Raw genomic sequence first — 72,089 nt, forward strand, 5'->3', positions numbered from 1 at the left:
TGTTAAAACGTTTTCTAGAATTTTTTTTTATAATAACTAGCTACCGTTGGCTTTTCAACCAAATGAAACTAATAAAAAAGATTATGTGTTTTAAGTCTATTATATAAGTAGAAGGGCATCAAAACAAGCACAATAAAACTTAGTAATAAATTTAGACATTTGACTATATCTTAAAGTATTGTCTAAGTTTATTCTTCATCTTCAGACTTCGACGAGCTTGTTTTAATATAATAGAACAATATTTCACGCTTTAATATTTTTCAATGTGTATACTTATTAAATGATGAATTTTTAGTGTACTTATGACGTATGTAATATTTTCCCGCTTAAAAAATATATTTTCTTTATAAACGAACAAGTTAACATCAGATTGTTATGTGTAAGGTTTGTAATTATTTAAGTCGCTTCACTTTAATTAAAGCTAAAAAAAACTTAAAGGGTTTTCTCTTTGATCATAAAATTTAGTTTCCGGATTTTGCTAAATTATTCGTATAAAGTACTTCTAAAGTCGAAACTTTTACAAAATATTATTAAAATATTACGAATATTAAGTAAATTAAACAATAATTGATTATTAAAGAAATTAAATATTTATCTAAAACAACTTATATTCAAAGTTAGTTTCTATTTGTTTTTCTATTGAACACACAGTTTTTTAACATTTCTTCAATTTTTGAAATAGTTTTTCATTTGTAAGCGCACTAAAAATAATTATTTAATAAAGTAAAAATATTAACCTTTAAACTTATCATTCCGAATTTATTTAATTTCGTTGTTAATTCATTTCTTTTCGAGTACAGATAAGAAATCATGTTTGCAAACTGTTTTACTTGATTTAAGAGAAGTTAATACAATTTAATAAAAAAAACCCTTATAATTTGTAGAATTAGACATAAGCTTAGATTAAAAAATAAAGTCAAACATAGTATTTTTATTTTTATTTTAACCATATAAAGTATAAATAGTCTTTTTCAAGTTGTATGTTGTTAGAATAATCTTTTGTGAGAATAACGAAGAATTATTACTTTATGTTAGAAATTTAATTTGTTAAATTGTTGTACCTTGCTAGCTAGTTTTGAGGTGATCTTTTTTTTTGTTGCGATTTTTTTTTGCAAAAACAATAAATATAATTTTATGTAAACCGGAAAAAAATATTGAGTTGAGTTTTTAAAACTTATGGGTACGGTTTTTTCGACGATAATTTTGTACTTAGTATTTTACTTTTTTACATATCTTGATTTCGCAAGAAACTTTAAAACTTTATGCTTTAAGTATATATACATAACGATAAAAATAGATATAAAACTAAAACGTTTTTTAACGCCTTGTGACGTCATTCATACATACCCGCAACAACAAGCTTCAAATAATGATATAAATACACAGCTCTTTTCTATTGCACTTTTTTTTTGTGCTTGTGTTCTTTTTATTTTTTGAACAGCTCTTAGGAGCTGTCAACTAAATTGTCAGTTTAGGTGAGTGTGACAATATCACAGCAATGATAATGCCACAATGATGACCAGATGTCAAAATGACCTTTTGTGCCAATGTAAATCTATGTTGATCTCGCTTCTAGTAGTCGCAATTAAGAATTGGATTTTTTATACAACTGTCCTCATTTGAAAATATTTTTATTTTGTTCTTTATTAACAATGAAAAGTCTGAAACAAAAATAATTATGAACTAACGCATTTAATATAATTATTGATTTATAGAAAAATTAGCTGCAATTCAATCATTCTACAGTAGTAAATTTGCAAAGTTTATTTTTTTTTAGCATGTTGGCAGCTGGTAATTAGCTATTCACAATTGAAAAGTTACAATTTCCACTGTCGTATACTTTGAAAACTAACTTAGTCACAGTGTTGTGCCTTATAAAGTATTATGTTACTGAGCGTGATAAAGATTGGCAAAATTACTTATATTTGTATAGAAATTTATGTTAGTTTTATTCTAAAATAAATTATATACGTCATAGACAGCTTCTGAGTTAAAAATAACTGTAAAACTTAATAAACCTTCATTTTGAAAATACAAGTATAAAGATTTTAAGAAATTGTTGTGTTTTATAAAACAGCTTTTTAAATTCTGTTAAATTTGTTTTAAAAACTATATTCAACTATTTTCTATACTAGAACTTAAAATTAACAGTAAACTTTATCTACCAAAATTAATCCAAATTCCATTTCAATCATATTTTACAGTTTGCTTATATATTTCCTCATCTACATTTAAAATTAAGCATTTAGTAAATATGTTTTAATTAACTCTCTAATTTTATATGATGTCTGATAATGTGAGAATAATTTTTATTTATCAAAATATTAAGTGTAGTTTACATAAACAAAAATAATTAAAAGTTAAGTTACTGTTCGAACATTTATAAAACTTTCACAATAAGTTTATAAAAAGAAATTATTTCTAAATGTTAATGTGATACGTTTAGAATAATTACTTGTTTACTTACTTGTTTAAACTTACTTGTTTAAATAATTATAAGGTAGATTATGCATTTTGCTATATTTTTATGAAAATTTTATTTAAAAAAACTGGTTTATTAAGATACATCTGTTTCAAACAGTATGTAAAACAGTTTTGAGTATCAACAGAAATAGGATCTAAAACAATAAAATCTTAAGTTTTGTAAAAATTGTTAATTTAGAAAGCATGTTTATTGAAATGTGGCTCCGGTAGGTATTAAACTATTAACAATTAAAAAACTATAGTTTTAATATTTTTGTTTTTTTCAACCAATGTTTTAGTCATAGTTTTATGACTTAAAATCGTTTTTTTTTTATAGTCATTAGTAAGTTTTATGAAACCTACTAGTATTTAATAAAAATTAATGTAGTTTCTTACACAAAAACAAACACGAACGTCACAATATTTGTTTTATTAAAGTATCAAATACATTAATAACATATATATACTCTAAAACAGTAGTAAAAAAAGCATAAAAAATAAAGTCGTTTATTTAAACACATTTGTAAAAATCGATGAAAATGTTTAAATACTATTTTTATTTCCTTTTAAATCATAGCTTAAAGTAAAACACTTAAAGTTACATAACGTTATAAACAAAATAATGTTTATTAGGATTAAATTTAGTTCCAGTTTAATCAAACCTTTTTAAAAGTTGTAATAAAAGTATTGTGATTCTTTATCTAAACTTAAATAAAGACAAGTTTTACTTTAAGCCTCTTACACTAAATAAAATTTATTAACATAAAAACAGCTTATGTTAATTATTAAGTCTTTAATGTAATGAAAAAGAACAAAAATAATCATAGTTAAAGTTTTTTTTATTTTTTAGTTCAAAATTTTAATACGTTTTATCCTAATTACTTGAATAAAATGTGCAAAACTGTTTTTTTATAATATCTGTCAAATATACTAAACATGCTCTTGGTATTTTATGTTAAGTTTTTGATTCTTTTTCTTCAAATAAAAATTGTTTAAAGTTTAAAAATATACATTTTTATTAAGAGTAAATATAATGAAGAACAAGCTTAAAAGCTTGCTTATAAGATTAAGTTTATTACGTTAGTATTTACGCTAATTGTTAATAAAACAAACTACATTTTTTAAGCAAAGGCAAAAAAAAAAAGAAAGATTTTCTTGAAAATAAAGTAGATTTAAGAGCTTTTTTCAAAGTAATTTTTTTCTTTATTACAATATAACTAAATCTATATATCTACACTCTTTTTATTTATGAAAAATTTAAGTTTGAAATAAACTAGACAATTTAAAAAACACTCATTTGAAATATCATACAACAATTCATTAATGAAAGTATATTCCAAATAACGATATTTTAACTTTGAATAAGCAACCAATTTGAAAAAAAATATTAAAGGTGGTATTAAAACTTCGGAAATAAAATAGATTTACGTTAAGTTATATTTACAGTTAGAAAACCAATTACATATCCTTTTAAGTTTTATTTTTCTAAGGATAACTACAAACTTAAGTGTACCCAATAACTTTTTTGAAATAAAATTCAAAATTAGATCTACAATTTTCAATTAAAATCATGTATAAAAACTGTACTATTAAAATGACATCTAATCAACTACCTAAAATATAAAAGGTACAACTTTCACCGTTTTAATTATTAAACATTGACTTAGCCACAGTTTCGTTGCTTACAAAAGTTAGTAAATTTGAAGAACATAAATCTTTATTACTGACTATATTATATAGAAAATTTATAAGTATTTTACATGGGAATAAACTACATTACGTCATAAATAAATTCAAAGAAATTTCACTTTTACTTACTAATTCAGTTTAAATTTACTTTAATTGATAAAATTTTGTCTTGCTAAGATTTAATACAAAATAGTACAAAATTTTTCAGTTTATTTAAAACATATTAAAAAAACTACTCATGTTTTAGAATTATGTTATAAGTTTTAAATTTTTTTTTGTATTGATTAAAATAGTTTAGAGTTTTAAGAAAAACATGTTTACTGAAAGTAAATAAAGTTCCTTTAGAGGTAAGCTATACATCTAATTTATAAAACTAGAATTTTTCAAAGATACGTGTTAAATGTAAAACAAAAAATGTTTAAAATTGTTCTTAATTTATTAAAGTATTTTGCACACGATGTTAAGTTATTAAACCTTTGTATACTAAAAAAACTTTAAACTCAAAAGTACGTAAAGTAAGTAAGGTTCTAAAAGGAAAAAATTCACATGCTTATTTTATTCTTCTTTTTATTGTGTTGAAAAACAAACAACATCAAAAAGTAAGTAGTATCTCAGTGCTATATTTAAACAGATTTTATTTTATTACCACAAAACTAAAGCATTAACTTTTTTTAAATTTTTGTGAGTTCTGTAATATTTAAAAACCTTATTTCCTAGCATAATATGTTAAGTTTTTAAATACTTTTTTTATAAGTAAATATAGTTTAAATTCTAATACTATACACATTTTCACGGGAAGTAAATTAAGTTCCATTAAAAACTTGCTTTTAAAACTTGTATTAAATATACAAGTGTGTCAATAAAAATTCCTTTTCGAATAAAGATATCTTATACAAAAATTCTGTTTACAAAGTATTTTATCAATATGGCTTGTGCTAGTAATTAAATATCAAAGACTTTAAAAATATAACTTAACTTTTGACATTGATTTAGTCACGTAATTGTGACATCCAAAAACTTTACTGAAAACAGAGCTAAAATGTGAAATAGTTACTAGTTTACATATAAAATAGTTTGTAATTTTTACACATGAAAATAAATACATACGTCAAAAATAACTTTAAACTGAAAGTATTTAAAAAAATTTCAAATATATAAGTTTCAAATATTTGATATAAAAAGTTTGTAAAAATTGATCTAACTCTTTTAATAACTATGTATTTAAAACTAGAACAAGAGCTTAAAGTTATTTCTTTTTGGCTAAATGAAGTTTTGAATAAAAAATTATATTCTGCTAAAATAATTCTTATCTACACTTAAAGAGACATTTTTTGTAAGTATGTTTATTTAAGCCTCTTATTCTGAATAAAAACTTGTATTGTAAAGTTAAATTCTATTAATTACTAAATGTTATGTGTAAATAATACAAAATGACCAAAATGTGAAGTTTGAACTTCTATTGAAAGTTTAAAAAAAATTTAAGTTTTACAATATAACTAAACTTGATTTTTTATTACAAAATGTTAGTGTAAAAAACGTTTAAAACTGTTCTGTTTTATAAAAACATATTAAGTACACTATGTTGTTATTATTTTTTTAGGTATATAATTAAATAAACTAAAAAAAATAAACGTTAACACTTAAACATGCTCATTAAAAGTAACTAAGAGTATGTTAAAAACAAGCTTGCAACAAAATTTTCATTGAATTTTAAATGAAGCTACATTTTGTAAAGCAAAGCCGTAGGAAGTGATTAGTTTTGAGAAAGTATTTTAGTTATGTATGCATTGTTTATTTATTTTTCCTTTATTTTGTTTATAAACTAAAACTGTAACTCTAAATTTTTGACTTTTTTGTGACATTTAAATGTATAAACAATCTGGATTTTAAAGATACACCCTTTTATAATAACATATAAAACAGTTCAAGTATTTTAATAAAAAAAAAATATTTTATTTTATTATGTAAAAATATTGAGTTTGATTTTTTTGTTCAATATGACTAAATCTAGTATTACTACTTAAAATATTAATTTAAGTGTTTGTTAACAAAAGATCCTATCGAAACAAGCTCACTTGAATATAATAAAAACAAAGTATACAGTAATCTTCAATTATTGTACCAACATTAACAACGTTAACACACAGAAACATATGATAGTACAATAAAGAAAGATTACTATATAATTGGTTTTATTTTTAAAATCTGGTATTATAGTTTTTGCAGTAATTGATTTACGTTAAGTAACATTTATAATTCGCACAACACTGCTTTGTTTATTGAGGTTTATACGCAACTAGAAAATTGTTTGAAACGAACGAGAGAGCAAGAACTTTAAATTAAAGGTATTTCTAAAAAAAATATTGTTGAAAACTTTGTTCGTGTTAAGCACAAAAGCTATTAAAGTCTTTAATCGAGCTAGATTAATATTTTAAAATTTACAACTAGATCAACAGCTTAGGTTGACACCAAAGAGCATCAGAGGTTCCGTGTTTTCACGGCTGATCACTAAGAAGATTTGAATTTTAGAAAAATAAGACGCTTCACTTTTGATGGTCGGCATAATATGTCTGATATAAAGTATAATAATACTCCAAACCTGTTGATTAAACTATTTAGAAACAAGTACAGTACATACCAGCTTTATTTTAATGATGCTTTTTATTAATACTTTTTAATTCTTCTCTACAACTGAAATTAATATAAGCTTGCTTAGAAATTTTTTCCTGTTTATTTCACAAAATCATAGAAATAATTTAATTTGTTTTTATACATTTGTTTAATAAAAATATAATATTTAAAGAAATTAAAAACATATAAATGTAGTTCGTACAAGTTAAAGTTTTAGGTAATAAGTTATTATAAAAATAAAACTTTATATTGATTTTTAAGTTTTAATTAGCAAACATTTGGGGCTTTTTTAAATAAAAAAGATATAGTGCATGTAAAGAACTTAAATAATTGTATAAATATAATTATACAAAATCGAATTACAAATATTAACTTATTGTAAATTTAGATAAAACTTATTTAGCTGGAGTATTATTTATAATGTTATAATAGTATTTTGCAAAATTTTTAAGTTTAAAGAGTATTTAATGTTATTTATTTAACTAAAGGTGGTAGTAAATTATTTATGATTAAAAACTTTAGATTTAATAATTTTATAAAATCATTTTAATCAAGTTCTTGTGACTTATAAACTATTTAGTGTACTTAAAAGGTAATTTTTGGCTAGTTTACATGTTTATATAGAAAATTTATAATATTTTTAAACGAGAATAAACTACATTACGTCACGAGAAGATAACGAGTTAATTCAAAATATTATAAAATTTTTTACTGAAAATAAGCACAAAATTGTTCGGTTTTTCTAAAACTATCTTTTTAAAACCAATAGATGTAATGCTATTTGAATTATATCGTTTTTTAGAGAACGTAAATTTGTTTTATAGCGCAATTTACATTAGAGCTTGGCTAAATTTAGTCATCGTTCTAGCTTTAACAACCATGAACCTATAGTCACTAAACTTGCTACTCGCGTAACGACTTGGTATGTTTAAGTTAGGCTGTTAAGGTATTTTGTTTCGTTGTAGTTTGTTTAACTAACTATTTGTTATTATTACGTGAAATAAATATTGTTACTTTCTGTTTACAATTATTCATTGTAAAATACACTTTTCACTTACAGACTCGATTACAGTTTAATAATATTAGAAGTTAATTAAACATTTTATAGACGTAATAGATAACAAAAGTAGTTTCAAAATTAATTTTGAATTGCGCATTATGTATCAAGCAGCATCGAAAATAACCGCTAAGCCCGCGTTACACACATAACCAAGCACATACTCTCGTAATTTTTTTTGAAATGTTTTAAGTTATTTTTAATTGTTTTATTTAAATCAGAGCTGAAAATTGAATGCTTAAGAATGAAATAGATTTTACTTACTGAAGTTTAATCAAATTTCATTTGAATTAAACATTACAGTTTGACTGTATTATTTGTTATTTATACTTAAAACAAAATTGTTTGTAAAAACATAGATGTTTAAGCATCTGGCACTAGACCAAATTTAAATATGTAAAAATGCTTTTGAAATGCTTTTGAAATGAAAATGCAAAAAAAAGTGAAGTTTTTAATTATTTTACTAATTTAAAATTTTAAAAAATTGTCAATCGAAGATTTATAAAAATTTTTGTATTGTTAAATTAAGTGAAAAAATTGGCAAAATAGTTCTGTTTCGTTTTAAAAAGTTTATCAAGAACACTACACATTTTCTGAGTGATACATTAATCTTTTACATTCTTGTATATTAAAAAATCATCATTTAATTTTATAACAAAATACAAAAGTCATATATATATTAAAGTGCAAACATTTTGAGACTTAATAAAAATTTAATGGTTAAATGTTATTATATAATGTAAAATAAATAGTTGTGTGTTTTATTAAAGAAGCGTTAGACATATTCTCAATACTACATTTTACTTTTTTTTTCATCGAAGCTTAAAGTTAAACGACTTAAGTTGAACGTAAACTTTCTATACTTAGTAAATAAAGTTGTATTTTAATCAAACAATACAATTTGATAATACATTTATGATTATAAATTTGAAAAAGATTAAAAAAATAGTTAAATATAGCAAAAATTAACTACATGTTTTCGATTACAAGGTTACAAATTCCACTCTCATACACTTCAGTTGCTTTAATTATATCATATTAATTTATTAACTGTATTATGGTTTATAAACTTATATATTTACGTGCTTCATTCTATCAGGTCATTCACTTATTCATATACAGAAATTTATGTAATTTATAATTTTTACTAAAATACGTACGTCATTAATAGCTCCTAAGTAAAGTTTTTAAAATTTAATATTGCAAAAATAATTGTATAAAGAGTATAAGAAATTTTTGTCTAACTAAAATAACTTTTTTTTTTAGAACTTAAATTAAAACGTTTAAAGCTAAAAGTAACTTTTGTTCAATCAAATAAAGTTAAATTTTATTAAAACGAAATATAACGGTTTTCAAAATTATTCCTTATCTACTTTGTTTAGGAAACTTTTGTAAATATGTCTTATTTTAGGACTCCTCTACTAATTAAATTTGAAAACATTAAACAGATTATGCTTATTACTAAACGTTTTGTGTAACAAAAAGAAATCAAAACTTATCATTTCTAAATAATTTTTTAGTTCAAAAGTTGTTAAGTTTTTTTCCTAAATACCTGTATAAAATGTACTAGACTGTTTTTTTCATTTAAACATTGTCAAATACACTATACATCTTATTGGTTTTTAATCTTAAGTTTTTTACTCTTTCTATATTACATTAAAATCATATAAAATTTAAAGAACCACATACTTACTAAAAGCATAATAAAGTATACTTTTCACATGAGAATATCTTTTCAAAGTTTAGATTAACAATAAAATATTAAAGCTAATAAACTTGTTTTACGCTTGCTTATTTTAAAATCCTTTAGTTTTCAATCATATGCAAAATTCGTTTAAATAATATTATTTATTTAACTAGTTTTTAATACTTTTTATCAGTTGCGTTTAATGTTAAATTAAGAGTTATCTAAAGATTCTTTCGAAAATATAAAAAATAAATACAACTAAGTAATTTATAAATTACATACATACAGTAATTAAGGACCTTTTTAAAAAAAACTTCATTTAACAACTAACTTTGGAAATTTTAAACTTCTCTAGTTTTGAGATAAACTATTAAACTTCGTGTAGTTTGTTTTAGTATTCTATAAACTTAGTCTATTTCTATAAAAAGTAAAAGTGGGGAAGTAAAATATTCCTTTCAACTCTATTTATAACTATTAATACTAATATTTTTGCTGTATTGCAAAGATGAAAATAGTAAATCACTTTATTTCTTGAAAAAGACGTTTTTTATTGAATCAAAATTTTTATTGCAGTTTTAAACATCATATTTATGAGAATCCTAAACTAAAACAAAACTTTTTCAAAGAAATTTTCAACTTAAATAAAGTTTTGATAAAACTGTAAAACTTTAAAATGAAGTAAAAACAAAATATTTTTGATAAGAAGTTAACATTTAATCAACAAATACCTTCTCGGTTTGTATAATGCGTTGTAACATAATGTGACATTTATTTTGTTTTATAATTAAATAGTTGAATGAAATGCGAATGTTAAAAAAAAAACCTTAATTACATCACGTAATTTTTTATTTGTAGTTGATTATCTACAATTTATTTGTTATATATCAGCTATACATCTTGTCAATTAGCTTTCTTAATTTAAAACCCCCTTTAATGTAACATGTCACACGAATGTAACAGGACAATTTCGAGCACCCAATATCGTTCTATAAACAAAGCAGATTAAATACTTTTACTAAAGCAACTTTATTCAAATTTAAAAACCATCTAATGACGTCACTAGCTAATGCTTAACACAACAACTAGCTTCACAAAATTTTACATAAACAAACCGAAAATTGAATAAATGTTGTAAGTTAATCTTTTCAATTTAAAACAGCTGGTTCATGCTGTAACATTACTTTCATTAAAAATGTTGATATAGTACAAGACAAGTTGTTTCAAACTTTAGTATTTCAAAAAACGAACGTTTACATTTATACAATGCTTTTGTATAACGCTTACTTTCAGAAAGAGATTGCTTAAGAAAAAAGTGTATCCTACTTTATAAAGTATTTTTTTTTTCATACTTTATTACAATCAATAAAAATTAGAAATGAATAAAAAGTGAAATTAAAGCAATGTTTTTTTTTGTTTAATAGAAAAAGTACTTTATCTTTGACTTTATAATTTGAAAATTTAACTTAAATATATTTTTTTTAACTATAATTGTTAGAAACAACCTAGTTGTTTTGTTTGAAAAATACTTTACATTTTGAAACTTTACATTTTGAAACACGCTTTCAATTTGGTATTTAGTTCACGATAGTACTTTCAGATCACAAAAATACCTAACTATTTTATTACAATTTTGCTCGAGTTTTTAATTTTCTTATATGTTAGTTTTTTAAATTACGCAGCCCGCAAGTACATGATTTTAGCTAGTCAAAACTAGAAAGGATTTTTTTATTAAATCTGACTTGCTGACTAAAAAAGTTGTCTACCACTAACCTAAGGGTTCATTAGTTTCAAAACATTTCATATTTAAACAGAATTGATTACAGATACATAAGGTTGTTTGATAAAAAAATATTTTGATACACTTTACTGTGCTTATAAAAAAAAAGCTGTAAATTATTTCCTTAAGCCCTGTAATTTACTTTAGACACAGCCCAAAACTGCGTGCATAGGAAGTACCAGACTAGACTACACTTCGAACACATTTTTTTGGCTTAAAAGTGCGTACTAGAATCAAAAATCACTTTATATAATGCTGAGGGGCGATTTTTTTTCAAACTTCCGAAAAGGGGCGATTTAGTAAATGAGTTTTGGAAACCCTGCTCTGGGAGCATCTATGTTTTAAAGCCATTTAAGACACTGATAACAAAATTTAAACTGAAGATGGTTATTACATAAACACAGTACTTATTTGGTTACATAAAACGAGAACTAATTTCAAAATTAAAAAGACTACGTTGGGTAATCGTGTAGCATAGATTATTATACATCTCATTAATTTCTATTTCTGCTCATTTTGTTCTTCACAGAAATAATCCTAAAAATCTTAGAATTATAAACTCATTAAAATATTAGTGTAAACTCAATTTTGTTGGTTCTCTTTATTATTTTTTTAATTATTTTAATAATTATTTCAATAATTATTTAAAAAAAAACTACTTTACACTTAGGTAAATTATTTTTTAATGTTTATAGTGGTAAAGTATAAAAAACACTAACATCTATTTCAAGACTTTCTTAAATGTCGTTTTGATTTAATTTAGTGTTTGTCTTCTATACACAGTCTTGTTTTAAGCAAAGTAGTTTTTGTTTTTTTTTATGTAAATAATATTTATCATTAATTTGCTGTATTTTATTTTTAATTTTTAAATTTCAAAGTTAAAAATAAAGTACTAAATAGAACTTTACTTAACATATTATAGATATAAACTTGATTTTTGTATATTAAAGTAATTTTGACGGGTTTCTTACTAATAATTTTTTCTACATTAACATATTTAATCTTTAGTTGTGAAATAAATTAATTTAAATGTTAGCATAGAAGTTTATCAAAAGTTAAACTAAAACTTAAACAAATATTAATCTTAGAATAGGTGAATAATAAGCAACATCTTGTAGTCTTTTTATAAGTTTAAAATGTTTATTTATTTATTCTAAAGTAAAAATTTAAAACGGCAAAATAACTTTATTCTAAGTAATCAAATAACCAAGCAGCAAACTTTTAAATTGAATAATAATAAATAAAGATTATAAAAGTAATCTAATAATATTTTTGCGATATGAATTACTATCGGTTTTGAACAGCAAATTCTTTCTCGCTTTTATAAGCGTTAAATGACGTAATATAATTTTTAAAATGCGTCTAGTTTCCAATTACAGTTAAAAGTATAGTTTTATTTTTTACTCAAAAGATGTTACTTAAATTTTTACTTATTTTTTTTTCTGATATATCCAAATAAAACTTAACTATCTTTTAACTTTATATAATAATTAATTGATTAAGTTTTAACCAATGGTACTAAATGAGTTTTTATATCTTTATGCTGATCAAATTGGTTTATGAAGTTTATTAGGAAATATTAAAAATAAGTCCAAAAAAAAATCAAATTATCTGTATTTATTTTACAATTATTACCCTTAAAGAACAAACAGACTCAATGAATATTTATTGTTTAAACTAGTAAAAAGAAAAAACTACAAAACGAATAAAAACTTATAAAGTGATACTTAAACTCGCTATGTGTTACTGCTAGATAGCAAATTTTGTTTAAAATCTTTATATATAGGAAATAAAATGTTAAACCAAAAAATAATAATAAACTTAAAATAAAAATGTAAAACTTTTGTTTTTGTAGAATGGTTCTAAGGTAAATAAAATTTAACATTTTCTTTATTTACCACCAACTGCTCTAAATAAAGTTTGTAGTTAGTATATGAAAAAAAAAATTAAACATGTACCGTAATATTTATTTATGTTCAAAAATGATATATTATATATTAGTTATAAATCTTATTTTCTTCTTTAACACTATAGTACTTTTTTATGCCAATTAATGCTTTTATTGCATTATGACCAGAAATTACTTTATTTTAACGAATAATTTATACAAATCCAACTTGTATATAAATTTTTAAGCAATTTTTTGAAAAAAGTTGTTTAAAACTATAACGTGTTATATTATTAATCTAAACAGTTTGCTAGCTAATTTCTAAGTTATTATGTTCTTATTTTTGTCAAAAAAATTATCCTAATACATTACTTTATTATTATTAAAACATTAACCCATAAAATGAAAATTTTAGTCGAGTTTTTAAAACCAATATGTATTGCGATTTAAAATTATGTTTTATTTATTTTTTATATTGATACACCTGTAACTCAAGAAACTTGTTGCAGTCTGTGCTCATATTATTAAAAAAAAAACGAAAAATTAATAAAATAACTACTTAAACATTATTGCTCGTTGTGACGTCATTAATACTTACCCAAACAACAGGCTTCAAAATATATGTTTTAATTTTTAGGTGTAAAAACTGTTAGTAAGATATTTATCAATTTTGTTGTTGTTGAAACTATTCCTTCTTATTTTTGAACAGTTTTTAGGAGCTGTAATTATTTATCAACAACATAACATCGAGAAGCTTCCTTAAATATAGCAACAATTACGGTCGCAAAATATTTTTACAACTAATTGTCTCTTGTATGGTATTTCAGAGCTAATGATTATATGTCGTAACTAAGATTATGTTGGTCTACTAAAGTTTAGAAGATTTTTCAGAACTCATAAATTGCTTATCAAAATGAAAATTAGAAACATATTTAAAACTACAACAGACATTGCTTGTAATAAAGTTTTAGATCTCTAAGTGTATACTGAAAAATACTCTACTCAATAACGTAGTTCTTGATTTTTCACTTTATTCACTTAAACATGTTTTTAGTATCCTATACAAACTTAATAATTCATTGAAAATAAATACAACAACTATTTTTAAGTCTCAAAATATGAACCGCTGTCATTAAATTTTCATAATTTTAAGATAAATTAGGTAAATTAGATTTATTAAACAATATATTTATAAATTAAATTATTAATTAAACAAAAAGATAATTAACTTTCGTATTATTTACTAAGTTTCAACGTTAAACACGTATCATCAGAACAATATAAAGCAAATAGCAAAATTTTAAAGGAATCACAAAAAAATCACATTACGACGTTTCCAATAAAAACGATTAATTTTAGTTAGCTTACCTTGAAAAAAACGTATGTACAAGTTATAACTTTAAATAAATATTTCCATTAAAAAATAAAACTGAGTAAATTTAAATATATAAATTTTTAACGCATTATCTACTTTATACTCTTGTGACGTCAGCAAAAACTACTCACAACATGATGAACAACGCAACTATTTATTAAAACCAGTGTTTTAAAAAGAATAACTTACAGCGACTATTAAGTTTTCTTTTATTTAAAACAGCTTCAAAAGCTGTCATATAATGTCTTAAGAGAATTATTTAACTTTTAATATAGATAAAATACATTGAGATTGTTTTAATAAAAAATTTTTAAAGAGCTTCACAATTAAGGAGCCTTTATACAATTATGACAAAAGTTAAATTGTTAAAAAGTTTATTACTTGACAGTTGTTTCACGCTAGTGCGATGATCACAAGTAAAAGTAAACAAACTATTAAGTTGCAACAGACAAACATTTTATATAGTTTTAGATAAGTAGTTAGTTGATTAGGTGATTGGTTAAATAATTGAATTTTAGTAATATTCAGCAAGATAAATTATAATTAACGTAAATACAATTATAACAAAATTCAAACGACAAAACAAAACTATATAGTGAAAACAAAGGTAGATTAAACTTAAATCTAGCAAATTAAGACTTTAAATGAAATTTTGTAAAATGTCAACATTCTCCCACCAGTTCTGATTTCAAGTTTAAAAGTTTGTTTTTATTTGCAAATGCGATTTTCGATTGCCAAGTTACATAGGGTGCAAATTTTACTGGGCTTATTTTGCTTATTGCGATGAATAATTTCCCATTTTATCATTTTTCTCCAATCAGGGTTGCAATTTTTTATTTTGTGAATGAATCTACTTAATCTTGTGCTTTCTTTCTTCTTTACAATATTAAAGGATTGTATATGTTCGTAAAATCTACTTTTAAATTGTCTCCCAGTTGAACCAATGTAAATATGTTCTTTTTTGTTATACATGACTGTTGCTTTATAAATGACTCCTTTAGTAAAAAATTCACCTTTAACTGGACAATTATTTTTTGATCTACAATTGCATAATTTGCGGTTTTCTTCAGTTGTATCATTTGAGTTTTGAAGTAATTTCTGATTGTGATTGGACAATTCTTTTTCCAAATTGGACATGCAAGAATATGAAATCTTAATTGTATTTCTATTATATATAGAACCATGTCTGGATACTAATTTTAGGAGTTCTTTCTCAATTATTGTCTTTATAGATTTACTGAACGGAGAATTGAAGTAAAAAACTTTCTTTTTCCTTAATTTTCTTCTACTTTTTCCAATAGGAATACTGTGAACATATGATAGTTTTGTTTTTAAGGCACTATTCTCTAAGGTTTTTTCATACGGATCTTTTATCTTGTTAAATATGTCTTTAGTTTTGGATAGTGATGATAAACTTTTTTGTATCATTGATGGAATTTCTTTTTTATTGGGTATGAGTGATTTGAATTAAAGTTCATATAAATATTCTTAGCATTTTCTTTCATTTTTTTTGGACATAACTATGGACCTGGAGAAAGACGAGTACCTTCCATTTAGAAAAGAAAATGCTAAGAACATTAATATGACTTTTAATTCAAATCACCCATTCCCAATAAAAAAAGAAATTCCATTAATGATACAAAAAAGGTTATCATCACTATCCAAAACTAAAGACATATTTGACAAGATAAAAGATCCGTATGAAAAAACCTTAGAGAATAGTGGCTTCAAAACAAATTTATCATATGTTCACAGTATTCCTATTGGAATAAGTAGAAGAAAATTAAGGAAAAAGAAAGTTTTTTACTTCAATCCTTTCAATTCAGTTAAAAATATTAAGAATATTTTCGAACCCTTAAATTTTAGTTTTCAATCTGTCTTCACTAAGATAAATAATTTTTTTAATCAAGTATTCTACAGAAATGCATATTAAAAAAAGTAATTGTTCTTAGATAAGCAATTACTTGGAAAATTAAAAGTTTTTACAATTACATTAAGATTCTTAACGGATTTAACAAACTTCAAAACTAACAATATAATTTTATTAATAATTAAAATTTGAGAAAATAAATAGGATTTTAAAATTTATTTGAACATTTTTATTTTGTTTAAAACACTTTAAGTAAATTGCAATTGTAAATTAAACTTCTAGTAACATTTTAATATGAAAAAAAAAACTAATTTTAAAGAACAAATTATGAGCTTTTATAATGTTGCAGCAGAATAGATTAAATGTTAAACAATTTTTCAAATGATAAAAAGCAAATAACAAAGTTTTTGCTACTAAAACCAGTGGTTTTAGTATTTTTTAGCTCATTTCGAAACTTTACTACAAAGTTTATGTTTACCATACAGCTCATTGCGATCTTATTTGTTTATATTTATTTTTAAACTTATTATTTATTTTATGGTGTTCAAAAACATGCTTAAGACATCTCTTAACAATTATTGAAATAAAATTATGTTAGAAATTTTAATTTCAAAATTAATTTTAATTTTTATATTTAAAATTTTATCAGTATATTTCACAAGTAAAGCTTTTGTAATCACAATAAATGTTATTAAATAAGTTAGTTATAAGAAGTAAGTAAACTTGTAGTATGTTTACAGTTAATTTGTTAAATTGAGTTTTTTTTCTAACCTTTTTCTTTTAAAAAATCATGCAAGTTAAAAAAAAACAGTTTAGTTTTTAATTAAACATCTTTTGTCATAAAACTTAATAAAAACAATTTAACATATTCAAAAGGTTTTTAAATAATAATTTTATAAATGTTTGTTTGCAATTTATATTTGTTTTTTTTTTGACACCAAAGCTTGCTAACTTGTTTTGATCACTTAATTGTATATTTAAGAGTATACCTTATAAATAAAACGAGATCTTCTCAATCTATTTCATTATTTAGCTAAAGACCTCAGAATTATTAAGTATGCAGTATAAGTCGTAATACTAAAGCACCAAAAACAAGAAAGCGCAGTACAGCGAAGGGATTAATTAAATAACAAATGAGATTTATTCGTAGAATTAGAAACTAACTTAAAAAAGTAATAACTGAAAATAACAATAGTGACGCAGAATTGTTACGTCGAAATAAGAAAAAACAAAATCACAAAAAAAAAAAAAAGATAATTCTATGGATAAGATAATCACTTGTTAAAATACTTCACGAGCAAAAGAAACCGGGGTTCGAAGCTGATTACAAAAGCTTTATGAGTCTCCAATCAAGCTAGATTAATTTCAAACGATTTGAAACAACAAATCAATCAACATCGAAAATTGTCTCTAAGATAATTGATCAGATATTTTTTATTTTTATAGCTGATCAATCGCATACATTAGAGAAGCATTTGTATGGATGATGTCAATAGAAGAATGAGACGCTGTACTTGCAATGTCTAACATGCTATTTTCAGGAATGTATTGAATGATGGTTTGCTGACCACAACACATGCCCTCTATGCAGACATGTACTTTGAATATAGTTAATTAGATATAAAATTCACAAAAAGTTATAGTTGTATGAAACGTTTATAATTAAAAAAAGTAAAACTTTATTTAATGGTTTACTATAGTATTGGCAAGGATTAGTTACTATATAAATACTTTGCTGATACTAATAGTAAGTTACGTTTTACTTATAGTTCAAGATAATCTGAATTTATCAAAGATTATAGCGTAAATATAAATTTTACTTTCATTATAAGTTTCATACGTCTTAAAAAGTTTCACAATGCAAATATTTCACAATTTGATAAGCTTACATTTTGCGAAAGTATTGTAACACAATAATTTACACTTTAGGGCATTATTTTTACAAAGGTTTTATAAGCTTTATAACAATAAGCCCAAAACGATAATTCTACATCTGAATGCATTTCAATAAATTTATATGAATTAAATAGAGGTGTGCAAGTTAAATATTTTAAGTTAAATAATTTCGGAGAAAAAAAATTGCGACCTCTTCAAATAAAATTGTAACTTCTAGATATTATTTTACTTAAGAGGTCGAATTTTTTGTCACTGAAATCTGGTTGTAAATAAATTATTTAATTTGCACACCTCTATTTAAATATGCTCTTTAAACTCAGTAAATTGAGCATTCTTTATTATTTAAGAAAAATATGAAATTATAGGAAAAACATTTACACCTCATTTAAAATATAATACAATAAAGTCAAGTATACAAGTATATCAATTATAAAGATTTGACAACAATGATTTCTTACACTTTGTCAAATACCCAGTTTAAAAGGAAGTTTATTTAAAAATTCCCAAAGCGGGTATAAGAGTATTCACGGTTACAAAGGTAAAACCACCAGCGCTGTACATTTTCACTTGATATACTTTTGGTTAAGTCACAGCTTTATGATTTATAAAAAAACAAATATTGACATGATTTATAAAGTTTAAATATCTTACTCATCAGCTATTAGCTAGCGTATTATGTTATAAAAACTAAAATAGATTTTTACATATAAAAATGAAACGTCTTAAACTGTAGTAGAAATCTTTTATCAGCACTGTATTTAAAGATAGTTTGCTTACCACAGAATATGTCCGTTAAGCTGGCAAAAAACATTAAGTGTAAAAAATTATAAATTTATATAAGTATCTAAGATAATTTATGGATTTTTAAATTTTTTTTAGTGCTTTATATTGAATGCTTTTAATGGAACTTTTAGAAAGGACTAATTAATATACAAAAAGCTTTATTTTAATAATAAATTGTCGTTCGTATACAGTGTAACAATAAAAAGCTATAGCTTCACCTTTTTTTAACTAAAAAAAATTAAAAATAAACAAATGTAAAATAACTTTTAAAAATAAGTTCTCGTCAATATCATTTGCTGTTTTTTTACAAAGTATAAAATTACTCGCTTTTAAAGCTTTTATATTTTCATTTTCACAGAGCTAAAACAAATAATCTAGATAGTATTGTACATTGTAAAATTTATATAAAAAATAAGCAAGTTCAATAATAAACACTAGCTTTTGCTTAAGTTTATCACAACATTAAGAAAAAAGTTCAATTGCATTTTCAGTTTATTCAAAAGTAAAACATTTTGAAAAAATTTAATAATGTAAAAAAAAGATTATTAGTAAAAAGATACTGCTATCCCAAGTACTGATATATAATTTGTAAAAATATCCTACTTAAAGCTGTTTGTTTTCGTATGGTTAAGGGTGAAAAAAAGATTTGGCAATTAAAATAAACTAACATTTAGTATCATCAACATTTAGTAAATCAACGGTATTTACTGTTAATGTTTAAATACAACTAGAAGCTTTTACAATTTGTATCAAATTAAGCTATACATCGATAATTTTTAATTGAAAATACAGACTTGAAAAAAAATACTATAACTTTATTTACAAGTTTTTTTAATTTACAGAAATTTAAAATAACATCCTGTAAAACCAATCTCTTTATATTTATTCACAATTAAAAGTAGGAACCGCTTTCACTTTTACAAATTTAATATACTTTTTAAGTCACAGTCTTGTGACTAAAAATATTCCAACAATCAAGTTGCTATAATAAATTACCCTTACTAGTTTAAATGAATAATGTGTTAAGTTTTTCGGATGAAATAAACTATATACGTCATAAACAGCTTAAAAATTAAAAAAAAATACTTATTGCGAAATACAAGTATAAAGATTGTAAAATCGAGTCTGTTATCGATTTCAAAGTTTAACTTTGCTAATTTTAATGCTTTACAAATTAAATATGACAAAATGTATTTTATAATCTTTAGTAGACATTTAAAACATAGTTGTATTTATTAGAAAAGCTAAAATTTTTAATTTTTTTTATAAAAGCAAACTTTACTCAGCTAAATTATTACTTATATTGTTATAATGCTACTTTGTAAGAGCTTCAAGTTTAGAAAAAATTTTATATAAATTTTTTGTCTAAATCTGGTAATTATTTATTCACAATTGAAAATATTCAATACTAGTTATACTCTAATATTTTTTATGTATCCATCTATAAAATGTTAATTTTCAAGAATGCAAAATATTAAGGAGTTTTTTAGAAAAAAACTAAAACAAGATCTCGATAAACTAATCTCATGGCATTCAATTAACGAACAAAACCTAAAACTATAATAGTTATAAATTTGTCACATTGTTTTAGTCACCGTTTAGTGACTTATAAATTTGAACTTTTTAGATAATGAAAATAGGCAAACTTCATAATTCAACTAATAAGTTTGTTTAACTTAACCAAAAATAAACTACACACGTCTTATATAGTTTAAAGAGTACAAAAATTACAACATATAATAATTTAACAAATTGCAAAACATTAATATGAAGAGTTAAAATAATATTGTTTTGATGTTTTTCAGAGACTAAATTGAAAAAGCAATTTATGAAAGCAAGTTGAAAATTGTTGTTTTTCAGAAAATGAAAGTTTATGAAAATTAAAAGTTTTCATTTAACTTACTATTTTGAAAACTTGTAAAATAATTAAGTATGCATTTTAAGTGTTAGTATAAAAAAGTTTAAAACTGTCCTGTTTTTTGATAAAAGACCATCAAATATTTCACATATGTTTACAATTCTTAGTCAGATGTCTTAAGTTAATATAATTTTTAAAATGAATAAAAAATATTTAAGTTCAAGGATACACATGCAAACCAAAAATATAAGGTTTTAACAGAAAAAAGCTTACAGCTTGCTTATACAACGATTTTTATTGCGTTGTAAAAGAAATTACAACGCTTTTGCGAAGCAAAGCTGAGGAATGAAAAGATTCCTAGAAAACTGAAAGAGATTTTAATTCTATGTTTAAACAGAATTTTGTTTATTATTACAAAATAATGCAACAGTTTTACATAAAAAAATTTGTAATTGTATGAAAAACTAACACAGCTAATTAAATCATAGTGTAAAACAGACTTCAATAAAATTACTTCTCTTAAAATGATTCTTTTTATTTTCTACCAAAAGCCAATTTACAAAGTAGTTTATCTAAAATGGCTTAGCTGGTTGTGAAATATGTTGATTTAAAAGATATATCTTAAACTTTTTACATTGATTTAGTCGCGTAATTGTGACACTTAACTATTTTGTTAGACCATAGATAGCATATTAATAATTTGCTAGTTTAAAAAAAAAATTTTGAAGTTTTACACGAAAAACATACTACATGCATCATAAGTAGCTTTAAAAAGCAAATATTAAAATTTTTTATAAAGTTTTATTAAAAAAATGTAAAAACCGATTTGTTTCCTTAGATTAAGAAAATCAAAAACACTCAAGATGTTTTTAATGTTATATCTTAGGTTATTTTGTTTATTGTAATTAAAACTTTTGCAAATTTGAAGATAAAGTTTATTACTGAAAGTAAAATCTAAGACTTATTAAAATTACTATATTTAATTTCTTATTTTAAAGCTTGAATTAATTGCTTAAAGGTCAAAGTATATTGTATACATCATTAGTAAATAACTTTTCATCTGAAATAAACATATCAGTTTGCCTGTATAATTTCTAACCTACATTTAAATAAAATATTGTCTTATGCATGACTCTGAAAATAAAGAATTAACTAATGTAAGTAAAGTTTCTGTTTTAGAATAAAAATAACGTTTAGTGTTTAAAAAAACTTATAAAATGTGAAGATAATTTGAAAACTTGTAAATTTTATAAGCAAACATGCTAAGAATTAGCAAAAAAATGTTCAAAATTGTTCTGTTTTAATAAAAAAAGTTTTGTTTTATCAAGTGCTTTACACATGTTCTTAGTAATATATCATAAGTTATTAACTTTTTTTTGTACTAAATTAACATTACTTCAAGTTAAAAGATACACATGCTCACTGAAATAAAGTTAATTTAACGTGAAACAGTGAAACAAGCTTTAAAACTTGCTTATATAATTCGTTTTATTTCGTTGGAAAAGAAATAGCTGTTTGCGAAGTGCATATTTCTAAAAAAGTAAATAGATTTTAAATTTTGATACTTTGTTTAATCAAGAATTTTCTTTTTAGTATCACAAGACTAAAGTAATAATTTTACATTTTTTACCCTTTGTAATATTTACAATAAAAAAATAACTAAATGCAGCTACTTAAAACATTGTATAAAACAGATAAGTGTATCAATAAAAGTTACTTCTCTAATAAAGATATCTTATATTTTGTACAAATAGCCAATTTACAAAGTAGTTTATTTCAAAATTGCTAAAGCTGGTAACAAAATAATTATGATTTAAGACGTATAACTTCACGTTTTTGATGTAGTTTTAATCACGTTATTGTGACATCAAAATATCTTACGTTATAAAGAGCTAAAAAAATTTTAATTCACTAGATTAAATATATAATTGTTTATAATTTTTACACAAAAATAAACCACAATACGTCATAAATAGCTTCAAAATGCAAATGTTTTAAAAGTTTACAAATTTTTAGTTGCAATTTTTAGGTATAAAAAGTAAGTAAAAATTGATCCACTTGTTTTATAATCTACGTTTACCTTTTTTCCAATTAAAGTTAGAAATGAATTTTATTTCTTTTCTCCAGAATTTAATTTAAAATAAAACTAAAAATTTTGCCTGGATGACTCCTATCTATACTTAAGAAGAGACTTTTTGAACATATAGCTGATTTAAGCCTCTAACTAATTTATTAATTTAAGAAAAATTATTGTTTAGTGTTTAACGATACAAAAACATTTTAAATTTAAGCCTTTCATTTGTTTTACTAATTTAAAAGTTTGTAAAATGCTAAGTTTTACTATATTTTTTTTAAATGCTCTGTTTGATTGAAACAAAATTATTAAGTATTTTACTCAAGCTCTTAGTAATAAACTTTAAATTATCAGTTTTCTTTATACTAAATAAAAACAACTTTAAGTTTAAAGGTACACATGTTTAATGAAATAAGTTAAGTTGAATAAGAAACAAGCTTTACAGCTTGCGTTTTTAGTTATTTTTAATCCGTTTAAAAATAACTTTCATTTTGTAAAGAAAATCCGAGGAAAGCGAAGAATTCTAAAGAAATGAATAAGATGTTAATGCTGAGTTTAAACAGAAGTTTTTTATAATGTTACAAAAGAAAGCAATCATTTTATATTTAATCAAATTTTTGTGAAATTTATAAGAAAAACAAACTTAGTACAGCTATTTAAGTCATGGTATAATTCAGACAAATATGTCTATGAAAATTACTTTCTAAAAATGATATCTTATACTTTCTACAAATAGCTAATTTACAGAATGATTTTTATTCAGTATGGTTAAAGCTTGTAATAAAATATTAACGATTTATAAGGTAAAACTTTAAATCTTAGTATTGATTTAGTCACGTTATTGTGACATTAAAATATTTACCTTAGAAGTAAGCCATAATGTTTTAAAATTACTATTTTAATTCGAAGTTTTATGAATTTTTTACTCAATAACAAATTACAATACGTTTTAAATAGCTTTTTTACTGCAAATGTTTCAACAGTTTATAAAACTACTTTATTTTATTAAGTACTTATAATTTTTTCTTTAAATAAAAGCAGAGCTTGTATTTTTTTGCTGAAAATAGTTTAAAATGAATCATTACAGTTTGCTTTTATGATTCTTATCTACATTAGAAAAAAGACTTTTTATTGAAACTTCTTATTTAAGCTTTAACACTAAATAAAGTTTGTTAAAATTAGAAAAATTTTCTCTCAAAAATTAAAATTTTTGTTAATGTTAAGCTTTCATTTAATTTACTTACTTTAAAATGTAGAAAAATGTTAAACATAAGTGCTAAGTATTAATATAAAAATGTTTAAAATTGTTCTGTTTTATTAAAGTAAGACAAATAAGGTTTTAGTGTTATATCTTAAGTTATTTTTTTATCCTAAATAAAAATCACTTTAATTTAACTTACTGAAAGAAAGTTAAGTTCAATAGGAAAAAAAAAATTGCCATTTTATTCTATTAATCGCGTTGGAAAATATTTGCAAAGCAAAACCGAAGGAAATGAAGATTTATAAAAAATTAAATAGTATTTCAATGCTATGAATAAACAGAAGTTTTTTTTTTTACAATAAAACTAAAGCTATAATTTTACATTTTATCAAATGTTTTTTAGTTTTAAAAGTAAAACAAACTGAATATATTTGATTAAATCATTGTATAAAACAGACAAGTATGTAAAATAAAAATTAATTCTCTAAGAATGATACTTTATATGTAGTACAAATAGCGAATTTACAAAGTAGTTAATTCCAATATAGCTAATCCTGGTAATAAAATATTTACAATTTAAAAAGTATAATTTCAATTATTTTAATCACGTTGTTGTGACATTAAAGTGTTTTACTTAGAAGCAACGTAAAACTTATGTAAATTACTAGTTTAAATAGAAAACTTATAAACGTTTTACATAAAAATAAACTACATTACGTCATGTGTAGCTTCATATTTCTAAAGTATTTTTAAAATTTACAAACTTTATTTATATAGCATTAATAAAATTGATACTTAAGTACAAATGAAAATACCTGTTTTATTAAAACAAACTTGTAAAAGCATAAACTATATTTAGTTTTATTTAACTAAGGTTTTAAGTTGAAAGTAAATTTTGAGTGCTAAAAATAAATTAATTTTCAGTTCAATTAAACATATAAGTTTACAGTCATGATTCCTTAACTACACTTTAAAAGAGACTTTTTTTTAATAAACCGCTTAAACTAGAAAAATATTATAATATAAACTTATAAAAATTTTTATTATTCAGAGTCTTTTTCTTATTCATTATACTAATATTTTAATATTTGCTTTTATTAAAATGTTTAAATATTTGCTCCTTTAAAGCAAGTTATGACGTACATAAATTACTTTTGTGTTAAACTGGATAATTTTAATACCTGATTTAGCCAAAAACCGTTTTCCAGATTGGCTATTTGTACAAAATAAGATTATTTTAAAGACTATTAGACTAAATTTTTGAGTTTTAATGACAGTCGACTAAAAACAAAAGAAATATTTAACAAACAACTTACAATTAAAATCGTTTTGCCGGTGTTAAAAAAAAATATTTGTAAGTAAGCCTAACATAAGTTTATTAGCTTTAAAAATGATTGTAAGCCTAATCAGTGAAAATTTTCACTGATCAAGTGGAAAAAAAATGAAAAGTAAAACTGTAAGTGGGTGTACCTTCATAATTAAAAAACCATAAAAAAATGTGAAGCTTCGTGTTTATATACAAATGTTTATTTTAATAGTTTAAAGTTATTGGTATCAATATACAACTGTAACTTTCAATTTTCATAATAAACTTGTTTAATTTCACAAATTGTAAATTTCTATGAATAATTGATTTTTGAGGTAGATGTTTCCAGTACTGTATAAAAATTGTTCGAATTTTCTAATAACATTAATTAGGCACACAAAAAAACTTTAAATGCTATGTATGTTGTCTCGCGCAGCATAATTAAAATAAATAAATTAAAACTTAATTTTGTCACGTAAGAAATCGAAATAATAGTTTAATGTAAATAAAAATTTTCTATTTCGTTAACAAGTTTTTAACACTATTTTATTTAACATTTACAAACTAGAATTCCCTTTATTTTGGCATGATTTGCAAAAATTGTACATTTTGGATTTTAATTCATACTTAGATATGGCTTGTGTTTTGTTTAGTAACACAATTTATAAATACATAATGTTAGAAGTACAGTATATTAGTAAACTTTTGCTTTGAACAACTGTTTCAGCGCTTTAAATGGTTGATTTTAAATTAGTTAAACTTAAAGTAACTTAAATGTTACTATAATACGATTAAAAATAGAAACAACTTTTTCACTAGATTTTAAAAAGCTTATTAGTGACTAAGCTAGAAAAAACTAAAATTTGCATAGAGTTAAATTTTTGTTTAAACTGTCAACTTATCACTTAAAGAGTTCCACCGTCCTTCTCAAAGATAGAAACCATACTATCGATTTCATATATATGAAGCAACTTGAAAATCTAGGCATTGTTTACACATCTACACTAAACTGTTTAATGTTGCATCAAAATTTCATAAAACAAAATGAGTTAGCAAGTTCATAAAATGTATGGATCATGCATTAAGTTTTCAGAGATTATTGTTACATCGTTTAGTAAAAACCTTAATTTTTGTTTTTTGCTTGTAAACAGAAGCTTTCAACACGCGACATTATGCTTGATACAAGCTAATTTATAATTAAAATATCCTTAGTTAGTAACTTTGAAATCCTATTGACTACAGTTTAGTTTAAAACGCTGTAAACTCAAAACTTTAAAACAAAACTAATACCCGTTTATTTATTCAATCCCTATTTTAAATAAAATCTATATTTCAATTACTGAATTATTATGTACTGAAAGGCTCATATAAAGTTGAAGTAAAATCTTTAGATTTATGTTTAGTTTTTAAAAGTTTGTAAGCAAATTTTGAACAACTTTTATTTTAACTAAATTTTTTATCACACACCCATAGTTTAATATCATTTAAAATAAAAATTATTAAAGGATTTTTTTTTATTTGAATGTAGTAAAATAAGTATATTAAAGAGAAATGTTTATTCAATCAAATCTTATTCAGTTTAAGTAATATTTAATGACAAATACTTTTATTTGCAACTTAAATATGACATACTTTAAGGCAAGTTGTAAAGCATTTCTTAATGGAAATTAGTTTGTTTTTAGTAAACATGTATATCTTTAAACTTTAAATTATTTTAGTTATTTAAAAAATTGCAATATTAATAATTTGGTTAGTAAGAACTTAAATAGCTGTTAGTTATAGACTTGTTTCAATAAAAAAGGTCGTTTGTATAGTAGTATTTAGCAATAAAAATGTTTGAATCATTTTTGTGCGAACTTTCAATTCAGAACTATTTAGTAAATTTCAAAATTTTCAAAAGTTCTAAATGACGTATTATAGTTTAAGTATGTGTGAAAAATACTTAAAATATCTATATAATCTACTAAACTAAAGAAATAATTATTATTACTACTATATAACTATTTATAAGTCACAAAGCTGTGACTGAATTAAAATTAACAACTACAATGGTAGAGTTGCAACTTTCAAATTAAAAACATTCTATTACCAGTTGTATAAATAATAAAACAAACAGCTTTGTAAATTGACAACATATTAAATTTATTTACATAATCATTTTAAATAACGTTATGAAAGAGTATATCTTGTTTACATATCTTGTTTAACACATACACTTTACAAACATGTAACAAGATGTAGAATTATTGTTTAAAACCAATAATAAGTTTTAAAATCTAAAATTTACCATCACTAGTTATATTTTTTTATGGTGGATTGTATTTAGTAAAATAATTAAAAAATATTTTATCTAAACATACTTATTTAAAAACATAATGTTTTCTAAGCTTAAATCGTAAATAAAAAGTACCATACAAATTTTCCATCTAAAAGTATTTATTCTCAACAATAGTTTAACACTATATATACCTTAGTCAGTGCTTTAAAGATAGACAATTAGAATTGCTTAAATCTTTAGTACATACATTAGTACAATTATAGTTTAATTAGTTTAGTTTTTAGTTATCGTCTAACTAAACTGTTTTAAACAATTAACTAAGTTTTGAATAAACATAAAAACACCGGAAAACAATTACTTATAAATTATAATGAAAAAAAAAAAGTTTAACTATTCGTAACTTTCGTTAACATGTAAGTATGTAAAATCGTACAACATTAAGATTTTTGAAATCGTTATCAAAATTGAATTATCATTAAGTTTATTAAATAAAAAAGTGTAAACAATAATTCACTACCTAGAAATGTTATTTACAACTTATTTTTTCTAAACAATTACACAAAACATATTCAAAAAAACAAAAAATATTTCGACGCAAATTTGGAACATAGTAGAGTAAATATAAAAAACTTTTTGAATAAAAAACTATCGGTTTTAAGTTTTCATGTGAAATTTTGAATAATAAATACTTTTTTTTATTAAAGTAGTAAAAACTTAACCACAACGAACAGATTAAAAAGTTTGTAAATAAACAAAGTCAAACTTTCTACACTTTATAGTTACAATATGCTTTATAGTAACAATTAAAAGATTTATGCTTTCCTTTTTACACAGACTGTCAAATCTGTGGAAATATGTAAAAACTATATTTTCAAAGTAACTCTAGTAGTTGCTTTATTATTTTAAAGCAATTGCAAAATAGTAAGATGCATTTTTACACTTGCATTTTTTGTGATGTAACTAGTACTTGATCACAATAACTGGCACGAAAGGTTCTATAAACACGAATTAAGTTTAAGAACTAAAGGTTATTTGCAGGTGATAAAATTATTTATATCTTGCTTTTTTTTTATAAAAAATTTATAAAAGCTGTTAAATTATGTAAACATTATATTTGCAAAGAAACTCTAGTAGTTGTTTTTTCATTTTAAAACAATCACATTAAGCAAATTTAGTAACAAATAGTAACTAATACCTCATACCAAATAAATTTATTAGTATAAAAATATCACATTGCAATAACTTTAATAACTATACTAAAAATAAAAATGTTAATTAGTTTTTTGCTATCATACAGCACTTTAAGAATTTTTTTTCCAGCAAATTTATACTTTATCTCTAATAAATTATTAGAATATAAGAATGAATTAGAAGATAAGATTTCTAGAGTGATTCAATAACTTTTCGTTGTTAAATCAAAAACAGGTGTTACTCTGCAAATAAATTCTATACTAAATTATTTTTTTAGTGTTATTAACTTAAAGTTGAAGAAATAATTTTGGAATTATTAAAAATAACTTTAAACATTCGAAATTAGAAAGACTAAAATATTTTGAAGTAAATTTTACTTTCATTTTCAAACTTTAAAAGCTAATAATGACAAAAGTAAAATAAAAAACTATGTATAGTAGAACAACAACAAAATTGATTTTAAATATACTTAAGAATTAAATTATAACTAACACCTGAAAATTATCTATACAAGTTTTTAAAATATTTAGTTGCAGTCAAAACAAACAAAGACAAAGAAACGATTGTTAATGCTCTCTGTAAATGTCTTTTTGTTGAATATCGCACCAACTAACCAATTAAATTTAATATTAACAAAACAGCCAAATTTTTCAATTTAAAACTTGTTAAAAATTTGAAACAGCGTATGAGCTGTGAATGTATAACCATTATAAAGCTATTTTAAAACTTAGCAAACTTCGTCACATGCTGTTTCTGTTTTTTTAATACTTTTTAATAACTATTTTTAATATTTTTTTATTTATCTTTAGTATAAGTTTAACAGTAGTCTCATGGTAAAAGTTAGTTACTTTAACTAAATTTTACATTAACAAAACATCAGCAATATTTAATGTTTTGTTTAAACGTAATAGGTGCTCTAAGATTTAAAAAAAAAAATTACACAAGCCGCAATGACCAGGTCATTTTAGGTTTAGACTCTATTTAGTGACTGTATAGTTATACCTTTCTGAAAAACTTTAGTAAAACTTTATAAACTAGTAGATAAACTACTGGCAAATTCTTTTTAAAATCTAACTGCAATAATTAAGTAAGATTATAGCAGCATATTATTTTAAAAAAAGCATAAACAATTGTATTTGGCTTTATAATAAAAAAATTCTAACTATGAAAAATATGTCAAAAATATAAAATACAAGTACAACAATTTTATTTTAGTTACTTTTGATAATATTAAACGAATTGTTTACATTATCATCATCTTTGGAATAAATTTTTATCAGCAGTCTTAAAAAATATTATTTAAAGTTATTTCATTGTTTTTTATATTAAAGATATTGTTTCAACTTAGCTAGTGCACTTTTAACATGGTTTCAGATACAATTTTAAAATTTTAAAAATAGTTTGTAAGAAAAAAAATGAAATTAAACTTTATCTTATTATATTTTATTTGTAAAGAAGTTAATAAGATTTCGAAGCTGTGTTTAAGCAGAAGTTTTATTTTATTATCACAAAACTTAAGCAATAATTTTAATATTATTAAATTTAGAAAAAAACAAACAAAATGCAGCTATTTAAATCATGGTATATTACAGACAAGTATGTCGATAAAAAAAACTTCTTCTATAATAAAATCTTATATTTTTTACAAATAGCAAATTTACAAAGTATTTTATTTCAATATTTCTGAAGCTGTAATTAAAAAAATTACGATTTAATAAATATAATTTATTGTTTTACATTAATATAGTCACTTTATTGTGACATTATAATATTTCATTTTAATAATTGCTCATTAATAGTAAACTAGCTATTTAAAAATGAAAATTATAAAATTTCTAAACTATAATTAACTACAATACGCCATAAATAGCTTAAAATTGTAAATATTTTAAAATTTTGCAAACGTTTATGTCAAAAATTTTAAGTATAATTAGTTAGTAAACCTGATTAATTTCTTTTTTTTATTCGATTAAACGATTTTTTTATAATTAAAATCAAAGATTAAAGTTATTTCTTTTTTTAGTGATGTAGTTTTGAATAAAACATTACAGTTTTAAAAATATGATTTCTAATTAACATTCAAATGAAATTTTTCGTAAAATGCTTTAATTAAGTATCTGACACTTAAATATGTTTAATAATTCAAAAAAAATTTATGTTATAAAATAAAATAAAGTTTCGTGTTTAAAAAAACAAAAACCTTTACAATGTTTAGCTTTCATTTAGCTTACTAGTTTAGGAATTAGTATAATGTTTAAATATACATGCTAAGACTTGTTATCGAAAAAAGACTATCAATCACACTACACATTTTCTAAATAATATATCCTAAGTTATTAATTCTTTCATGATAAATAAAAATCTTTTTAAGTTTAAAGGTACACATGCTTACTAAAAGAATGTTTTACTAGAAACAAGCTTTAAACTTGCTTATTCAATTCTTTTTATTGCGTTGGAAAAATTATAGCAATTCGCAAAGCAAAGCCATGGAAAGCAAAGATTTCTAAAAAAGTAAATAAGATTCTTCAATGGTTTATGATATGTTTAAACAGAAGTTTTTCTTTTAATATTACAAAACTAAAGTAATAACTTTACATTTTATAACATTTTTGTGAAATCTATTATTGAAATCAAACTAAATACAGCTATTTAAATTATTTTATAAAACAGACAAGTATGTCAACAAAAATTATTTCTCGAAAAAAAAAAACTTATATTTTGCACAAATATCGAATTTACAAAGTAAGTAGTTTCTTTCATCATGGCTTATACTGGTAGTAAAATATTTACGATATAAAAGGTATGACTTCAATTTTTTGGCTTGGTCACGTAATTGTGACATTAAAATTTTACTTTATTAAGAACTAGAATAATAAATAACTTGCAAATTTATAAACAAAATTTATCGAATTTTCACAAAAAACAAACTACATACGTCAAAAATAGCTTCAAAGTGCAAATTATTAAAAATTTTACTAATTTCTATGTTTCAAAATCTTGTTATAAGTTTTTCTAAAAATTGATTTACTTACTTTATTAACCATATTTAACTTTTGTTTTCAAATCATAGTTAGAGCTGAAAGTTATTTCTTTTTAACTGAAAATAATTTTGACTCAAACTTAACAGTCTGTTTATTTAATTCCTTATCTACAGTTGAAAAGATTACTTTAGTAAATATTTTTTATTAAAGCCTCTTATTCTAAAATAAACTTATATTATAAAATTAACTTTTACTAGCTAATAACTTTAAAAGTACATAATGCGAAATAATCACAATGTGAAGTTTAAATTTAAAATATTAATTCGAAAATTTGTAAATTTTCTAGAAAAGAATTATACTAAATATTGTATTGCAAAATTATGTGAAAAAATACGTTAAAAACTGATATGTTTTACCAAAACAAATATATAAAAGCCCTATCTTATTATTATTTCAATATACTTTAGTTTTGTCTAATGTAAACTAGAAATAATTTAACGTATAAAAACACATATTTTTATTAAAATTAATTTGTATTATATTAAAACAAACTTGCTTACAAAATTTATTTGTTGTATTTGAAAACAAATTAAATTTTGTGAAGCAAACCCGTAAATAATTAGTAACTAAAGATATATCAGTATGAACATGTGCAATATATTTGTTGGCCTTTTTTCAAGAAAACAGAACAATTTTAAACATTTTTATACTAGTACTTAGCATTTGTGATAAAATATTTACAAATTTTCAATTTAGTAAGTTAAATGTATGATTCGCATCGCAAGAATTTTTTTTATTTAAACAATATAAACGCTAAAAAGTGGGCTCCTAGTTTTGAAATATTTGTACTTGAAAGCTATGTTTGACGACTTAGTTTATTTTGGTGTTTAAATTTTTAACATAATATTTTTGATTTAAAAAGAAAAAATAAACTTTTATAGCTTAAAAAAACAGAATTATTTTATACTTCACAGGTCTATGATTAAATCAGTATATTCTAAAGTAGATCAGAGGAGATTTAGAGTTTAAATGTAAATATTTTTCCGACTTTTTTTTTATAACATTATAGGTAAAACTTTGCAAAAAAACATTAATTGTTTAAACTTTTAAAAGGATTTTTTTAACGAACTTAACAGTGCTTAAAAAAATTATTTCAATTATAATTAATTTAATGTCTTCTTATGCAATAAGTCTTCTACTCAATTAAAACAGTATCAAAAAAGTTCTTTAGAGGAAAGATTAATTCAGAAAGTTATAACGCTAATATATATTACTAACAACCTGTGTAAAACACTTGATGGCCTTTTTTAACAAAATAGAATAGTTTTAAACATTTTCATACTAATACTACCATGTACTTTTTTGTATTTTTCAAATTTTTAAACTAGTAAGTTTAATGGAAGATTCACATTGTGACAACTTTGGTTTTTCACACACTTAACATCAATCAAAACTTTAACATTGTTAAACTTTGTTTAATGCGATTTTAAGTCGATAACTACTTTTGAAATCTAAACAAGTAATCATATATCAAACCGTTATGTTTGACCAAAATGGAACTTAAACTAATTGCTTAAATAAAATCCTGTTAACTTTGAATTCTAATTAAAAAATAACTAAAATGTTGTGTTTATAATAAGTGTATATGCTTAAACAAACTAGTTTATAAGATAGTAAAATTAAAGTAAAGCAATTTATTTTACTCTTTATACTATAATTCGCAACGTTTTATTTTTAATTTTAGATTTATTTGCACTTTGAAGCTATTTGTAACGTATGTAATTTATTTTCTTGTTAAACAATATAATTTTTATGTATAAGTAATTAGATTATTAAATGTTTGTAAGGCTCTAGAAAATTTAATATTTATAAGTCACTAAACGGTGACTAAAAAATATAGTTATAGAAGTTGCACTTTTTTATTCGTAAACTTGTTTAGCCATAATTAAATAAACTGTCTTTTTAATTGGCTATTAGTATAAGATATAAGATATACTTTTTAGAGAAACATAATACAATGATATACTTGACTAGTTTTTATAATAATCTAATGTGTATATTTTATTAATCTAGTAGGTTTGGTATATAAATTTTATTGAAAAGTTACAAAAAGTAGAGTTATTGTTTCACTTTTGTTTTAATTAATATAAAAAAAACCATCTTTTTAAACAGAGCTTTCAAAAATTGCTGAAAAGCTTTGCTTTCTTTGTTTTTGATTCGTAAAACATAGTTTTTGTAAAAAAGTAATTTTATACTCAAATTTTAAAGCTTTTTTTAATAAAATTAGATTTAATTTTAGTAACTTTGAACTTTAAGTAATATGATTAATTATATAAATAGTTGAAATTTAAAGATTGAATACCTAGAACACATGCACGTGTAGGTATACTTAATAGACTTGAATCAATAAAAAAGAATTAGTTTGCTAATTTCTGTACTTATACTTAGCAATAAACTTTAGAGGATGATTTGAAAATTTTAATTAAAATTACACATTGCATTTTTATTGCTATATAAGTGTATTTACCAATATAGCTGTGCTTATATTATCAAATTTAATTTAGTACCAGAAACAATAATATGTATTCACAAATAGTAACTTTTTTCAAATGTATAATTTTTGTAATTATTAAACTAAAACGTACTTAATTTATTTTTATTAAATAAAGTTTACTTTTAACTGTTAGCTTTTAATTATCAGCTTTGTTTTTAAAAAAGAAGAAAATATATATGTCGTATTTAGAAAAATTTTATCGGCTTTGACATACTTTTTTTAATAAAATAGAAAGATTTTTACATTTTTCTGCTACTATTTTTGTTAGTGTAAAATGTTTTCACTTTGAAAATATACTTTATTTTGAATATAAGTTTAAAACTTTTTTATTTTAAAAATATTGAGTTAACAAATTTCTATAAATCTGAGCTGCTTAATTATTTTTATGTCTTAAGACTGTGACTAAATCAACGTTATAAATTTTAACACAAAAAAGTGTATCTTATAAATCATAGTTAAAACGTTATTAGTTAAACAAGATCTTGTATTAATTTTCTGTAACATAAAAGCATCTTAATAATTTAGTTTCTTTTGCTTATTCATTCTTTTTATTTAAAATATTTAATTGTATGGTTTGTAGTTATTTACAAACAATAATAGAAATATTGAGTTTGTAGTTAACTTAATTTAATTGATATTTAAACGATATGTCCAATACTATAAAACATATTTGATAGTTTATTTGAGTTTGAAAAAAAACTATTTACAAGAGATTACTGAAAACCAGGTGGGTATACTAATACATAATAAAAATGAAAAAAAATGAGATTGAGTGATGAAGAAATAAATACTAGTATGCAATAAATAACAATTTTTATTATATTTCACAAGTTAATTAAGCACTTGTTGGAAACTTGTTATTGTTAAGCATAAAACTATGCAAGTATATATACGAGTATATTTATTAGTAAACATGCCATTAATTTTTCTCAGCTACACTTTAATACTGGTTTAAAAAAAACTAATTAATAAATATTTTGTTTCATTTTCTCAGTTTAAAATGTGTTTATTTATAATAAATTTTAAAACAGCAACTGACTATTTATTTTTAAAATAGTTTTTTATATCGGTCTTGCTTTTTTTATATACAAATTTCATAAAAGTAAAACTTTTTGTTTAGTTTTTTAAACTTGAAAAGCTTAAAAGCTTTTTATTTGTAACTTAAATACCAAATATTTTGGTTTAATTTACTAACTTAGGTTTTTTTTTAAACACATGGTATAATTTTTACATAAATACTTTTTAAGAGTTATTAATAGCACTAAAGTATAGCTTGCTTTATTTGTTTTTAATAATAACAATTTTTCTCATATTTTTGTTTTATTGTATATTTAGTTTTATTATGCTACTTAAACCTATGTGATTGTTCAATTGTTTTGTTTTTCATTTTAAACTTGCAATTCCTAATCTTTTGTTTAAAAAATTAAAATATTTTAAAAGTAAATATCTTTAGTTAATCTTTTCATTTTAGAATATAATGTTTATATTGATTAAAAAAAGCGATCATTTATGTTTACTCAATAAAACTTTAGTATTATAAAACATAAACAGAGTATTTAAACTCGATTTATTTCATATGATCGAATGAGTGTTATTAAGCTTGCAATATCTTATAACATTTTTATACTTTAAATTTAAGCTTATGTATATAATGTATCAGTTAAAGGTTTTTAAAGATTCTAAAATTAATATGTTACTCTATAAAAGTAAATTTATAACATTTACGTATTGTTAGACAAGAATTATACCATTCAAATGTACCATAAATTTGCTTAATGTCTAAAGATGATTATCTGAAAAAACTCAATTCTATTGTTGAAGATAAAACTAAATTCAAATTAGTAGAAAAGGACAAAAGGAAAAACTCCAGACACCCCCTAATAAGAAGAATAGAACATATAAGAGAAATGATAAAACAAAACCTTAAACCTTTTATAGACAAAAAGACATATAACAACCTAATTACAGGTGGCAACTCGACGGGCAAGTTGTATGGCACGTGTAAAGTCCATAAAACAGATTACCCATTGAGACCCATCGTATCAATGCTAAACACACCGTCATATAAATTAGCTAAATATCTGGATGTAACAATCAAACATCATATCCCATAACAATATTGTGTGGAAAACAACAAAGAGTTTCTAAAACAACTTTCTAAATATGAACGAAAAGACGGTGATTACTGCATTAGTTTTGACGTAGTCTCACTATTTACTAATGTACCACTAAATGAAACTCTACAGATGATTGCAAATGGAGTACGTGGTAGTACCATACCACAATCAAATATTTTAAATCTTTTAAAGTCTGTAACTGGAGGTTTGTTCCAATATAATAAGCAATTTTATACACAAATAGATGGCGTAAGCATGGGAAACCCACTAGCGCCTACTATAGCAAATTACTTCATGGGAACATTGGAAAAAAATCTCTTTAACACCGAAGATGAAAATAATCCAGTTTTATACCTTCGATATGTCGACGACATACTCTGTATCTTCCGAAAAGATGTCTCATTTGAAAAATTCCAAAAAAAGTTAAATAAACTACATAAGTCTATCAACTTCACATATGAATTAGGTGGAAACGAACTCCCATTTTTGGACATTAATATCAAACTAAAGAGAAAGGAAATAACAACAAAAGCACACAAAAAAGAAATTGATACAGATGTCATTTTAAATTTTAGTGCAGTGGCACCAATTAAATGGAAAAGAGCTCTAATACTGTGGTTTGTAAACAGAGCGAGAATTATAGCTTCTACGCATAACATTTACAAACAAGAAATCACAAGCTTAAAAGAAAAATTCTTTAAGAATGGTTATCCAAAGAAATTTGTTAATGACATAATTAAAAGATCTCTTAGTATTAATAAAGACTGCACTAAACAAAAACTAAGTAACTCAAATTTCAAAAATGTGGTAAAGGTACCTTATATTGGAAAACCTAGTATCGAGTATAAAAAGAAACTAGAAAAGCTTCTAAACAATTACATCGAAGAATTCAAAGTAGTTTTTACCACAACAAAAGTAAGCAATTACTTCAGTAATAAAGATAAGACACCCCATGAATTAAAATCAAACGTGGTCTATGAGTATAAATGCTCTTATGATAAGAGTACCCAATATATTGGATTCACTTCACGACCATTAGTAGAAAGAATTAAAGAACATTTAAAAGGCAAAAAATCGGTATCGGACCATATTAGCAAATGTAATGTTTGTAAAAATGAAAAAATAACTGTTAATAATTTTGGAATTTTGAAAGAATGTAGAAATAAATTTGAGACCCTGAAAAGTGAAGCTCTACTAATTAAACGCTCTAATCAAATTTTAAATAAACAATTAATTAAACCGGGTATTACCCATACATTAAGAATTTTTGACTAGTTTGATACATATTAGTTTAACAATTTGTTAGTACTTATGTAAAATGTTGTTTTATTAGAGTTTATAATCTTAATTTATAAAATTTTTATATAATGTATCACTTAGAATTTTTTTTTTTGTATATTTAGTTGTTTATCACTAATTTTATTTATTTTTGCACAGTATTTGTTGATAATGACTTATTATAAGTCAAAACGTCGTCATGCGAATAAATTTTAAACGTAGAATGTGTTTCTTACTGAAATGGTATTTAAAAACTCCAGTATCCCCACCTGTTTTTTATTTTTAATTTTGATCAAAAAAACTAAATAAATTATAAATACATTTTTATTATGATGTGTATATAGGATTCAATAAGTATCGAATAAACTAAAACAATTGTTTTCATTATGATATATACACTTGATAAAAAATACAAAAGTTCTTATAAGTAAAACTTATAATTTTAATATCACGTGTTAAATCAAGAACAATGTTTTGCTATTTACTTACTACAATAGAAAAATATTTTTTTAGTTTATTTAGAAAATTTTTGTAAGTTGCTAATATGATTTTGAACATTTTTCGAAAGGCATCATCAGTTACAAATATTAACAAAACACTAGTAAAGTATTTTTTTAGTTTAAAAACCACAAGCTAGAAACAAATTATTTCGGCTATAAATAGATCATTTATAAAGTTTTTATATAATAAAGTCTAAAAATAAAATTTATCCACCCTAAATTATAAACGGTACTTAAAAGAAATTCTCTACTTTTATGTCATAAAACAAAGAAATTCAAATTTGTTCAGAAGTTTAGTTCAATACTTTGTTAATAATAGAAGTCTCTTAGTTGATAACTGATAAGATGCTAACAACAAATCAAACACTCTAACCTATTTTCTAACTTAAATAATACTTTTAAAACTAAAAGTTCGTATAAAAATATAAACAAGCAATTAACTAACTTCTCATACACAACCACTAGCAGTAGTTCTACATTCATAGATTTTCTTTCAATTATTCATTTTATTTATGTATCTTCTTAAAGATAAACAACTTTAAAAAATAAAAATATATATCTAATCTACTATATTTTGTTGTTTCAGCGGTACTGAATATCTAAAATCTTCAAAGTACTAAACAAAACTAATTGAATAACTTGTTTGTAAAGCGCTTTGTTAATATACAAATTTCTAAAATGTTTTGTTGTTTGTGAGATCAAAGACGTCACTAAGTTTAAAAATTAAATACAATTACTTCCATAAGTTATATTTAAAATATAATAACATTTGTTTGAAGTATTTAGTTCTCTAGTATAACTATTTGCTCGTAATTTCAAAATAACTATTTTACTGTGCTAGTTATAGTAGTCTTTTTTATGAATTGATAAATCTAAATGAAAACCACAGTTATTATAAAAGTTCTTCAGAACTTTTTAATAAAATTTAATATAGATGTATTTTAATGAAGTCACATTCCATAAATCTAAAATAACCTGAGCTTAAAACTTGTTCTACTTAACAAAATAAGCAAATTAATCTCTTTTACAAAAAGGACAATTTTTCTAGTATATATTAAAATTATGAATTTATTAAATAAAACAACTAAATCACATACTGATACTTATACTCTTTTTATAGTTTTATACATTCAGATTAAAATCTACGAATAAATAACTGGTTAAGGTTCTGTAAAAATTTAAAAATAATTTTGTATTAAATTAAATTAAAATTAGATGCATATAAAAGTGTTTGAAAAGCTTTTCAAATAATTTAATAAATACAACGTTTGAATCACAACCAAGAGTTTAATTTTGAAAGTATAAGATCGCTTATAAGCACTACTAATGTAAATCTTTAACACTGATTTGAAAAATAAAGTTATCAATAGAAGTAAAGTGCAAAGTAACTTTTTTTCTAGACATATGGAAAAAAATATTTTACAATTACAATATAAAATTTAATTACAAATATATTGTACTTAACTTGAACAAAAACTTCCTTGGATATATACTCGAAAAAATCAATAAGTTCTGCTTTTATTGTAGAAAGAATTTTGAACTATGTAACTAAATAAATTAATTTTATTGTACTATTTCAATACCAGTATAATAAAGTAACATAATCTGAACACTTATAATTAATTATAAAGAAAAACTGTAATGATGAAGCTTTAACTTAACTTATAGTTGGATTTAAATTGTTTTTTTAGAAATTTTCTGTGAACAACAAAATAATATTATAGCATAACAGTTATGTATAAGAATTAATGCAACTAAAACTAAAAACTTTTGTAATTGTATCTTTACTAGATCAACTAAAGTAGGGTTGTTTAAAATAGGCAATAACATCATAATGTAGTTATTAGGAGATTTTTAAGAAAATAACTAAAACAAAAATGAAACTATTTAAGAGATGCTGATGAATAATAAAAAACTGCCAGTTGTAAGAAATAGAAAACCTGCATGAATCTTAAACTCTTTTTAATTAAGTATAGTAACTGATTGTTTTATAACTTTTTCAAATGTGATTAGTTTTTACTAATAAAACAATAAAACTATTTAGTTTAAATTATCATAAAGTTTTAAACCTTATAAGTAAATGTTTTAAATTGCTGGTGAAATTTAAAAACTTATGTTTTTTTTTACAATAACATAACAGCTAAAAAAAATTAATAACATAAAAAAGCAATGGAAAAAGTAGCAAAAACTCAATGTAGTAAAACTTTCAAACAAGATTTAATAAAATTTAAGCAAACTTTATGCTTCTGGTGACGTCATTAATACTTAATAACATCAGTTCGCCGTTTTATGCAAGTTTGTTACAAAGAAAGCTTTTTAGAAAATTACTTTCAGTGATTATTTTGCCAATTTAAAAAAAGGCTTTATAGCTCTAATTTACTGATATTTTTTCGTTTATTTTACTTATAATTTTATACTAAGTATATCTAGTTTAATTAACTATTCTATAAATTTTAGACATTGAACTATGTTTTGTCGTGTCTCGTACTTTTATGAAGAGGCTAAAACAAAAATTATATTACTATATATGTGATGAAAAAAAAATATTTTTTTTTTAATTTTCAACTTTTGTTTGTATAATATTTTTGCGAAACATTTTTTTTTAATTCTCAGAAATGTTAAAAAAGAAAATTAGACAATTAATAAGACATACTTATTATGCAGCAAACCCTAGAATTGTCTTCACCTCTAAGTCACTATTAACACCAGTTGCTAACGATCTAACATTAAACTTAAATAAAAGTATGGTAATTTACCAATACAGCTGCTGTTGAAAGGCAAGCTATATTGGATTGACAACAAGACATTTAATGATAAGAAAAAAAAAGGGAATGTACCAAAGAGTGTAGATAAATTTTGCTTTTGATATAAGAATGATGGTCAAGGTTTTAAACGCATCTAAACGTTCATCAATTACAGAACATTAGGATAAAAATTTAACTTGTGCAAACAGTTATATTGTAGTTAGATTTAAAATTATTAAAAGTTATAATAATGTTTTCTATTCAATTAAATATGAAGCCATTTGTATTTTTTTAAAGAAACCTGTTTTATTTTGACTATATTGTTTCTTTATTTTTGTAATACTATATAAAGATTGTTTTCATTTTACTTATGTTTAATTTACTGTAGATTAATTATAACGTAAGTAAATTTTAATGATTTAACTGTTACTGACTGCCATTTATCTCTTAATTACCTTATGACTATTTAATTAGTTTGTTACCATATAAGTTTGTAAATTCCAATAACTTGTTAACTTTGTACACTACTGATGAGAATTGCTCGAAATACATTTAGTTTTACTGAAATTGTGTGTCTTGTGTAACTTATTGTATATTTACTGGTCATTATGTTTAAATATTTGAAACTAAAAAAAAAAATTTTAATTTAGATAAACGAAATGCAACAATGTTTTGAACAAAAGAAAATAAAAAAAATCTTAAGCTTTCATAAATTAAATATTATTTAGAGATATTTTTAGTAGAAATATAAATTTAAAAGACAGTGTTATTTTCAAAAGCTAAATATCTTACTATAGTCGAAAAGCAATGTGGTGTATTTATTTAGAAATTTTTTAGAACTATTTTAACATACCAAATCGGATATTTTTATAACCTAATACCTTTTTTATTTATTTATCTACTTAATTTGATACAAACTTTTGACGATTGTAAGAACTCCGTTTAAATAGTACAGATATAAAAGATAAAAAATCTTTTAACAAATATATAATATGAACGAAAGATATAAAAAAAAGGGTATTTTTTATTTAATTTCATAAGATATTTAGAAATATAATTTTTCTTATAGTCTCTTTAGAAAAGTACGAGACAAAACAAAACAGCGCTCAATGTCTAAAGTTTATAGAAAACTAGTTAGTTTATAGAAGTCTAGTTATTTAAACTAGGTATGCTTAGTACAAAACGATAAGTAAAATATATCAAAACATTTCAGTAAATTACAGCTGTAAAGCTGTTTAAAAATTAGAAAATGATCCCTGTAAATTTTTTTTCTGTCATTAATTTGTTGTAATAAATTTATATAAAAGCTTGTGCAGTGAACTGTTGTGACTAATTATAAATGACGTCACCAGAAGCATAAAGTTTGCTTAAAGTTTATTATTTCTTGTTTTAAAATTTATTACATTGAGTTTTTGCTTCAGTTCAACTTTTTTTATTGCTAATTTTTAAGTATTTTTTTTCGTTGTATTGCTATGGTATGGAAAACGTAACAAGTTCATTAAACTTCCTAAGTCTTTCTCAAGATTTATAAATTCTAATTAGTAACTAATTTTAACAGAAGGGTTCAAAAACGACTTAATTTTCTAAAATCTGATAAAACTTAGACGTTTTGGCAACTAATTAAACTATTAGTGATCGTGGAAAAACTATAAAGTAAAAACTAAATTTAGACTTTTTAAAAGCTAAAACAAATCTAAACAAACAATGTTTTCTTTTTTAATATCAATAAACTTAGATTTTATAAATATTTTAAATTTTACTAATCATTTACAGTTGCTTTATTTAAAGCATTATTTTCATTTGTTGCAAATTAAATTATTTGTAATGAGTCATAATTGCAAGTTGTACTTGCCATCAAAATTTATCAACGTATACTTTATTTGAAAAAACACTAAAACTGCGTTTAATATAATGGACATTTCTTATACCTGAGTTTAACTTTTATACTTTTTTTTCTTCTGATTAAAATGGTTTAAAGTAAATGTTTACCTGCAAAACTACGTTACACATTAATAGCGCAATTTCAAGTTCTTGTTCTTAGAACTTAAAAATATACTCATTTCTGTTTGTTTGAAAACCAACTTCATATTTATTTTATTTGTCTTAAATATACAACTTTAGAATAATAAACACATTTTTGTTGTAGATTGTAACAACTTTACTTACTTTAAACAAATTTATTGCTGTAAACTTTATTTTATTTATTACTATTATCTAATAACATAAAAATAATATTAATTTGTAAAAACAACTTTGATTTTCAGTAAAGCTTTTTTACAAAGTAAAATAGATAAACGACTGTTATTTAACATTTGCATTGAATAATTTGAAGAATAACTCCTCGTTAATTTAGTTTAATAATTTATTAACAATGTAAAATCTGAAAAGAAAACAAGTATAAACATAAACACTAAAATGAGCTCTAGTCTAATTATCCTACATCCCCTCCAGCTCATTAAAGATATTAACAAGTTTAAGGCAATGTCATAGCTCGTCAAGAGGGGATTTAAGCAAGTAACAAAAATATTTTGCTAAGATGAAACTAAATTTTATGCAATAAAAAAAATAAAAAAAACTCAATTAACTTAAATAAAAAAAATCTTTAAACAAGGGATTTATTTGAAGAAAATCAAAACTGCAATAAAACGCACTAAATAAATCCAAAACAATACAAATTCATGCTATTCCACGCTGAATCCTTCCTGGATCAGCAATCATCACTATCAGCATCAATTGAACACTCAGCACAAACTTTTGTATAAACAGGAACAAACAGACTTCACTTACGGTGATTTCTACTTTGGAGTACTCCACTTTCAAGCCTCCCTGGCGCATTGAAGTCTTTCAACCTACGCAAAGCAAGCGGCAACTTATTTTTTTTTTGAACTATAGGAGCGGGAATGTATTCTTCCTCAACCTCTTCATGATCCGCTTCAACCTCACTGGTCTTACCACTATTGGCACTGTTGGAATCCTCTGTAATCTTTACAGAAGAATCAGGACGTTGAGGACCAACACTGCACTCATGTGAGCTTTGTAGATTACTGCTCCAACCATGGGAAGTTTTTGCTTCAATGCTTGTTGAGGCTGGGTTGTACATCCTTAAAAATTTTCTGTTCCTCCGAGTAAATCTCCGTGAACCATCAACTCTGAATACATACTGATCATGTGGAAGCACCTCCATTATCACTCCGCTTCTGTCCCATTTACGCCACTCTGGTTCTGTAGTAAACACCTACTGCCAACATAGAGAGGCCGCAAATCCCTGGCTCTTTGGTTAAGTACTTCAGAATTCTTAACAAATCTTGTACGGAGCGCCTCTTCTTTAAGCTTCCATGCTTTTCTCCACATGGGTCGCACATTAGGATTGGAGAATTTGTCAAGTTTGTTCAAGAATGAGAAACTATCTCGCAGCTGACGTCCATATATGATCTCGGCTGGAGACACTTGACAATCGCTATCAGGAGTATTTCTCAGATGGAGCAACGCACTTGAAAACTTGTCATTGTCCAGACTTCCTGAAGCGTCAACATTTGATCTTAGCAACCTTTTTACCTGTTTGACGGCTACTTCCGCTCTGCCGTTTGATCTTGGATAGTAAGCTGACGATATTCGATGCGTGACATCCCAGGTTTTAAGGAATTCCTTTGTTGCACTGGACGTAAATTCCGGTCCACCATCACTCGATATTTCCTCGGGTACTCCAAACCTGGAAAACAAAACTCGGAGGCACTTAATCAACCCACGCGAACCTGCCTGAGAGGTTCCGCTGGGTGTGGAAAATATTTCCGATCAACCCGACAACCTGTCATCGACTACCAAAAAATTGTTTCCGGCAAACTGGAAAAAATCTGCGAATATTTTTTCAAAAGGGTTTGTAGGAGGATCAGATGCTTCTTTTGGCAATGATGGTTGAGAAGGTGAATTGCGGTTGCAGCTTTGACAATTGGCCCGAATTGCTTCAATGTCTTGTGTAATACCAGGCCAGAAGACAATCTGTTGGGAACGACTATGCATTGATGTGACTCCTTGGTGCGCCGAGTGTAACTTGTTGAGGACCCGATATCGTAAACTGACGGGGATTACTACTCTGTCCTTGTAAAGTATAGCCCCATCACTTAAGTACAATGCATCATCGTATCTAAAATACGCTGACAAAGATTCATCATGTTTCAAGCTTCGACCTTCCTAAATACACCTGGATACTCTTGAAAGAACTTTGTCATTTAGTGTCTCTTCTACAATTTCCTCCCAAGTGATTGCCATTGAATGGCATACTTCATTACTCAATGAAGCAATTAGAAGTGATTCGTTAGTCAAATCATTATCATGTGAATGAACTTCATTAATCGAGCTTGGATAACGCGATGCAGCATCTGCCGCTAGATTAGTTTTACCTGGCATGTAATGCACTTGAAAAAGCCATGGCAAAGTACGTTGTTTGAGCCTAAAAATGCGCGTGTTGAGAATTTCGTTTAAGGTACGATCACCAAAAATCTTTACCAGTTGTTTATGATCCGTAACAACCACAAGATCTTTGCAGCCCTTAGTGAAATACTTTGTCTGTTCTAATGACCAAGCAATAGCAAGCGACTCCCCTTCTATGGCAGCATAATTCTTTTCTGCCCCATTCAGAAACCTTGAACCTGCAAGCGTCACTTTCAAGCCGGTGGTGCAGCAATCTGGTAACCGGCTATTGCATTTGCAGTGTTTCTGCATAAGGAAGTAGCCCAATCCTTGCTTTGACCAGTCTGGTCTAAGACAAGTCAGTTACCCAAGATCAAAAATTTGAACACCGCTCTTTATTGCGTCAATGATTATCTCTTTTGATTCATTAAATGATTGGTTTAATTTTTCTGTCCACATAAACTTACATTTTGGACTGAGAAAATCTCTAAACGGTGCCATGACTTTACGAAGTTTGGCATAATCTGCGACTTGATTTATCAGACCAAACCAGCTACGTATATCTGTGGCAGACTTTGGGGTTGGAAAATTGCGAATGGAATCCAGATATTTGGGCAGAGGTTCTATACGTTCATCAGAAATTCTAAATCCAGCAAAATCAACGGACTTTTGACAAAACTGGAACTTCTTTGGATTCAGAATGATGCCTGCATTGCCAACTTTTGACAGAAAATCTATTGTTCGCCACCAGTGACACTCTAATTCTGAATCAAAAAATATGGTGTCATCAACACACCTCTCCTTTCTTTCAAAATCAGATAAAATAGCTGCAAATCGTCGATTGTAACCATCACCAGATGATACAAAGCCTTGAGGTGCTCTAGTATATCGGAACCTGCCAAACGGAGTGATAAATGTAGTGAGGTGTTTATCACTTTCTCTCAGTGGAACTCCATGATACCCGTTCCATGCATCTGTTACAGTCTTGAACGTTCCCTTTGGAATTCTGCGCGCTGGTTTAAACGGAGTATCTGTAGCGCACGTCTCCCTCTTGCAATACTTGTTAAGTGGTGAGAGATCTACTGTCCTCCTAGGTGACCCATCCTGTTTCCTGGTGACCACCATGCGGTGACACCAGCTTACAGGTTCACCAAATGGGACACGTTCTAAGACACCCAACCTCACATCTCGGATGAGATCTGCTTCAACCTGTTTCTGCCAATGAATTGGCACGTGAGCTGGTGTATGACAAGCACGTGGTTTAGCATCATTCTCCAAATAGAGGCCCACTCATTTGCTGTAGTAATTTATGTGGACATACATTAAACGTTGAAGCTGCGTACCTTTTGTAAGAGCCAATCACGCATTTTGCTCACGTTTGTATTTGTTGCCTCAAACGGAAGTTTGTTTGGTCGGTCTGGCACTCTACTCCTTGGCGGGCAATCACAGGTCACATCTTTATGCGAGTCCAGTCTATTCGGATTATTTTCATTTGAACTTACAGCAACTTCAGAATGCTGATGAGGCAGTTGAGATCCAATGGTGGGAAAATCCTTATTAATAATCAGGAGGTCAACCATGGTTTCATAGGAGAGAAAGAATCCGGTCACTGAATCGCTTACATAAACAATTCCATCACATCTGATAACCTCCTTCCTTGGAGATATTCCGCTGAAAGCGCTTTAAAAGCCCCTAGAATGTTAAAAGGAATTTTATTGGCAGCCCGAATTGTGATGGATACAGGCATTAAATCCTTCTTACAAAAACCAGCCTCCTGAAAGTTTTTCCACCCCCAAAGGTTCGACTGTGCTCCAGTATCAGCTAAAGCACTTACCCATGCAAACTTGTTTGTGCCATGTCTAGCAATCTTGACTGATGCACGAGGATGATCAGTCGTTGCCTTGGCTTTACGCAAGGACTTCTTGCTGAATATGGTGTTATTCAACATGATTCTTTTACTTGTGTGTAATGACATTATTTGGGTATCTTGTTGCATAAAATCAGAACGATCAGCTTGGATTTGAACAGCATTAACCCTTTTTGATCGACCACGCCAACAAGATAGACAATATCTGAAAGGCTTTTTATTTTGGTTACCTTTTTTGTTGAAAAGATAGAAAAGTCTTTTACAGTTCTGGCACGGAGCATGTTGGGACTTATCTCCTATATTGACACGTCCCTTCTTCTGACGTTGAAAAGAAGAGACTGCAGATATGGTCCGCGAATTCTCAGTTGCATGGCGTCCCATTTCTTTACTTTCAATAAAGGAAATTATATCAAATGATGACCTGGATAAGATATCTTCAGTACTGAGAACTTCTCTTCTTATGTCATCATCCCCAACGCCAGCGAGCATCACGTCTTTTATTGCTTCTTCTGTGTAGCTCGTCACATTGTTTTTCCCACAGTCACACTCACTGACTGTAGTGAAATTGCAGGTTTCTGCTTTGCTTCGTACACGTGTGGCAAACGTTCTAAACGGTTCATCATGGTCCTGATGTAGGTTCTTAAGTTCTGCTCTCTTTACACCAATAGCAACTTTTATGACTGCAATCGACTCCATCAGTTTAGCAACGTAACTTTCTGATTTGGCAATCAGTCGAGGATCACTTGCTAACATAAGATCGCCAAGCTTGTCCTGCACACACTGAAAAAGCTGTATGCTTGCGTTTTGGTTGCTTATATTCGAACCAATCTTGAATGCCTCCCACCTCCGAATGAAAGCAAGCCATGTCTCTTGGCTGATCCCCCGGTCAACCCTTGGTCGAATCAATTGAGGTGCATTTGGCATTACTCCATTATTGGATAACTCAGAATTTTGCTGATGCTCCACTTTGTGGAGGTTGAGAAGGCTACTCCCAACATCACCGGATAGATCTGGCGTCTGGAACTCGCATCCACGAATTGGGCACTTTACTATGACCATTTTACCTTTCTCAGATTGTTTATAAGATTTTACATGAAGAATAACTCCTCGTTAATTTAGTTTAATAATTCAGTAACAATGTAAAATCTGAAAAGAAAACAAGTATAAACATAAACACTAAAATTAGCTATAGTCTAATTATCCTACATAATTAACAGCCTTCCTAGACAGGTAAATTAATTTTTAGCCTTCTAAACTTTATAATTTAAACATTTTTAACTTTAACCCTTTCGAAATCCTTATTGTAGATTTTTTTTATTTATAAGTTGTTGCATAAAGCTAATTGCTGTTGATCTTCTAACAATGCTGACGTCACTGAGACTTTACCTTTTGTTGTACTAAAATTCATTTAAGTATTTATTACCTATAGTCTAGTTTCTAATGAAATATCGATTTTTTTTTTCTGTTATACAAAACAAAAAATTTGAAAACCATTTATTTGATACAAAGTTCAATTTTTTGAGTTTTAAATTAACGATATAAATAATTTCTGAAGTTATCAAGTAACATTTTCGCAACTTGTGAATAATAATAAATACACTTGAGTCAAAAGTTTATGAAATGTTTTGTTAGTTCTTCTTAGTAAATAATAACTTCTGAATAAATTCTTAGTAAATTTAGCATTTATTTGTTTTAAAATCATAAATTAAATTATAATTTTGGCTGTAAGTAGATGGCTTAAAAAATTCTCCGTATAGTCATACATATCAATAATTTGTTTTAATTTTTTAATTTCTTATTTAAAGTTTTAAATGATATTTAAAACAAAAAACAACTTCGTAAGAAATAAAACTAATCAAAAGCAATTAATATTTCAAAAATTCTAAATAAAAAATTAAATTAATAAATAGTTAGAGTATGTTTAAGAGTTTTAAACTTTATTTACTCTACTTATATTTTTAAAGTAATATTTTATAACTGGAATTTAAAATTTAAAGTTTGATTTATAAAATTTGAAGGCTTTTTGTAACACTTTGTTCGAAATTGCGCTTTTAATAACTGATATTCTTAAGTTTGGTAGGTGAAAACAAAACAATTTCTTTATACAATCCACTTACAATTTTAAAATTGATAAAATTTACTAAAACTGTTGTTCATTCGCATAAGTTAATTACTTACGTAGCTTTTCGTAAAAGTAGTTGATAGAACTACATTTATAAATCATTTAATTGTTAGCTAAGTATATCGTGATTAATTATATTTGCAATAAAAATAAGCTCAAAGTTTCTAAAGCATTAATTGAAGTGATAAATTAAAGTTTAATTTAGAATTCAAAATAGTATATATTTGGTTTTAAAATTAATAAATAGTTCTAATAATATGTTTTGTATTTACAGCAAATAAAATTTTTGAGACATACTTTTTATTTTATATTCAGTCAAACTCAGTGATTGCATTTTGTTTATAACTCATTTGACATCTGTAAAAACTGTTTTAAAGGAAGAAAAATGATGAATAATTGAAAGAAAAAAAAAGTTAATTTATTTTAAGTTGTTTGAAGTTTGTTGTATCAAGTTCAAACATGTAACGAAACAATTTTTTTTTCAGTTTTTTTTTATATCCTATGACCGTACAATTGCAAAAATTTTACATGAGCAATGAGATATTTTAAAAAGAAGTTTAAAGATTGTCAAAACATATCTTAAAGTAATGCACAACAGTTCTACAACCCTACACAACATATGTATATACATATACATATGTATCTATATATGTATATATATATTACGTCATTATATATTATCTAAAAGTATAAAGGTACAATTGAAAAAGTTTTTGAAACTTCAGTTAGGGAAAAATAACTTAGAGACTAGCTAATATGCTACTTTGATAGTTGAAATAATACAATTACTGTTAAAAATTAAAACTGTTTAAACTGTTAAAAAATTTCCAGCAACATCGTTTTCCAATAAATGTTTGAAATAATGAAATCGATTTTTTTATAATTGTATAGGAAGCTTAGTATTGTAGTCAATCAAGTATTATGTCACCAGGTGTTTTATATTTATATAGACTAAAAACTATAAATATATGTAGTTATAAAGTATATAACTTATGCACTAAAAAAATTTTTCTTTATATGATATAACAATAAAAAATTACGCAAAATGTTAAAGTTTTTATTTAGATAACTACCTCAAACTTTAATTATAACACTAACTTCAAAATAATTGAGTAATATTTCTTAATAATTTTAGAACCGTCTTAAATAAAGAAGTTTAATATTCTGATTTTTATTTTTTCATTCTGATAGGTTTTAACTTAACGGTTTTGTAGCTGATAAACTCAGCTTCTATTATATCAGTAAAATATAGTTATATCATTTATAATGTTTTGAGATTCAATTTTTATCTAACTTTTTTTTTTTCATAGTAGTTTATCAAAAAATTATTTTAGAAATTTTGTAACTACTTTTGTTTTTATTTGGAAATTAATTCAAAAGCTTCATAACTACTTTGCATTTATTTTTTCTAATAAATTTGGTAAACCAATTTGATAACTATAAAAATATAATAAAAAAGTTGTTTAAGTTAGACTATTCAAAATTAAACTAATACATTCTTCTAAAGTTTAAAAATTATTATAAATTTGAAAAATGACTTATTTTAAGGTAATTATTACGTCAAAATGGGCTTAATAAAGTGGACAAGAGTTTGATGTATCTGATTGAAGTTCTAAAAGTTTTTGTTAAGATCAAAACTTTGTTGTTTGATTTGTTAACTATTTAGAACATTTATTTAGAAGCTTTAGCTATGTTCTATCTTTACTTTAAAGTTTGTTATTAATTTGTAAAACTATACTTGGAAAGTAAGGTATTTTTATTCCATAAAAAAACCTAAAACTTCGTTAAATTTAATTGTTTACTTATGTTTAGTTTTACTGTAGATCAGTTACAACGTAAGTAAACTTAAATGAGTACTTTAGTTGTTACTAACTGCTTTTTTCGTTAATTAATCTCTTGATTACTTTATGACTATTTAATTACTTGGTTACTATATAAGATTGTAAAACCTTATTTCCTGTTAGCTTTGTACTCTACTGATTAGAGTTGCTCGAAATATATTCGGTTTTACAGAAATTGTGTGTTTTGTGTAACTTATTGTAAATTGTATATTTTATTGTGTCTCTTATTTAGATGTATTAAATGCAACAATACTTTGAACAACGAAAACTGAAAAATTCCTATGCTTGCTTAAATTAAATAATATTTAGAAATACTTTTATTAGATTATAAATTTGAATGACAGTAATTTTTCCAAAGCTAAATACTTTACTAAATTCGAATAAAGACGTGGTGTATTTATTTACCATTTATTAAAACTATTTTAACAGATAAATTTGGATATTTTTTAAGTTACCTACTTTAAATACTTAAATTTGATATAATTGTTTCGTGATGATAATGCAAAAACATTAAAAAAATGTTTAACGAATATATATAAGAGAAACGAGAATAAAAAAATCATTATTTTTAAGTTTCATAACATTTAAAACATAATTCTTATTTTAGTCTCTTCAGAAAAGTACAAGACATGACAAAATATAGCTCAATGTCTAAAATGTATACAATAGTTAATTAAACTTTATATACTTGGTATAAATCGATAAGTTAAATATAAACAAATTATTTTATTACATTACAGCTATGAGGCTGTTATAAAGTTTAACAAAGTTTGATCACTTTAAATTTATGTTCTAAAAAACTTTCGTTGTAATAAATATATATTAAATCTTGTGCGGCAAATTGTTGTGACTAATTATTAATGACGTCACTAGAAGCATAAAGTTTGCTTTAAGCTCATTTATTCTTGTTTCAAAGTTTTATTACATTAAGTTTTTGCTTCAATACAATTTTTTTTATTAATTATTTTAAAGTTTTTTCTTTCACCGTATTGCTTTTGTGAAAAATTTTAGTTTTTAAATTACAGTAGCAACCTTAGTTAATATAAATAAATTAAGGTATGACAAAATGTAACTTTTTCTCTTGTTCTTTAAACTACATAAGTTTTTCTTAAAATTTATAAAACTAATTAGAAGTAGTTTTATTAGAAGTTTTGAAAAAAAATAATTTTTTTTTGTAAAAAGTAGAAGTTTTGGTAACTTTTAAATTATTAGAGGTAATAGCAAGACATTAAAGTGTATCCTCGATAAAGTAGAGTTTATGTTAATGCAAATTGTTATTTAATGAGCTAAGAACAGCTTATTGTAGCTAAAATCAGTTTATTTCAAAATTCTGCGTACTTAGAACGACGAAAAATTTTAAAAATATTTTAATTGATTTTAAGTATTAAATAGTGTTTGTCAAAACAAAAATAAAAGTTATTAATAAATATAATATTTAACTCATTTTTTGTAATAAAAAAATGATTGAAAATGTAAACCATACTGTATTGAAATAAACCTGTAACAAAATTGAACAACTTTGTAATTTTTTCTATTGAGTTGAAGAAACTCTTCAAACAATTTTGCTCTTTTTATTAGTGTGAAAAATTTTAGTTAAGTGTACAATCAATTTATCTAACAAATATTTAAAGTTTGTGAAGTAAAAAAAAATACAAAACTTAACAAACTTTGACTTTTTTTTTTATTACAATTTTTTCATTTTATTTGTTATAGGTCAATCAATTTAATACAAACTATGATATTTTGGGTAGCTCTCAAATTTGCATGAGCGTTCAAAATTGCACGAAGATACTTTTGCACGAAAACATTTTTGGATTTTTTTTTTTTTTAATTACTTATTTTACTATAAATATTAACTCTAAGCCTTACCCTCGGTCGTAAGCTATGTTTTCAGTTTTAATTACCTTATTTTTATCATTTTTTAAACTTCATATTTTTTTTTGGTTAGATTTTATTTTTAAACTTCTTTTTGTTATAATAATTCTTTATTAGATAATTAAAAAACTTTGTTGACTATCAATATTACCTTTAACCTTCACCCTTCAGTTTTTTTTTTTGATTTTTTTTTTTAATTTTTATTTTGTTTTTACTTTCGTGCAAAAATGACCCTCCGTAAAAAGTTGTAACTCGTTAAAAATTGACCCTTTGTGCAATTTTTTTGCCGTACAATTTTGTCCCCTTGTTTAACTTTTTTTAGTTCAAAAGTATTTTAGTGCTGTTTAGTGCAATTTAGTCCATAAGTGCAATTTAATATCCTTGTGCAATTTTGTCTTCGAGAAATTTTGAAAATAGTTGTTTATAATAAAAATTTAATTGAATTTGGCTTTTCGTAATTCTATATGACATTAAAACTTAAACTTGATTTTTGGTAAAACATTTTTCTGTATTTACAAATAATTAATTAACTCATTTATGCCCACTCATTTTAACATAAACTTAATATATAACATTTATTACGAATGTTCATCACCTGTTTAGCTAATTTCACATTATAAAGTAAAACATGATTTAAAATGTAATGGCAAAACGATTTCGAATTTGACTTGCATTTTATTAATAAAAATTTGATTAAAAAAAGCTTTAAAAAATAGTTTATATATAATTTATTAGCTTTTACAAGCTGTGTAAAGATAAAAGTTTTATTCTTCAAACAATACAAAAACTTTTAGATAGTTTTAAAACAGTTTTTTTTTTCATTAAAACATGTTTCTAAATTAATTGCTGTCTTTATGCATTACTTTACGAAAAGATCAAATAGTAAACACACTTTAGTCAGAAATTTACATGCAAGTTATAAACTAAAAGTTTATATTTTCAACAATTTGTCCTCTTTAGAAGCAATATTTATTTTATGTTGGTTACAAAATATACATGTAAAAATTGTTGATTAAAATTTTTATAAGCTTTACTTGTTTAATAAAATTAAAATTACTTTAATTTTGTAATACTTTAATAAAATTAACGCATGTTTTGCACACAAAAATGCGACTACTTTAAATCTTAGGTAACTTTGTGTATAATCACAAAAATGCGATTATAATGTGAGATAATTTTGATTATCTCTTAGTTTTTAAGTCCTTTGACTTTTTACTTTTACAAAAAAAATTTTTCACGTTTTAAATAAGTTTATTTATAACAAATCAGCAATAATATAGTAAATAAAAACAACTATCACAAAAGGACAAACTAAAGGTAGATTAAGCCTGTAAGACTGTTTGTTTTATTATAAAGATACCAAATAAAGAAAGAAAAAAAATTATTTAAACAACTTTGAAACTACTTCACATGATTTGTTTACGTAGTAATTTTTATACAGAAATTTTAAAAATTCTTTTTAACGTTAAACAATTTAGTTATTTAGTTATAAATACGTAAAACATTAAAAAATATTTAATGCTGTTGTTCAAAAACAATAGACAGAAAATTTGTCTACATAATATAGCGCGATGAAGTTTGATAAAAAAAAAAGAAAATTAAAATAAGTTCTATGAACTATTAAATAAATGAACTATAATCTTTAGATTTAAGCAAAGTGTACCAACTTAAAATATTTTATAAGACGTTAATTAATTACTAAGTGGTATTACCTAAATTAAATTCCTTATAAAAAAAATAGTTATAACAAATACATTATAGCTTAATATCAAATTCTTTAACTTTCTGATAAAAAACATCTTAGCTTAGAACCGAAAGTAAAAAGTATTTTCAACAGCATGAACCGGCTGTTTTAAATATAGAAGATTAAGATAATGATGTTGTACTTGCATTCAAAGTTTTCAATTTTATTTATATACAAATTTGTGAAGCGTTTTGTTGCAGTAAAGCATCAATGACGTCACTAGATGTATACATTTTAGATTTTTTTTCATAGTTTTTTTTAATCTTTTATTTAGCTAATTGCACTGATTGAACAAAATTTCAATGTATATTTTTTGTTTTAAATAATAAGGTCTAATTATTATCAATAACTAATTACTAACAATTTTTAGTTTATTTAATCTTAATGATAGAAAATCTAAATTAGTATGATATTTAGAACAAGTGTTTTGGTTTTGAATTAAGTAGAATAACAATTTCTTTCACTCTTTTTACCATTAACTCGCAACATAAAAATTTAATAATTTTTTCTTAATATTTGCATTCTAAAGCTATTTATGACGTATGTAATTCGTATTTGTGTAAAAATTTCATTAATTCTGTATTTATATTTGTAGATGATATAAATAAACAAAGTGTTCAAAATTTTTTTCTTTTTTAGTCACAATATAGTGACTAAATCAGTCTAATAGTATAATTATGCCACGAAATAGATCTTTTTAGTTGTAAAGAAAAGTGTTTAAGTTATTAGGTTAATTAAGCAAGATATTTTTCTAAAGTTTATGTTACTTAAAACATTTTGATATTTTTTTATAAATTTTGAGCTTAATGCATTCTAATGCGCTTTTAACAGACAATGTGACAGAGTGTGTTGCAAAAGAAAAAAAAAACTATAATAAAAAATATAAATTTGAAACGATTAATTATTATTTAATTTTATTTTATGCTGCTACATTGTTGTAGAAGCTTTAAACTTGTTACAGTTTCATTTTTTTTCCTTTTCATTTTATAGATTATGTGACAAAAAGTTTATTATCTTTTTATATTTGTGCAACTTAAATAACAATTGTTATCCCATTTAATTAGTTTATAGCTAAACTATCAAAGAAAGTATTTAAATAAATTTTTAGTAAGTTTTATTTCCAATCTATTTAAAATAAGCTAATATAATTCCGCTCAATTTAAAAAACTTTTTAGAGCTTCAGATAAAATATTCAATGACTCTAAGAATTTTTCCATGGAAGATAAGCACGGTGCTGAGAATTGCTTATAATAAGCTTATATATATTGAATGACTTAAAAAGTAAACTGGTGTAATAAAATTCAATATCTATAAAGATGATTGATAAAAATAAAAGTGGACCAGATATCTCATAAATCAAGGAAAAAATGCATTAATATGCAAACGAAATAGGGATTAAAGTTGAACAGGAAAATCTAGCATATGAGATTTATTACCTAGATCTAAACCTAAAATCAAAAAATAGAACACTTCTTCTGAAATCAATAACTACAGAAAACCAAACAACGAAGTCAGTTAAAAATTATTAATTACAGTTATCCTTTTAAGTCACAAAACTGTGACGAACACAATTTAAAATAGTTTCAATAGTAGTTTTTATGCCCTTATGATCCTAAATAGTTCTTTACTAGTTCTTTTACATTGAAATAAACTGCTTTCTAAACTGGAAAATATTACAAAATTATTTTATAACATTACTATTTTGTCTTAAGCTTAATAATATTAGATTTAATTGAAGATTAGTTATTATTGCAATTTAATTATTAAAGCGGTTTTTCACTTAAAAATGTTAAAAATAAAAAGAAAGTACAAACTGCGTGAATTAATTTGTTCATTTGTTGAAAGACAAGTAGAAATAGTAATGTATTCTTTTTTAACATCATTGTTCTTAGTTTTTTTTTTTGTTCTATATAATATAACTATGTTTTAAATACATATTTAAATTCTTGACATGCATAATGGTTTTTTTATAAAAGGAAACTAAAACTAATAAAGTGAAATTTTGATATCAATAAAACCTTTCGACTTATAATAAAGTATTGCCTAAAATATTGTGTTCTAGTTTGATGCTTAAAATTTTTTTATATCAGAACATTTTTTTACACTTTTTTAACTTGAATTTTCAGTATGTAAAATACTTAAATTTGATTGTTTTATCTCTAATGCTACTTATAACGTTTTTGTTTTTTCGTTTAAAACTTTCATGAATATATAATTTTAACTTCTATTGACGTATATGTATAAAAATAAAATATTTTGATGAATTAATTTCTTAATTTTTTTTTAATATTGGAAGTTATGTCTATATTAATATCTTTAATTTTTGAAATAAAGATAGATTAAAAAAATTTAATATTAAAATACGAAGGGTTTCTAATTTTAAATAAAAAAGCGGCATTTTCTGTTTTAAATTAGGAATGTTAATGTATATTTTTTCATTAAGTCTTTTACTTTTTTCACCAAATATTATAAAAATTGAACCATAAAGTAGTATGTTCTGTATATTTAGTAGAAATACTTAAAGATTTAAAGAATTTTTGCTAGTAACAAATATGTCCTAACTTTAAAAGGTTTATAAAAGTGTCAAATGTTCCTGACTTATTTTAAACAATTTAGTTCAAATGGTATTTTTTTGTTATTAGTGAAAAATAATAAAAGTAAAAAATTAACTTATATTTATCGTATATATATATATATATATACATATCTTTCATAAAAAAGTACGAGTAAATTTTAGGAGTCAGGGAAACAATATTTTTTAAGAATACATAACTGTCATAGACTTAACTTTAAGAAGAATTTTTGACTATAAATAAATAGCGTGTAAAATTTTATAATGTTATATATTTAGGTTAGCTTTTAATGGTTTTCAAGAAGAAGCTATTTTTTTACTGGAAATGGCAATTAAAAACTGTTATAAGCTTGTTATCGTTAACCGCGTATAATTAGGTAAGTTAGTTTAAAATTGCTCAACTCTGTTAAACAAACGGTTTTTAATAACTATTGACCAATTTTTGATCAAGGTTTCACTTAAATGCTAGCTAAAAAAAAACATCGAACTTTTTAATAACTTCTTGATAATGCGTTCGTATTTAAAAATAGCATTTTATAAGATAATTAATCAATCTTAATGTGTTGCTTAAACGGTATTTAAGATAAATAAATGAAAACGCAAAAAAAAAATTATTAAACTAGTTTTTTTAACAAACACTTAAAGTAAAACCTTAAAAGATTAAGTCTGAGTATACAAATACAAAAGTATATTTTAAAAAAACTTGGATATAGTTGCAGTAATTTTATATAAACTGAAACCAAATTTCTTTTAATTTCAATTAAATTCAACTATAATGTTCTTGACTTTAAAATAAGAATTGAGAAATGTTCATATGCCATGGGTACGTAACGTATTATAGCTTATAAATTTGATCAAACTTCTAATTAAAAGCTTAAAGAAAATAATTAATTTTTTTTTTTGGGTTCAAACATAGTAAGTATAAAATGTTATTATTATATAAAGTTTTTCATGTAGATAAAAACTTCGGATTGGTTTCGATGCATATCTGTAGTAAAATCGGATAACTAAAACTAATTTATTTTCAATACGTTTAATAAAATAAATTCTCGCTTGAAAACAAAACACAATGACATAAAAACACAATAAAAAAAGGTGTAACATTTATATAAAACAATGCTGATATAAAGACAGTCAGTAGTTAATTACATGAGTTCACACTTTTCGTCTAAAAGTTAAGTGAAGAAAAATATAAAATAGTTAAAAATTAACAATACAACTTTTTTTCAACTAAAAAGAAATAATAATAAAAACAAATGTATAAACGAAACTAAACAATGGTAAATGAACACAAACGAGAAACTATAAAGATACCAAGCATAAAATCTGAAAACGCTAATTTATTTAATTCCCATATAACTGAATATGAATATGCAGTATTGCCCTATAATCAAAACAAAAAAAATAATTAAAGTCTATTTAGAAATTATTAAAAAAAAAGAATATTCCATTTTAAATTAATTTAGAATCTCATGCAATTAAAAGGACGTCTACCAAGAATACAGTTGTTTGGGCCTAGAAGATTTTTTTTTTAATTGACATTTTTTCCCAAGATATTTTCATGCCGATTACAACTCATAAAATATTTGTAAGTTTAATTAAAAGTTTATGCTAATGAATATAAATTGATCAATTAGTTACTACACTAAAGTTGTATCTACACACAACAATGCAATTTTTGATAATAAGTAGAAAAGTAGAAAATTTGTCGAAGTAAGTCAGGTCTACAGTTTTCTTACTATAAGGTTTTGCATATTTTTAGGGCGAAAAAATATCTCATTTTATTACAGTTTGTTGATATTATTTTGAAATTATAGTAGTACTAGTGAAACAAAAAACGAAAAGATCCAAGACGTTTTGCAATAATAAAGTCTAAATATAATAGTTGCCTAGTAAAAAGAATTTCAGAATGTGAATATTTTAAAGTTGAATAAAATTACATATTTTAAAATAACTCTATAGTTTAAAAATTTGTTCTGTTTTAAATGAACAAGCTATTTACAGCCTTAAACTGAAAATAAAATTTATTTGAAGTAAAATTTAGGTAATACTTTATTACAAAGTCGAAAGATTATATCGATTCCATAGTTATTTTAATAACAATAAAGAATAGACTTAACTCATGAATAGAATCTAAAACTTAATTATGTTCATTAAAAAACAAACAGTTACTTATTTCAAATGAAATACTTCCTAGAAAAAGTTTAAACAATCAAATGTTGTTTAGCTAAAGCATCAATTTAAATTTTTTGATAAAGTTTTGAAAGATAACAGCAAAAAAATATTACAACTTCAACCCTTTTATTTTAATACATTAATTTAGTCAAAGTCTTAAAACTACAAGTATTTTGCATAGATAAAAGTAAATTGTAGTGCATTTACAAGTTTAACTAGAAAAAGTTGGTATTTCTTCACTCGAAAATAAACTACATTACGTCATAAATAGCTTAAGAGATCAGAATTTCTAAACATTAATAAATTTTAGTTTTGCGATATATCAGTAGGAAAAAGTAATAAGTTTTTCAGTTAAAATACAAAATTTGTCAAAGCCTAATTGTTCTAATTACTTCATCAAACTTCTTTAAATTTAAAATCAGAGTTTAAAGCTAAACGCTCAAAGTTAAAAGTAAATTTTTTAACAATTAAAGTCTACTAAGTTCTATTTAACCAAACGTTACATTATACTTATCTAATTTCTTTTCTACATTTAAAGAAAATTCAAATTAAATTCGAATTTAAACGAACAGACACAGCTTACCTTAATTGTTAAACGTTTAGTGTAATAAAACAAAAAAATCCTTATGTTTATTTTTCAATTAGTACATTAGTTTAAAAATTTGTGAAATTTTCAATCATATTATACAAAACTTTTGTATTACGGAGTGCTATTATAAGAAATTAGCAAGAATGTTCCGTTTCATTAAGTCAAGTACATCTATTACACTACAAACATTTTTAGTACGACACCTTTAGTTTTTAGTTTTTTATTTGTATCAACTTGAATTAATTAAATTTTATAGACATAATGCTTTCTGGAAGTGTATTAAATTCATAAAAATAAGAATATATTCATATGTTTTTTTTTTCTATTACATTTAAAAATTAATTACGTTGTGCAAAGCAAAGCCGAAAAAATTTAGTTTTTGGAGGTAGTAATTTAGCCTTAAATGCTTTGCTCAAATAGAAGTTCTTTATCTCATATTACCACAAAACTAAAACAATGATCCTGAATTTTAATAAATATTACAATAATAATAAGTAGATAAACAAATAGAACTGTAGTCTATAAACGATCAAGTATTTAAATGAAAATATTACCTTAAATAATGATATCATATATATTCGTCAAAAAGACAATTTAAAAGGCAGTTTAATTTATTGTATTTAAAGCTGGTGTTGAACTATTTACGATTAAAAGGGTTACCTCTATCGTTACAATTTTTAAACATCGGTTTAGTCACAGTCTAGTGACTTAGAAATTATTTCTATTAAGTACAACGTTAAATTAGGTTAACTAACTTAAACATATATAGAAATTTTTGAAATTTTAACGCGGAAATAAACTACATACGTCATAAATATGTTTAGAGTGTAAATATTTAAAAAATAACAGTTTTACACATCAAAGAATATTAGTATAAAAAGCTTTAAGTACTTTACTGTTTTATTAAAGTCAAAGCCGAAAACTGATAAACAAATTTATGGCAATACTTTTTTAAAAATCGAAAGTTTATGTTGTTTTTAAAGTTTTTCTTTTGTAGTTTTGATGCCCTTCTACTTGTATAAAGTAGTTCGAAATATTATTTTCTACTTTTAATCGTTCTATAGTAGTATTTAAGTTTAATAAAGTTTAAATATTTACTCAAGTTTATTTTACTACACTGTATTTATAACACTATGCATATAAAAATTATGTTTTTAAAACAAAACATAAACTTATTTCACTACAAGTTCAACACACAAAGATATAGTTTTTGAAAAACAAGTTTACACTAAAGGAGTTCTAGTTTGTTAATTAGAAATAAAACATTTCTAAAGAGATGTTGAAAAATTTCAGTTTAATTTTACTTAACTACTACTTTTGCTTTCTTCTATGACAATATTAAATTTTAATATTTTCAATTTTATAGTTTCGTTACCCGAGACATTATACATGAAAATAAAGGTTTATTTGTATATTTAAAGAGAACGGATTACTTGTGCACGAGCGCCACTTTTGCACGAGCGGACACTTTTGCACGTTGTGTCACTCTGCCCGACGGTACAATTTTACATGGCGACTGTTTTGCACGAGCGTGACTTTAGCACAAGGGTACACTTTTGCACAACGTCACTTTTCCACGAAGGGTCGTTTTTGTACGAGACTAAATAAATATATTAAGAAAAATGAAAATAATTTTCAAAAAATCGAGAAAAATTATATAAAAATATTAATAAGTATAACAAAATAAGTTACTGACCGTAGTAAGGGTGAGGAGTAACAGTTATAAGAAAAATATATATCTACCTAATAAAACGAATAAAAAAATAACAGTAAATTAGAAAAACTATAAAAATTAATTCTAGAAAATAACTAAATATTTACGGATCGAGAGTAACAGCTAGGGGCAATAGTGATAGCGAAAATAAAGAAAAATTAACAATTTTTTTTTTTCAAACTGTGCCAAAGTGACCCTGCATGCAAAAGTGACACATACTCACATTGAATTGATGTTGAGAAGGTTTTAATTGTTTTTATACATTATTGAAAACACAAACCTCAAAAATTTTTTGTTCATAGACACTTACAATTTATGAAAATCATTAAGTTGAATTCTAACTGCTAGACGAAAAACTAATTAGACTAAATATTGAACGAGAAAAATAACGCTCAAATTGTTTGGTTCTGGTGTATAAAAAACTTTTCATTATAGAGTTCTACACCAAGGATACCTTTTAAGATCTTGTTCAGGACATTAGTAATGCTGTTTTAAACAGCTGGTAAAACTAAAAGTAACAGTTATATTTTTTTCAACATTACTTGATTACTAACTAGAATTGTTGAAACGTGAAACGCCACATCTTTTTAATATTTTTTCACTTATTACGTAACCACGCGCTTTACAATACAGTTTATTTTTAATACTTAGAAAAATTAATAACAAATTAGATTTACAATCAAACATTACAGCTGATAAAACTTATGTTAGGATTATAATTCTGTTGTTTATAATTACCTGCAAAACACTTTGAATTATATACTATATATTAACTAGATATTACATTTTTAACGACTCTGTCTATTGTTATATTAAAATTTGTCTAAAGCTTTTTTAGAATAAAAAATAATGTGAATGTGTGTTTCATAAATTAGTTACATACAGTAAATGAAAAACTTTTTATTAAAAATTTATTTAAAAAATGAACTATTGTATATTTTAACCATCTCTAAAAACTATTGAGTTTCGTATAGTCTATTTTTAGTTATACTGTGAAATTAGTCTATAAGAAGTAAAAAGGAGGAAGTAAAACATTACTTGTAGCAGTTACTAATAATTTAAAGTTTTAGGTACAGTTACTAATATTTTTGCTGTATTGTAAAGATGTAAAGTCACAAAGAACTTTATTTCTTTAAATTGACGTTTTTATTTTTGAACTAAAATTGTTATTGTAACTTTAAACATCATATTTTATGACAATGTTAAACAAAAACAATGCGTTTTTATACTAATTTTCAACTCAAATAAAAGTTTAATAAAACTGCAAAATTTTTAAATGAAGTATAAACAGTTTTTTTTTTTGATAATAAGTTCAAGTTTGAGCAACAAACACATTCTCGCTCCGTAAAATGCGTTGTAACATAATATTGACCTTGAAAATGCGACATTTTTTGTTTTATAATTAACTAGTAAAAGTTATGCAAATGTTTAAAGAAAGCTTGTATGCATTACGTAATTTTTAGATTTGTGTAGAAATATACATAAATATCTATTTTATGTATTAGTTATATTTGTTGTTAATAACTTTTAAATATTAAAAACCTCATAATGTAGTATGTCGTTGACGACAATTTCAAACTCCCTATTTCATTATAGAAACAAAGAACAGCAAAAAATTTAAAATAATTTTTAACAAAAACAGTTCTAATCAAATTTTAAATGGATGTAATATTTATTTAGTATTAGTTTTATTAGCTTGTCATCTAGCTTTAAGTTTCTTCACTGTCATTTCTGAGTTAAAATTACTTTTAAATGCAAAAATTAGTATTTTTTAAAGGTTATCACATAAAAAAGTTATAAAATGTTTTACAAGCAATATGTGTTGTTATTGAAATATATGCTTTATATTTTCATTCTTTTTAACACATCTATAATTTGTCAAAAATTGTTGCAGTTTTGCGTTCGTCATATGTACACAAAACAATAGAAAAATTGAAAAATTCTACAGACTTTTTATTCTCTTAGTAAAATCATTAGCGTTTTGCCATAACAACAAGCTTCGAAAATTTTTATATTCATATATATAATTGTTTTTATCAATCAAATCTTTGAGTAATTACTTTTAGACATTACAACATAAAAACAAACATATAGAACAAAATGAACAGTTCCTAAGTAATCATTCCTAAAATGATGAAAATTTTTTACAACACCTTTGAAATTTTTTATTTCTAGTATAATTAGTATCGTTTACATAAAAAAATTATTTAAACAGTTGTTTGTACGCTTTTTTTTATTAAAAAAATAATTGTAAGTATGCATATAGATGTAATGTTCAATATATTTTCAAACTGCAATTATTTTTTATTAATTTTTACCAGAGCTTTAAATTGTTTCTTTTTTACTGAAAGTACTTTTGAATGAAACATTAAAATTTTCTCATATGATTATTTATATACATTTAAAAAGGAATATATTTAAATGTGTTTTATTTAAGCCTCTGATTCCAAATAGAAACTGGTTTTATAAGAGTTACTTCTATAACTACTAAATATTAAGTGTAATATTAAAATATTAAGTGTAATTAAGTGGAATGGAAGTAATTAAAATGTGGTATTGTATTAAAATTGATAGTTTGAAAATTTGTAAAGTTCTTTGTACTGCTAAATGTTAGTGTAAATAAAACCTTCAAAACTGTTGTGTTTTATGTGATAAAATAACAAGTAAACTTTTTATATCTAAATAAATTTAGTTTTTAATTTTGATTACAAAAAGTAAAATTGTTTGACGTTTACAGATACACATGCTTACTCAAATTGAAATGTATTTTATGAAAAACAACTTTTTAGCTCGCTTGTAAAGTTTGTCGTACTATTTATTCAATGGGTGTTTTAATTTTTACCGTATACTTTATTGTACTTGAAAAAAAATTACAAAATAGTATACTTAAGTATGACTAATGCTGATAATAATGTATTTACGGTTTAAAAGGTATAACTTCAATTTTTTATATTGATTCAGTCACACTATAGTGACATTAAAATATTTTTTCTAATTAAAAATTGTAACATAAGTAACTGACTAGTTAAAATAGAAAATTAATGAAATTTTTACACAAAAACAAACTACATTACGTCATAAATAGCGTCAAAGTGCAAATATTATGAAATACTAAAAAGTTTTCTTGTTAAAATATTTTTGTTACAAAAAGTTTTTAAAAATTAATTCACTTCACTTGTTAAATATATTTAACTTTTATTATTTATATATTTAACTTCTGTAACGATTCCTAATCTACCCTTAAAAAGAGACTTTCTGTAAATATATTTTATTTTTGTCTCTGATTCTAAATAGAAAATAGTGTTATAAGATTAACTTCTAGAACTGCAAAAAATTAAGCATAAAATTCTAAGAAATAATAATTAAAATGCTATATTTGAATTAAAATTTAAACATTTTAGAAGTTGAAACAATGAAATTGTATTAACTTTGATTTGCAAACAGTTTGTGTAAAAAAACGTTTAAATCTTTTCTGTTTCATCAAAACAAAATATAAAATACACTGACTTGTTATGATTTAATAACTTTTTTATCATTATACAAAATTAAGTAATTTTAAGTTTACATATAAGCATACTTAATCAAAGTAAATCAAGTTACATTGAAACATGCTTAATTGAATCTTCAAGTTTATATCTTATTACGTTTTTCTAAAACTTATATGTTAGACAAACTAAAAAATAATTTTTCAAAACTGATTTTTTATATCTTGTCAGTTTACAAAGCAGTTTATTTCAATATGGAAACAAACTATTCACGATTTAAACATGTACATCTACATGTATAATTTTTATATTGGTTTAGTCACAGACTTGTGACTTAAAAATACTTTTTTAACATTGTTTCTCAATGTTTTCAGAACTTAGTAGCTTATATAGAATATTTTTTTTTTAAGGGGATGAACTGCACTACGTTGTGAAAAGAGAAGTTATAGTTTAAAAGTTAAACCTCACACAAAAATGATGCAAATTTATGTGAATTGGTAAATATTAGTGGAAAATGTACAAAATGTTATGCTTCATTGTAAGAAGCCTACGAATTACACTTTAAATATTCTTATCATTATACCTTAAGATTTTAACTACATAAAAGTAAAAGAAAAATATTTAAAGTTTAGAGATACACATTTTTACTAAAAGTAAATATATTAAATGTATATAATGTATACTATCACCGAATAATTGATGCATTCTCACTTCTTAAAGGGCTTTCTGAGATGAGAAAAGAGATTGTTGTATACATAGCTAAAACTCTTAAAGCAAAATTTGACTTTGTTTTTTTCTTTTTTTTTTTGATTAAATTTACTTTTAAGTTGAAAAAAATCTTCGAATAGCATTTTTTTGTACAACATTATATGAAAAATAAAATTAAATGTACAAAAATCAGTTTATACGAACTATAAATTATTAAGTAAATTAAAAAAAGTTTTATAAAATATTAAGTTTTTAATATTTTGACTAATTTTAATTTTAGTACGAAAATTACACTTTCCTATTTTTCATTACATTTGAAAAGTACTGGAAATTTATTGACTTAAATATTTTTTAATTGTTTATCAATTGTTATTGAGACTTTTCTATTTAAACTATACATTTTTTTATAAATCAAACTGATTTGGCGCTTTTGAATTATAAACAACATTAAAACTTAAACTTAGCGATTTAACGTTTTTTTTTATGGTTCTCAAAAGTTGACTCATAATAATTTTTACCAATTATTAAATTATAAACTAAATATAACATTTGTTACAAATGTTCATCACCAGTTTAACTAAAACTTTATCATGTGAATGAATATTTCAAAATGTAACTGCAAAAAATTTTATGATTCGAATTGCATTTAATCAATAAAAAAATGCAGAAAAAGAAAGATTAATTTCCTAATAAATACTTGGAAACAGTGTAACTAATACTTACCGTCTCGAAGAATGACATAAAACTGTATCCAAATGATGTACGATTCGATTGCCGAAAGGTTCCCTCATACACTAAGTATCAAAATTTCTAAGCGCTTTTGTTTTGTCGTTAAACAAACATTACTAGAAAAATACTTTTTTTTATTAGATTTTATTAATTATTAAGCTGACTTAGATAACATGACTACAGATAGATAAATTTGCTTTGATTTACAGTTGAACTTTATAAAACTTAACTGAAAATGTTTTTTTTTGTATTTTTGTTTAATGAATGCTTATAAAAAACAATATTGTAACACTTTGATACTCAAACCTATAATTTTATTACAATATTTTGTATTTTCCTCATTCTTTTAATTTTAATACATGAAGTTAACAATCTGTTGCATTATGATTAACTATAAGTTGCTGTTCATTTATAAATGAGTTGTTTATTATAAATTAACGTTCGGTTCTTAAATAAACTAAAATACTCACAATGCTTAGCTATCATTTAACTTATTAATTTATTAAGCTGAAAAATTTTAAAACATATATGCTAAGCATTAGTACAAAAGAGTTAAAATTAATCTGTTTTATTAAAACAAGACCATCAAGTATTTTACACATGTTTTTAGTAGTATATCTAAAGTCATAAATACTTTTATACTAAATGAAAATTTATTTCAGTTCAAAGATACTCATGAAAATTCTATAAGAATAAATCTTTAAAAGCCGCTTGTTTAATTCTTTTTGTTACGTTGAAAAGAAATTATATTTTGTGAAGCCGAGGAAAATGAAAATTTCTAAAAAAGTAATTAAAGTTTTAATGCTTTGTTTAAACAGAAGTTTTTTTTTTAACCAAAAAATAAATCAATTAACTACATTTTATAAAAAAGATTTAAAATTTTTATATAAAAACTAGCTAAATACAGCTATTTAAATTATGGTAAAAAGCAGACAAGTATTTCAATAAAAACAACTTCTCTAATTATGATATCTTGCATTTTGTACAAATAGCCAATTTAAAAAGTAGTTTATTTCAATATGGCTAAAGCTTGAAATAATATTTTCGATTTAAAAGGTATAATTTTTTTTTTTCAATTAATCTAGTCACGCTGTTGTGTCAATGAATTGGTTTACTTGGTAAACGGCTGAAATGTATGTAACTTAATAGTTTAAATTGAAAATGTATTGAAGTTTTTACATAAAAATAAACTACATTACACCATAAACAGTTTCAGAGTTCTCAGGCATTTTCAAATTTTAGAAGATTTTAAAATTATAAATTCAGATATAAAGTAACATATCTATTAAATTAAAACTATGTAAAAGCAGAATCTGTATTAAGTGTTTTTCTGCTTGAAAACAGAACTTAAAATTAAAAGTAAATTTTATTTACTGAAATTAATTTAGACTAAATTTATAAAAACATATCAGTTTACCGTTATGATTCCTTAACAACACTTGAAAAGAGACTATTTTTAATGAAAGTTCTCTTAAACTATAAAAAACTATTAACTGTATTGCAGGTAAGTTATTTAACTTTAAGTGTAAAAAAACTAAAGTAATCAAAATTTTAAGCTTCCATTAACTTACTTGTTTAAAGTTTTTTGAAATTCTATTAAGTATTATATCTTAAGTATTTAGTTAATTTTCTATTAACTATATCGGTTAAACTTTAAAGGTACGCAGTCGTACTAAAAGTAAGCTAAGTTCAGTTAGAAACAAACTATACAAATAACTTATAAAGATGTTTTATTACATTTGAAGAAAATAATATTTTGCGAATCAAAGTCAAAGCTTACATGGAAAGCAACTTAGTTTTGTATCAAATGGTTTTTTTTTTATCACATGTGGGCTACCGATGTAGGTGACCCAACATCTAAAGCCTCAGTTGGGTCAAGGTGACTCACTGTAGGCAGGTAGTCAACCTGACCTTTTTGTTCATACTTCTCATTTATATTATTATAGTTGGCCATAATAACTACACACTCTTAATGCTACTCTAGGCTACTTTATATAAATCAGACAGACAGTTTTAAGTAATGAATCTTTTATATATAACACAACAAGAAATACTAGCATATACAAAACTATAAATTACTATGACAAACTTTTTAGAAACTACAAGCTATTTAAATATATTTAAAGACTTTAAACAATAAACTAAAAATTAAATGAAACCTTTAGTAAAGAAGAAACTGTAAAAGAATAAACTATTAACTATAAACCTGGCTTAAATATTTAAACGATAAAATACCAGTTGAAGTATTCACTTTTAAAACAATACTAACAATAAAATTAACAAATCAGTTCAATGTAGTTGTTGCTTCCAGCTGCACACCAAACTAAACCAACTGCTTACAAAATAAACTGCCCGTCACGTTCTGATGTTTAGTTGCATCAGAAATAGTTTGAAACACGTCAGATGATTCTCATTGGCTAGTGCAATGAAGCGTATATATAAAATGTGTGTAAAACAAATAAATAAGTAGAATACACCCTTTTTTAAACAGTATTTAAAACATTTAAGTATATAACAATATCTTGTTAGTTTACAAAGCAGTTTATTTTAACATAACTAAAGCTGGTAATAAAGTGTTTCCAATTTAAAAGATATAGCTTCAACTTTGAAATTTTACATTTCAATTAGTCACAGCTTTGTGACTTACAAATAGTCTGTTAAATATATTAGTTGACGTTTCATTAATTTACTAGATTTTATAAAAAATATATTAATTTTTCACACCGAAATAAGCTACTAAACGTCATTAAAAGCTTTGAAAAATTTAAAGTTACTTTAATTATTCTAAAGTTAATATTCACACAAAAACTATTCAAACTATAAATGTATAGATTTATCATTCAAAATGTTTAAATCACAAGTTACAACAAAATTTTCATTAATTTTATAAGAAACTAAATTAAACTGTTGAAGCTCGGAAAAATTACCAAAATTTTAAAGTGCAAGGAAAAACTACTGATAAAATTCAAAATAAATTCAAGTTACTTATAACAAAAAATTTTACTTGTTTTTTATTGGTCATTACCGTCGTTTATAAAAAATATCAAGTAAAAATAATAAAAGTCTGTTAGTTTTTAATTACAGTTGAAAATACATAGTTAGAAAAAAAAACAATTTACTAATGACGTCACAGAAGCTATGACACAACAGCTAGTTTTACATACAGGTGAATTAAAATACGGTACACTGCCATTAGTAGAGCTGGTATAAAGCAATAAAAAAAAGAATATTTCAAAACAGCAGAAAAAATGTTCAAATGTCTAAATTAATACAAAACTTTACTAGATTTAATTTTTGTTGTAGTACTACTGAACATATGGTTCTGTTAATATTCAACTATTTTGCTGCAGAAGAACTCAAAAGTACTTCAAACAATGTAATGCGTATAAAATAAACGCTTTGTCGATTTTCTTAAAGTATGATAGTTTTTATATAAAGTATTAGGATGCAGACAAAAAAGTTCATAAAATAATTGATATCCAAGGGACGACAATTTTAAATATTGTAACATTGTTACTGTGAAGATAACCATAAATTTGTAAACTATTGTAAAAAAAGCAAAATTGTATTATAACTCTTCCTCGCTTATCCAGTTCCTCCTATTTCTGGCTGGTTTCAGAAGAGAATTCGATTTATTTTACTTAACTAATGTTAACGTTTAATAAATAAAACATGTCTAATTTATTTTATTTAATAAAGCAAGTAGTTTATACTTAAATTATAGTTATTATATTTATTTTATGTTAAGTTTTATGACTTATACTATTCGCGCTCAGTAAATAAAAACTTGTTTTATTATTATTCGTTGCGTTTCTTAATTAATAATTTCCTTGCTTAATAAGTTTTATACTATTGACATATCGGTTTAAAAATGGACAAGGCAGCAACAGAAGCAAAACTAACTCAACTAGATATTAAAAAATAAGCTACAACTTTTCGCATTGACAAAGAAAAATATTGTCTAAGCCTATCATAATGAGCTAGTTCAGTAGTGATAAGACGACTTTGATTTATAACTTAAGAATCGAGGGAGCTTAAAAGGTTTAAAACTAATCTACGTTAAACAGAAGTGCAATAGGACCTATCCATTTTTGTGTGTTCTCTAATATGAAAACAAGAAACATTTTCATACGAACCCCCATTATTTATTTTTCAGAAATATTTTGATATTAGTTGAACAGTTTAATTTATTAGCTTCAAGCTAGCTTAAGATTTACTGAGTTTTTTTTTTTGGTTCAACGAAGAAACCTAATTTAACAGAAAACGTTGTGTATGTGTTAATATAATTTTTTATTATATATAATCTATGATAAAAATGTGGTAAACTATGTAGAAATATTTTTATCTCATCAGGCAAAAGCCTAATCCTTCCATAACTACCATAAAACCTCGACTAACATGGCCAGGTAAACAAGAAAGTACTGTGCGTTCTACTTTTTTATCGCACAAAGTATCCAAAAACTTTTTTTAAATATATCAGAATAACATGAAACTGTAAGATTATTTTTAAGGTTAAACATCTTTTGTATAACTTTTTAGTACTACATATTTTGTACAAAAATCTCAGACAGGATTCATTAAAAAACATTTTTTTATTAAAGCAAACAACAAATAAAATCGATTTCGGCTAACGCTTTTCAACTACTTTTGTTAGCAATTAATGTTAAGATTAAATTTAGAGTAAATAAATAGTTAGGGGGACATCAAAAAAATCAATTAACACTAGTTATCATAATTGAGCAAAAGTTAAAAATACATTCACAATTCATAAATACATATTAAAACAGTTGATCAGTAATTTAACTAAGATAAGCAACAATAAAAAAACAAAAACTAAAATAAGCGACAAACTTCAAATAGAATTAAACAAAAAAAAAATTATTTAATTTTCTTTTTTTTTTTTTTCCATCTTTAATTTAATTAATAACAACTTATTAAGATTAGAATTATAAACGTATTGTTGCTTACAGAAAATAGATTTGCATATTTTTATAAATAAAGATTCTAAAACACTTAGGTGATAATCATTACGAGCTTTACTTATAATTAAAAAATTACTATCA

The 72,089-nt window shown here is 23.8% G+C and overlaps 1 protein-coding gene across 1 annotated transcript; it reads left to right on the plus strand.

Annotated features, from left to right (window-relative positions):
• Positions 1 to 16,089: 16,089 nt before the first annotated feature.
• On the plus strand, positions 16,090 to 39,074 carry LOC145849241 (uncharacterized). Its single transcript, XM_082954383.1, has 4 exons — positions 16,090 to 16,339; positions 36,528 to 36,646; positions 36,806 to 37,293; positions 39,041 to 39,074. The coding sequence occupies exons 1-4, from the start codon at positions 16,090 to 16,092 to the stop codon at positions 39,072 to 39,074; spliced, it is 891 nt and encodes a 296-aa protein (XP_082810509.1).
• The last annotated feature ends 33,015 nt before the right edge of the window (positions 39,075 to 72,089 follow it).

Source organism: Thalia democratica, chromosome 1, assembly GCF_965202585.1.
Source record: "Thalia democratica chromosome 1, ktThaDemo2.hap1.1, whole genome shotgun sequence".
In the NCBI taxonomy this organism is placed as follows: Eukaryota; Metazoa; Chordata; class Thaliacea; order Salpida; family Salpidae; genus Thalia; species Thalia democratica.

Bases quoted from the DNA above. Each gene is read 5' to 3' on its own strand.
- LOC145849241 (XM_082954383.1), top strand. From the start codon at position 16,090: ATGGACCTGGAGAAAGACGAGTACCTTCCATTTAGAAAAGAAAATGCT. The intron at 16,340-36,527 runs GTAGAAGAAAAT...ACCTAATTACAG, and splicing joins CAGTATTCCTATTGGAATAA to GTGGCAACTCGACGGGCAAG. The intron at 37,294-39,040 runs GTTTGTAAACAG...TTGTTGTTTCAG, and splicing joins AAAAGAGCTCTAATACTGTG to CGGTACTGAATATCTAAAAT.